Source organism: Leiobunum rupestre, chromosome 2 (assembly GCF_980474605.1).
Source record: "Leiobunum rupestre chromosome 2, qqLeiRupe1.1.hap1, whole genome shotgun sequence".
Classification (NCBI taxonomy): Eukaryota; Metazoa; Arthropoda; class Arachnida; order Opiliones; family Sclerosomatidae; genus Leiobunum; species Leiobunum rupestre.
This window is the reverse complement of record NC_143385.1, coordinates 5,490,877-5,562,965: the sequence shown is the minus strand read 5'-3', so window position 1 is coordinate 5,562,965 and position 72,089 is coordinate 5,490,877. Positions and strand designations below refer to the sequence as shown.

Below are 72,089 nucleotides of genomic sequence, written 5' to 3'. Positions count from 1 at the left end.
CTGCAAAGATGTCGATCGGAAACTACTTTACTTATTTTGAAACCATTGTCTTCGATAAATTTCAAACATCTAACTAGGTCCTGAAGTTGCATTTGGTTTGAGATTTTAACCTCTGTCGACTATTTTAAATTTTAGGAAAGATTGATTTTCGTAATGAAAATGGAAGTTACCTGACACCACGCTCAAAGACTAGAGGCCACGTATTTAATATTGTTCCTAGTGTCAGGTAACATGAAATATTGCACTTTTTTTTACCCGAAGAAGCTCGAAATGTAATTTTTTTACAGTTTTGGCATTAATTGCAGTGTACCAACCGTACTTAGCCAAGAACCCTGGTGAGTCCGCCCTGCCATCTGTAGATACTACCAATTCCTCATCTTCTTTGGCAGCGGATAAAAGAGTCGCTTGCTCTATCTTGCACAACTAAAAAGGTACGTAAATTATTAATTATAAACGATATTATGGCAAATTAATCATGAAATTAATATATACTCGTTCAATAGCAGGATGAAACACTAACTGGTAATAGAAATACATTAGTTCAGAAAAACAGTGGAGCTTGAAATGCTCTATGTTTTTGTCGGAAGTAACCCAGCAAAAAACATCGACGCTGCAAGTAAATAATTTCCCCATGAGGTGAATCCAAACATTGGCTGGGTCCTCCACTTGAAAGAATGGCCATCCAAACACTCAGCTTAATATGGAGCATTGATCCAACCACTCTGCGTTTAATACTGATTACGGGATTTTGATGGCATATATGGCACATATTGAAAAGTAACAGCAAGCAAGATGAAAAAACTATACAGGGTGTTTGGAGTTGACCTGATTGGGCATTTTTTTCAGGAACTGCAAGAGATAGAGTTGCGAAATTTTCAGGGTATTATTTCTAGTGTGGGATCGCTTTAAATCCTACATTTCAGAAAAATCGGAAATAATTTCGGGTTTTTGTGAAAAATATTTTTTTCACCGGTAGGTGCTAGAAAAAACGTTTCATTGAGAAATTTGTAGAGTGCTGTCGAAAATGTTCAAAGAAATTGGTTTCATTGGGAAAAAAAACACTTTTTCACGAAGATATGAGCTGATGAAAAATATCAAGCTGTCCATAGGGGCCAATAGCCTCCGCATTTTTGTACGTAAATGAAAGAAATCACGTTAAAAGATTAAATTCCTAAAAAAAGTACATTTAATTTACCAAAATTTAGGCCTACATTAGGCTTTAAAATGTATCAGTAGGTCAACTACGCACAAAGGTTAAAATTTCAATTAGTATTAATTGTGAAATCTTTACGTTATTGAGTCTAATCAACATGCCACTTAAATTATTCTTGTGGTCAGCGTGCTTTTATGGTCGAGTTAAGTTATGGTGAAGCCAATCGTAACGCGCATAGGGCTAGTAAATTAATGACCGTTCGATATACAGATAGCAGACCAAGCCACAACACCGTTCTTGGAGCTGTTCGTGACTTTCAGACTTACGGTAACGGCAATCCCAGATTTCGTGGACCAGGTAGTTAAAACATCAACATGGGAGATACCGTTCTAGCCTATTTTGTTGCGTATCCTCGAGCAAGCGTCAGAGGTATAAGCGACGATCTCGAACTATCGACGAACTACGTGTGGACCACTCTTCACAATCACAACTTCTATCAGTATCGAGCAACCCTCCACCAAGCTCTGCACGAAGGAGATATGGAAAGTATATTTGATTTCTGCAACTGGCTAATAACCACGTCTGCTGAGAACCCAAATTTCGTCAATCAAATGCTGGTGACCGATGAGTGTTCCTTTGGGAGAGATGGGCCTTTCAACTATTAAAACACCCACATGTGGTGGAACGAAAATCCTCACTGGGGTTTTCCTCACCATCATCATCAACAGCAATTCCGACTGAATGTTTGGGCGGGTTTGCTCGGGGATCGAGTTATTTGCCCATTTTTCCACGCAGCTAGTCTTAATGGACAACGCTACTTGGCGCTTTTGCAGAACGAAATAGCAGACGTTTTAGAAGATATTCCACGAGAAGCTTACCAAACCACGTACCTAGATGTGTAGTGGAGCATCTTAACAACGAGTTCCCTCAGGGTTGGGTTGGCAGGAATGGTCACGTTCATTGGCCTGCGAGGTCTCCGGACATAACTTCTTGTTCATCAAAGCACAAGTTTACTTGATGCCCGTTGAGAACATCGAAGACTTGCGTCACCGAATAATTGCAGCCTTTGAACTTGTCACTCCTGATATGATCAGACGCTCGTTTCAAAACATGCTTCATCGTGCCCAAACATGTATCGTGGCAAACGGACGTATCATAGAACCTCACTGGTAAAATTCTTATGTTTATTCGAATAAAATGTTCAATAGGGACTTGACAGCATGACGTCACGCCGTACCTTTGGCCATGGCCGCCATTCTGGTATACTTTTTATCCCCAGGATAAAAACTATTGAAAAAAAATGTGACGTAGCACTGCCAAGTCCCTATTAAATCATTTCTATCATTTACGTACAATAATGCGAAGGCTATTGGGCCCTATGGACAGCTTGTTTTTTCCAGCAGCTCATATCTTCGTGAAAAAGTGTTGTTTTCCAATGAAACCAATTTCTTTGAACATTTTCGACAGCATTCTACAACTTTCTCATTGAAACGTTTTTCTAGCACCTACTGGTGAAAAAATATTTTTTACAAAAACCCGAAATTATTTCCGATTTTTATGAAATTTAGGATTTAAAACGATCCCACACTAGACATAATACCCCGAAAATTTCGCAACTCTATCTCTTGCAGTTTCTGAAAAAATGCCGAGTCAGTGCATTAAAAACACCCTGTTTATTTTTCTTGAAGGTGTGGGGGCCAATCATCCATTTTATATTCATCCCTAGGTGAGTAGATAATTTTGTATTAGAGAGCCTAAAAGTTCGGTTTTTATTTTCAGTACTCACTCTTGAGCTTCAAGATCTTCGTTTTCTTGACTAAATTCCACACTTTAACTCGACGGATCATAAGATGAACCAATGTCAGGATAATGAGAAAATTCACTAAAACTAGGAAGTGATAATAATGGAGAATTTAAGGGTTCCGCCACTGGTCTAGGAGTTATAAACGGACTTTCGTCATCCTCCGAATCATAATACATGTCTTCAGTGCGACTAGATTTACTTGACTTTGTAGGAGAGGAAGTTGAGTTACTCAAAATATCACACTGGGCACTATGCGACAATCCTAAGTCTAATAAATATTCATATTTTTAAATTAGTATTACCAAGAATGTAATTATTTATACTCAGGGAGAATGAATATGTCGAGACTATCGACGGACACGTTGAGGCCCTAACCCCGTCACGCTAAGGGGGGGTGGGAGGGGAAAACGAGGCGGTCTTATTTTTTGCGTCCTCGCAGCAGCGTTAATCGCGTCGAAAAACGTAATTTATAAGAACCAATGAGATTGCAGTATTATTTGATTTTATTAAAGCGGAGGAGCATACCGGGGGGCCCAACAGGTGGAATTGGAGAAACGCCAAAAATAATCTCGACATATTTATTCTCCCTGAGAATAAATAAATACATTCTTGGTATTACTATGCAAATTTCTAATACTCTGAATATTTTGCAAATTGTATTCACTTGAACAGCAATATCCATAGTTTTAAGTTTGACTTGTGACGCAGTTTGCATAGTAAAATTTATCCAAAGATAGTTATAACGAACAATTAACATCAATTTACTATAACCACTTCCTTTAAGAAGCGTGGGTATGAAATTGGGTTGGACCCTCACTTAAAACTAATTCGGGAGCATCTGGTGCTTCTGATAACCACCTAACTCAATTCCTTCCTCTCCAGGAAAGGTTTCAGCATCCAGCAATGTTAAGTCAACTAATCTGACTCTTTCAAAATCTTTTGGATTTAAAATGCTGGAACTGAATTTCTCTTTATGCGGCTAGCTTAGCAGTACGCGGATGAAAACTATCAGAGAGGGGGGTGTCTATCCGGTGATTGAGAATTTCATTCTCAATCACCGGATAGACACAAAGAGCTTGGCTCCCGCCGTTCACCCGCGCCTATCCCGTTCCTCCCCCACCCGCGCCCCCATCTCAATCACCAGAATTTCTAATCACCAGAATTTCTAATCACCAGAATTTCTAATCACCAGATTCTCCCGTTCACGGGTTGCTTTCCCCCCAACCCCCATTCACTGGATACTTTATCTCTCGTTCACCAGCTCCTTTCCCCCATTGCTTTCACCCCTTCTAATCACCAGTTGCTTTCCCCCATCCCCATTCTCCAAAATTAGTTTTCCTCGCGCAGATATCTGGAGATTAGATTTTTTACCCGTTTGCTTATCGCTTCAGAACCCCTTAATTTTCTAGTCTCTAGGTAATAAAAACAAGTTATTTACATTTAATTTTTTATTTTAGAACTTTGTTTTACATGTTAGTAGGTACTATCAGATATTCCATTAGATGGTTATCTTGTGCATTACACAATGAAAACAAATTAAAGTAGCTAAGTTTACAGGTTAATTGGTTATCTACGAGTAAATTAGTAAAATCTTGTAGTACTTCCGAGGGTGATTTAAAACAGCCAAAATAAGATTTTACTTGATGGTACGAATTAAATTGATCTGGGTACAAAAATAAACCCTCGAAAGGTTTTCCATATAATAATTCGTGAATTTTTTTAAGGTTTTTAACAATAGCTAAGTACATGCATTCGATAACATTTTTATGTTCGTTTAAAAGATTTATTTGAAACCGAATAAAATCAATTTTTTTTTGGAACTCACCGATTTCGCGAGCTCCCAGATCCAGAACATGACCGTAGGCAGAGTTCAATTTGATGTTGTTGGTAGTGGCGACGACGGATACGTTGTTGTCGTGATAGTCGATGATGTTGTGGGTTAGAGACGATGCTCCGGTTTGCGTAGCGGCGAAAAGCTCTCCCCAAAGAGAGAGTAGATTGGTGAAAGCTTCGGAGGTCAGGAACAGAATATTTTCGTTCGATTTTTTGAAGAAGAGAACTTGTAATTTTGATCCGTCGAAACCAAAAGAAATGTAGACTGATCCTCCTAACGTGATTTTTATGTTGATACGTCTTTCTTGGCCCCTGCGTTTGGATACGGTATGCGTCTCGGCTATAGAAAATGAAAATGTTAAGCCTTTGTCCATTGAAATAGTAATAGTATTAATAAAATAATGCTTACCAATAGATCGTTTTTCCATGTTTACGGTAGATGACGAGAGCAAAGCGGATGCACTTCTTTTCAGTTCAGCGTCTCAGAGAGAAATGACGCATGGGAGATTAATCAGTTCCTATCTTGTTGAGATTAATTCATCACGTGATCTAAACTTCAAATAACCCTCAAATTCTATCGGCTCTCTCTCTCTCTGAGATAACAGTTCTAGACACTCGAAATTAAACCGTCCCGTGCTCGAAACTGCCTCTAATTATTCCCATTGACGTCACATATTAATCCACTTGGAAGAAGAAGAAAAACCCATTGTAGTTTCCTTTCGAGAGCTTGTGATGCAATCATATCCTAGAAAACAATACAATTAATAGAAATTAACATAAAATTAGTATACTTTTAATACCATTTTGTGAGCTACAGTGAAAAAAGTTACAATTTTACGGTAGAAACGTTTTCAAAATACCACAAAATGAACTCAAATAAGAAAATTGTAATTAAAATAATCACTACGGCTATAATTTTAGAAGGTTGTTTCAGGACGGTGATTATGGCAGATGTTTGTACTTCAGTGTCCATATCGGAAATGAAGTTAAATGGAATATTTTGCGTAAATAAGTATAAATTTTAGCATAACCCTAATATATTCTCGAGAACTGAACAAGTTCTTTGGGAATAAGAGATAAGCTTACTATCTTCCCCTAGGCCCTATATAAGGGGGGCGCCTGAACCGGGGGAACGTCACTCTATTGTTGTTCTTTGTGCGTCTAGTACCAGGATTTTTGAAGCGCGCTCTCTCTCTCTACGTAAGTTTATTTTGATTTTTTTTTATCGTAATTTTTTTAATAAGGTTTAAGTAAATCGGCATTAAAATGAAAGGTGTACAATACCCAGAAATTAATTTAGTTGATACCCCGGAAATGATTATAATCGACTCCCCTGAATTGATTGATATAACTGATAACGAGCTCCCGGAAGTACCCATAGTAACTTCACCCGATTCTCCAGAAATGGAAATAATAGATTTAACTGATACCCAAGACCCTACCCTTTCCTTAACTACAGTAACTGATTCGCAATTGGAACGTTTAAAAGAAATGACAATGGTACGAGATTATCTTAGAGAATATCAACTAACCCATCAAATCTGTTCGCCCCCTATCGATAATTTACCTTCACCCCTTTTAAGACCTAGTTCTATTCCACCTGACGAAGTACGTTTTTCGCCCTCGTATACGCCTATGGATGCTCCCTCACCCTTTCTAGAATCAGATGACACATGCCACTCTTTATCTTTGGAAGATAATTTTATCATGTCGTCCCTCAGTACGGACAGCATTCAGCGCTTAGCTGAGAACGTACAAGTTGCCCGACGGGACGCGGAGGAACTTGCAGCCGCAGCCGCAAGGGCAGCCGAAATGTTCGAGGAAGCTAAAGCGTTGTTAGCTGCTCGTACGGCTAGTAGTAGTAGTAGTAGTAGGCCACCTCATAATATTTCCCCTCAGCGTAATAATGACCCTATAGCGGTCGCAGGCCCCTCACGAGCTCCGCAGTATTCACCTCCATCGTCTCAGACTGCTGAGAAAAACGCGAACCCCGAGAACGCAAATTTGGCTGCCCCCACTTCGTCTCCTCCTCCTCCTCCTCCTCAAGTTGGAGGTGGGTTGGTTGACGTTCCAATAACGCCTCCGTCCTTTCCTAATTTACCAGGTTCTGTTAAAATATTGAATAATAATATCCAAAATTTCCCAAATTTTGGACTAATGGGACGGACTTTAAATGTCCGGTTAGAAAATAATATAGAAAATGGTATTTATATATTGATGGAAACCCTATTAGAGGACTGTTTGCCTTCAGATATGGTTTCGGTTTCATTCGTGAACGTCACTAACCCCGGTTTTCAAATTAACGTCAGTTTCCGGCGTCGGGACCAATTAGACTTGCAATGGTTGATGACGTATATCGATGAAAAAAGCTATAGATCCGAGAACGATGGTAGTTTTTTTGAAGGAATAGTTACGGTTACGTTTAATCGAGTCAGATTACCGCAAGGAGGAATTAGATCAGTTGGGTTAGGGATTTCCCTTGAAAAAGAGTTTTCTTTTTATAAACATTGCACGATAACGATAAATAACCAGGATAAAATTTGTTTAGCACGCGCTCTTGTAGTAGCCATAGCTCATAGAGAATACATGGAAAATAAAAATGATGGAGAACTTAAAAGAAAATATACTACTATAAGACAGTGTAGAGGAAAAAATATTGAAATGCTATTACAGACCCGCGAAGCTAGGACCCTTTTGGCTTATTCTGCATTAACAGACGAAGAATGCGCGGGTCCGGACGCTTTAACTCGGTTCCAAGAAATCTTGCCCGAATACAGTATTATCGTTTTTCGATTACGCGATCCCGTACCCTTAGTTATTTTCGGCGACGTCAAAGAAGAGAGGGAACTAGAAGGGCCTCTCCGCAAACGTCTTTATCTTCTAAATATTGACACACATTTCAACGTAATTACTAACCCTAAACCCCTTTTCGCGTTTAATTACTTTTGCGAAAAATGTTTAGTAGGTTTTAATCATCTCAGTGAGCATAAATGCATTCTTTTCTGTCACGCTTGTTGTAGAAAACAAGATTGCAGGAAGGAGGTAGATAAAATAACTTGCCAAACATGTTTAAGAGTTTTCCCTAATCAAAATTGTTACGATTACCATTTATCAGGACCCGAGCCCTTATGTAATAAAATTTACGTTTGTAATCTTTGCGGAAAATTTATCAGTATGTTTAAGCGTAAGGCAGTACACGTTTGTGGAGAGACCTATTGTCTTTCGTGTAGTGAGTTTAACCCCGCAGGGCATCTATGTTACATGCAACCTTTAAAGACCGTCCGTAAAGATTCTGCCGATAAAACTACTCGTTCTCGAATAAATAGCAATAATAAACGGGTCCACGACTCCGACAATGAAGAATCACCACTGACCAAGAGAAGTACTCCAAAAACGGAAGTCTTTGTTTTTTATGACTTGGAATGTAAACAAACAAATCGTACTGACGCCAATGCTTTGATTCACGAACCAATTTTATGCGTTTCGCAAAAAGCGTGTAAATTCTGTTTCGAAGAAAAAGATAGTCAGTACGCATGCGCTAAATGCGGTAGTGGTCCTCGGGAGAAAATATTTCTCTCAAAAGACCCCGTCGGCGACTTTCTAGAGTATCTTCGTACGCTTAACAGAGTGGCTGATAAGATAATATGTATTGCCCATAACGCTAAAGGTTACGACGCGCAATTTATAGTACGTAAAATGATCGATTTAAAGTGGACCCCTAAAGTCTTGACAGACGGGACCAAATTCATGTATGTACAGTATAAAAAATTAAAATTCTTAGATTCCTTAAATTTTATGCCCTTTGCCCTTTCTCAATTCGTTTCCACATTTGGTTTAGATAATAATTTAAATAAGGGATATTTCCCGCATTTACTGTTTAATACCGTAGACCATGAATTTGATCCAGCCCGTTCGAACGAAACCAATTACGTACTACATAATGACATGCCTCCGATGGAGGCGTACGACCCTAATCGTTTAAGCGGTAAGGCCTACGATGAATTTATCCAGTGGTATAACGATTCCCGATCCGAAGCTTGCGGAAATTCGGACCCCAACTTTAATTATTTTGATTATAAAAGAGATTTAATCCGGTACTGTCGCCAGGACGTAAACATTCTTTTGCAAGGCTGTTTATCATATCGTTCTATTTTCATGGAAAAATTCGAAATAGACCCGTTCTTAACTGCGATAACGATTGCGGGAGTATGCAGTTTTATCTTTAGGAAACACTTTTTACAGCCCGATACGATTGGTGTAGTGCCCCCTTTCGGCTATCGTATGAACTGCAACCAGAGTTTTGGAGCGATCGAATGGCTTGAATGGATGTCTCACTTACGAGGGAAGGAAATTCAGTCTGCTTTTAATGGATTTGAACCTAGAATTCTTAACATTAACGTGGACGGACTTCTCGATAACGAAGTCTTTCAATATCACGGTTGTTATTATCACGGGTGTAAAACGTGTTTTCCTATCAATAGAAACTTAGCGTTATACGGCGACCACACTCAGACCCATAATTCGCGATACGCGTCAACCATTGCTACCACTAACCGCTTGAAACAATTGGGATACACTGTCCATGAAAAATGGGAATGTACCTTCAAAGCTGAGCGGAGTACTAACTCCGTCATCGACGCATATCTTTCTACCGAAAATTTAAAATTTAAAATTAAAGAACCAATCCGCCCCCGCGAAGCCTTTTTCGGAGGACGTACGTCAGCCTTGAAATTACATCACAAGTGTAAAGAGGGGGAGGAAATTAAATACATTGATATTTGTTCACTCTATCCGTGGTGTAACAAGTATTGCAAGTTACCAGTGGGACACCCTAAAATACATGTAAAAGCTCCTTTCCCGGACATTTCTACCGTAAACGGATTAATAAAAGCCACAATGTTACCGCCTCAATCTCTCTACCATCCCGTTTTACCCCAAAGAATAGGATCGAAACTAGTGTTTGCCAACTGCCAAAAATGTAGTGAGTCTCGAAACCAGCAGGATTGTCCCCACGAAGACTCAGAACGACAAATAACTGGTACTTGGGTAGCAGATGAGGTACAGTTGGCAATCGAAATGGGTTACAAGGTCATTTCTATTCACGAAATTTGGGAATACGAGGTAGTAAAATACGACCCGATATCGAAAGAGGGCGGTCTTTTCTCCGAGTACGTCAACGCGTTTCTTAAACTCAAACAGGAATCCAGCGGCTTACCCGCGGGAATAGAGACCGATGAAGAGATTAAGAAATACGTTGACGAATATTACGAAAAGGAAGGAGTAAAACTTGATCCTACCAATATTAAAAAGAACCCTGGACTTCGTACCATCGCGAAGCTTTGTCTTAACTCTTTTTGGGGTCGTTTTGGTTTAAACCCTCGCAAAGACCAATCGGCTATTATTAGCGATCCCAAAAAGTTTTTCGATTTATTCTTAGACCCCGACATAGAAGTTAAATCGGTTATTCCCTTAAGTCAAACGCATTGCGTGATCAAGTGGGCGTTTTTGAAAGATATTGATCTTGTTTACCCAAACACGAACGTAGTAATTGCAGCCTATACGACCGCAATGGCTAGGATCAAGTTATACTCTTATTTAAGGAGATTAGGCCAGCTTACGTATTATTATGATACGGATAGTTGCATTTATCTAAAAGAACGAGATGGAATAGAGATTGATACGGGCAACTATCTCGGAGACATGACCGATGAGTTGGCAAAGTACGGAAAAGGCTCGTACATCCAAGAATTGGCAACAGGTGGCGCAAAAAATTACGCCTTTAAAGTACTGAACCCTACGACCGGTAAAGTCTCCTACGAAATGAAAGTCAAAGGGTTCCGTATAAATCAAGGCATTAAAGATTTGGTTAATATGGACACGCTTAAAAGATTAATAGGTGTCGACGGAGAAACGAACGAGCCAGTAACCGTACCCCAGCCGAGGCAGATTTTGCGTCTACCTGATCATACGGTCGTTTCCGTCGACCGTACTAAAATCTATAGACCCGTCGTAGACAAGGTACGGTTACTGGACGACTTCACTACGGTACCCTACGGCTATAAAGCGAATCTAATTGCTCCTGAGGACGGGGACGTAGAGCCCTCCAATCGCTAATTCTCGTTTAAAATTAGTCTCACCACTCTAAAGTGAATATAGGTTTCAGTCTTACGACTCTAAAGTAAATATAGTCTTGCGACTCTAATGTGAATATCAAACCTATACGGGGGTAAGGGAGGCAATAGGTTATTCGATTATATTTTTCCTCCGCTGAAGAGTCCCATAAATTTAACCGAATTTTAATTTACATTTTCATTTGTACGCTAGTACTCGAAGGGAGATAACCATGCAATTTATTCATCCGTTTAATTGCGTAACGGCAGGCCCGAGTCAGAGTGGCTAAAGCTATTTAATTGAATCTATAATTAATCACGAAGAGGAAATGTTTGTTCCGGGTTTCAAAGAAATACATTGGTATTACGGAGAATGGCAAGCTCTATACGATAAAATGAAGCACAGGGTAGTTTTTAAAGAAGGATTGCCTGTTTTATCTGATTATGACGGAAAAGATCCTATATTATTAGTTATCGACGACCAGATGAGCGAGAGTAAAGGTCAAATTGGTGATTTATTCGTGAAAGGCACCCATCACCGTTCTCTAAGCGTTATTTTTATTACACAGAACTTATTCCATCAATCAAAAGATAGCAGATCCATATCCCTGAATTCGCATTACATAATTTTATTGAAAAGTCCCCGAGACCGTCAGCAAGTGGCTTATCTCGCTAGACAAATGTTCCCTGATAAGTGGCGTTTTGTAGTTGACGCTTACGAAGACGCGACTTCGAGACCTCACGGTTACCTAGTATTCAATTTAACTCAAACTTGTCCCGAAGATCAAAGAGTCTTGACTAATATTTTACCGGGAGAAACGTGCTACGGTTATCTCCCTAAATAAATAAATAAATAGAACTTACATTTCGTAACTTCAATCAGTTATGAATCATGTCTCGTAGAGTACGTATCGAGAGAGACGCTCTCCGATATCTCGGTCGTTGCAAACCCGTTCAAAGAAAAGCCATTTTAGCTAAAGCCGACAAATCCCTCATAGACGCTATCAGTGAATGTATTCATAACACTTTAATTGGTAACGTAAAACTATCAAATACCCAAAAAACCAGGTTATCTCGTCATAAAAATACCCTTCGAAAACTAGCTAGTAAGCGGGTAGCTTGGAAAAGTAAAAAGAAATTGTTAGTTCAGTCTGGGGGCGGATTTTTCTCGTTTCTTCTACCCGTCGTTTCAACCCTTCTTGGTTCTATATTCGGTAGTAAACAATGAAACACGCCAGAAAAATGATTCTCGTCCCTAGCGGCGTTTTAAAGCCAGACCCGTTCCCGCACCCCCTCGCTCTGACAGTCTCTGAATTAGACGTTAAGATGGACCAAATATTAAATATGAAAGATATAGACGACGCCTCGAAATGGATTTTATACGAACAAGCTTTAATGACACACGGAAATCTACGTAAGCAAGCCTCGGCTCCTAAAGAAATCGAAATTGCCCCCGCATTCGACTCGCTAAGTAGGGACTGGATAGACGATTTGCCTTTGATATATTACCAAAAAGCGCAAAGCATGGTGGATCAGTTGGAAACTGTACCCGAAAGAATACGGTGGGATGAAAACGGGGAGCTCGTAATAAACGGTCGACCTATTAAAGGTTCCAATATTAGCGAAATTACCAAAGCGTATTTAAATCCTAAAACCCACCCAAAACCTATTGGATATTTCGCGTTTATTTCCAATTTAACCCAATTTAACTCTTCACCGGCTATCCAAGGCTTTCCCTCCCCGCTAGCTCCGAGAACCCGACAACGACGTTCTCCCGTTAAGCGCGAGTATCCGGTTCCTCAAAGTGGGCGTGCGCGCAGGACAGATAAGCCCCGCCCCACTCGTAGCCTTGACCGAGATCACTCCTCCTCGTCCGACTCTTCTCTTCACTCTTATAAACAAACAAGGAGTCGCGCGCAAAAGTCTAAAGTATGGGCGAAGCTATTTTAGAAAAAATATATTTTAACCCGAAGCATCCGGCTTCTTTCGGAGGCGCTGAAAGGTTATTCCAGTCCGTAAAGTCTCACGGCTTAAGTAGGGAAACTGTAGAAAAATGGTTAAGAGGAATCGACGCTTTTACGATGCATAGGCCGAAATATAAAAAGTTTCAACGAAATAAAATAGTAATTAGTAATATAAGGGAACAATACCAGGCTGATATTAACGATATGCGCTCGTTAGAGGCAGATAATGACGGATACAAATACATTTTAACAATTATAGACTGTTTTAGTAGAAAAGCGTGGGGGTTACCTCTTAAAACTAAATCGGGGAAAGAGGTTTTGAAAAATATAAAAATTGTTTTTAAAGACGGAATTCCAGATAAATTTCAATCGGACAAGGGCACGGAATTTAGGAATAAAGAAGTACAAGGATATTTCAAAAAGAATAAAGTTAAATTTTTTAGTACCGAAAATGACGAAATAAAAGCCTCTATCGTAGAAAGGTTTAATAGAACGTTAAAAACAAAAATGTATAGATATTTTACCCATCACTCCACAAATAGATATTTGGAAGTCTTACAGGACTTGGTCGAAGCGTACAATTCCTCTTATCATAGCTCAATTAAAATGGCCCCTAATGACGTTTCGGAAAATAACGTATTACGTGTGTACAATAATATCTACTCTAAATATTATGCCGAGAAACTGAAAATGAAACCGCAATTCCAAGTAGGGGATTTGGTTAGAATAAATACAACTAAAATGATATTTCAAAAGGGTTTCGAAGCTAATTATACCGAAGAAATATTTAAAGTCGTAGCTATAGTTAAAAGACATCCTCCCGTTTATAAAATAAAAGACCTATCAGAAATCGATATAAAAGGGACGTTCTATTCGAGAGAGCTTCAAAAGGTCAGTGCGCCTCGTTCGTTCAAGTTAAACAAGATTTTACGTCAGAGAACTAAAAACGGAGTAAAACAATTGTACGTTAGTTGGCTAGGATATCCTCCATCGTTTAATAGTTGGGTTAATCAAGATGACGTCTGGGATTTACATAACTCTTCCTAGTAATACTAGAGATAAGAATAAGAATAATTCAGAAAATACTCTAGCCTCGTATTCTACAACGTTGGCCAAACCCATTAGTTTACGCGGAGATTGGGAAATTGCTCTGGTAGAAATTATTTATCCTTTATCTTTTTATAACGTAAGCGAGCCAATGGGATGTGGAATAGAAATTAAGGAATTACTATCGAAACCTCCAGCCCACATAGTAGATTACAAATATACCTACGACTTCCGCGAGATACCTCAGGGCTACTACAAAAATCCTCATGAACTTTTGGCCGTACTTAATGAAAGTATTAAAAGTTTGAACCTTGATTTAAAGGAAAGCGCTAATTCAGAGTTCGATAATGATTCATTAGGAAAATTTGAATATAGTTTAGAAAGTGGACACGTACAATACACTTCCTATAGTAAACATTATTATCAACTCGAGTTAACGCCAAAGTTGAGGAAAATTTTAGGATTTAGAGATAATGTTACTGATATTACACCTAAGGTAGCATTCAGATCAGATTCCCCTATGCAATTAAACTTATTCATCCCCGATCTTATGTTCGTGTATTCCGATTTGGTAGGAAATGAAATGGTTGGGGATACATTAGCCCCCCTTTTGCGAACAATTGTTGTAGACCAAAACGCCCCCAATGGATCAACCGTTTCAAAAACTTTCGATTCTCCGCATTACCTTAAACTGAGTAGAAATTATTTTGACTGTATCGACATTAATATAAGAACTAGTTTAGGTGAATTCGTGCCATTTCAGTTTGGTTCAGTCACGTGTAAAGTACATTTACGACGAGCTCAGTAAAAAAAAAAAGAATGGCTTATCAGTACGTCGATAGAAATTGTCCCTACATGCAATATTATTTAAATCAGGCGGGGGGCGGAGTAGATTTACCTTATTTCTCTGGGTTTGCGGGACAAAAAGGACACGGAATTGGTAGCTTTTTTTCAGGGCTAGCTAGGTTTGTATTCCCATTCCTAAAACAGTCTGCCAAATACGTGGGAAAAAGGGCTCTTTCTACAGGAAAGAAAGTACTCGGAGACGTCTTGCAAGGTCAGGACTTAAAAACGTCGGCCAATAAACGAATGACAGAAACTGTGGACGAAATGGCAGCGCAAGAAGGTTCGGGTCGTCGCAAGAGAAGAAAAACTACTAAGAAAGCATTGAAGAAGAAAAAGAGTTCAGTTAAACGCCGCAAGTTCACGCGTACGGTTCGCGATATTTTTGCTCTCTAAAAAAAAATGGAAGTACTTAAAAGCGAATTAAATATTTTCAACGAACTACCAACTCAACTCAGCGTTGAAAAGGGTCAAACGGTATGGTGTAAGCCAATTTCATCTATCGACAGCAGTTCTATCATCGAATTCGTGGTACCGGGTACGGGAGACTCTTACACAGATTTGGCAATGACAATGATATATTGTAAAGTAAAAATCGTCAAAACCAACGGTGACAACTTGGATGCCGGGTCTAACGTTTCGCTCGTGAACAATTCTCTGCATTCGCTATTCAAACAATGCGAAGTGAAACTCAATGATACGACGGTTTCACCATCGGCCTCAAATTACCCCTATAGGGCCTATATCGAAACCTTGCTCAACTTTGGGTACGATGCAAAAAACACTCACCTTGCGACATCTGGATGGTACGATGACACGGCTGGAAGTATGGATCTGATAACAAACGCAGGATTCATAAAACGTCAGGTTCTAGCTGCTGAATCAAAAGAAATTGAACTTTACGGGAACATTTTTTGTGACATTTTTAATTTCAACAAATATTTAATTAATGGCGTACAACTTAAGGTTTCACTCACTAGAAATAGCGATAATTTTACCCTTTTTAGCGACACTGTCGACGCGTATAAAGTCGAATTTATAGACGCTGCTCTAATTGTACGTAAAGTTAAAATTATGCCTAAAATTTTATTAGCCCATCAGCAAGGATTATTACGTAGCAATGCCAAATATCCCTTTACTCGTACTGAAATTAAAGTTAAAACATTAGCTAGTTCTATTCAGAACGATAGTTTTGACAATATATTCTTAGGTCCGATGCCCAACAGAGTCATTATTGGTTTAGCCACCAACAAAGCGTATAAGGGCTCCGTTAAGTCTAATCCTTATAATTTTGAAAATTTCGACCTAAATTATCTGGCTCTATACGTTGATAACGAACAAATCCCTTCGAAAGCGTTGACCCCTAATTTTAATAGTAAACAATTTACGCTGGCCTATCATTCGCTATTCTCGGGATCTGGGATACTCTACCAAGACGAGGGAAACCACATTGCGTTGGCTCACTTTCCTCTAGGCTTTGCCCTATATGCTTTTGATTTAACCCCCGACAATTCGGCCAGTGACGTCACGTTTTGGAACCCCGTAAAGAGAGGGCAACTACGTTTAGATTTAGGATTTGGTACCCCTTTAAAAGATTCTACGGTCGTTATCGTGTACGCTGAATTTCAATCTTGTTTACAGATAGATAAAAATAGGAACATTATTCGAGACTATTAAAATGACTACGACAAACGTGGACTTATCTCAGGCACTGTATAAAACACCGAACTTTTTAGGCGTGTTTTCTTCAGATAATTTAAAACCCATGGTGAAATATCCGCAATCGCTTATCATTAATTTTGATAAAAGGGGAGAAACAGGTTCTCATTGGATTTGCGTCTACGTCGATGGCCGAAAACGGGGATTCTATTTTGATTCAATGGGGCTTCCCCCATTTTTACCCACAATCAGAAAATATTTAAATTCAATGTGTAAGACGTGGACATTTAGCAAAAGACGATTGCAAGGACTAACTAGTAACGTTTGCGGCGAATATTGCGTAATGTATATTTTGCATAGAACTAAAGGACAGAGTACAAAAACGTACTACCAAAAGTTTTCCAAAAATTGGGAAAAAAACGACAGCAAGATATTTTTATCTTTCGCAAATCATGCTAGAAAAATCATCACATCGAATTTAGCGAATCCATTAGCTAGAGAGAGAGGTATGGTGACTGACTGGAAAAAATCCGGTTCCAGAGGATAAAACAATATATTCCCACGCTATCTGGTATCTTTTAGAGATATGACCCGTCCTCTCTCGAAAACATGCGAGCGCTTCTATGGGCGCCAAACCTTTTACTTTCGAATAAAATAAACCATCCAAAAACAAAAAAATTAAAATAGAATCAGAAAGTATTGGTAAACTAGTTAGGACAACGTGGGTGGTTTACGCAATCTAGCATGAAAACAAAACATTGGTAGAAATATATTATTGCATTATTCCTGTACGTTCTATTTAAAGTACTTTCTAAAAGTCATTGAAATCTGTTACCGTCTTGAACCATTGAAATATGTTTTCTACCCGTCATTAACAAAATATCTTTAGTACACGCAAAATAAGATTGGTGAAAAAAAACATTGCCTTAGATAATTTAACAGGGATTTAGTTAGCTTTGGGTCTTGTAATGATAAAAAAGATTGAAATTTGACTCTGCCATTTTATTTAATAATATAAACTCATGTACGCGAGAAAAACAATTGTAAACAATTTTTCCTATGTAACTTTTTTCACTCTTAATAAATACTTTAAAAAACGTAACAAAAAAAAGACTCTTTATTGAAAATCGCTTACCCTTTTTTTTCCAGAATTTCGTTAAGTCAACCAGTCCAATGCAAGAACGTACTACAATGCGGACTCTTATCTGTAAATTTGTTAGACTTTGCACGAACCTAAACCATCTTCTCGTGACGTACGCTAAGAGGAAGATGGTGGAAATTCCCAGTCTCACGAAATTAATTATCTACGAACACTATTTAACCAATGGAAAAATTTACAGACTTTACCCACACTGAATAGATTCCACACTCAATCACTAACTTAGATTTCATCACGGAAAAGAAGGAGATAGGATATAGGGGCTAGGAAATGGTGGGGATGGAAAATGGTATAAAAAGGGAGTAAATCAATTAGAACAAATTATTCTGATCTGGACCGATGCAAAAAGAAATCAAAATGCGGTAAATATTATTTTAACATTTAAATAACTTTTGGGACAAAAAAAATTAAAGATTTTAATTTTCTTCATGTAGAATTGAAGAGATTATAAATAGAGTTTTATGGACGAGTCGAAATGACGATACTATAAAATATGAGCTTAGAATAAGGTAATAAATTAAATTTCACGAATTATATATGCTGTACTAAAGTTAAAATTTTATGTATTGTTCTGTTAGGATTGAGGAGAGAGAGGACGTAGCAGGAAATCGGATGTTCCTACAATTTGTAGAATATCAATTATACTGGGATGATAGGAGCTCCGTCCATAGTAGTAGTATTCTACTATCCATACCCATTAATATGGAATAAAAAAATTAACTTTTATCACGATTCTTTTATTTTCCTATCCAACAATAATCATTTCAGTATATATCAAACATTACAATAACAAGGATTATATGCAATTGCAATTGCTAAAATAGTGTATTCTACCGAGTTAATAGTCTCTAAGATTTCCTCCTGGGGGTTCCCCCCGAAACAGGATTAATTTTTATCAAAGTTGTATCAGAAGTAAATTAGGGGGAAGTAAGCGCAATGTATTTTCAGCTATTCTAATCTGCCTAATTTAACACGTGACGAATTTTTTATCGCTAACCGATGAGCAGTAACCTCTATTTTTGGTTACATTTTACATTCTCCCGTGACATCAATTGGTTTCAACCAATGAGAAATCAGGATTTACTTGAAGTTTCGAGTGTTATTTGATCTCTAGATATACGACTCAGCGTTCTTTTAGTTCCCGGACCTCATCGAGAAGAGACACGTAGATTTTCGCGCTCCGTACCCCACCTTCTCGACTCTATTTACAGGCAAAGGCTTAAGGATTTCCGTAAAAGTAAGTGACTTTATTATATACTGTAGAGGGAAATTAGGCCTTGTTTAAATTGAAGTAAATAGACTTAGATTCTAGTCAAATAGTCTTAGAGTCTAACCAAAATAAATAGAAAAAACATTTATTGAAATTTAGGCTTAACCAATTAGGCTTAAGAATGTTGACAATAGCTTATAGAAACTATCAGTTTACAGTATGGACATCGAAGCGTATCGACTTGAAACTTTTCGTCACTGGAGAAACCCCCACGTTACTAAGGAACAACTAGCGAAGGCTGGATTCTACTATATTCAGCGGGGCGATGAAGTACGATGTTACAAGTGCCATGGCGTATTAGAAGGATGGGAATCAGGAGACGTACCAGAATGGGAACATGCTAGATTCTTTCCACACTGTCCGTCGAGGGATAATTCACCATCGGAAAAAAAGTACCTTTCGCAAGAATGGGAGATCCCGGCACCACCAAGGGCAGCGGCACTGGAGGATGACGATTTCATATCTATTCCGGTCAGACGTGGTGAGGTAGAACTTTTATTAAAATTATTTATACAATCCGCACTTGCAGAAGGTAGTTCGTTTCAGCCCATTAAATGAAATTGTACATATTCCTTACGAAGATCGAGTTAATTTTTTTTATATTGATAAAATGCGATTTAAACGCGTTATTTATAATGTCGGTCTAATATTAGAACCTGTTTTACGCAATCATGTAATTAAAAGTAAAATAAAATTGGAAATTAATTAAATTGAAAATAACTTGTTATTATTGCCTAGAGATTAGAAATTAAGGGGTTCTGAAGCGATAAGCAAACGGGTAAAAATCTAATCTCCAGATATCTGCGCGAGGAAAACTAATTTTGGAGAATGGGGATGGGGGAAAGCAACTGGTGATTAGAAGGGGTGAAAGCAATAGGGGAAAGGAGCTGGTGAACGAGAGATAAAGTATCCAGTGAATGGGGGTTGGGGGAAAGCAACCCGTGAACGGGAGAATCTGGTGATTAGAAATTCTGGTGATTAGAAATTCTGGTGATTGAGATGGGGGCGCGGGTGGGGGAGGAACGGGATAGGCGCGGGTGAACGGCGGGAGCCAAGCTCTTTGTGTCTATCCGGTGATTGAGAATGAAATTCTCAATCACCGGATAGACACCCCCCTCTCTACTATCTGGTGTGAAAAGAGCAGAACATAATCTCAAATTTGGAGGGGATTGAAAATCATCTGATTTGTCTAGCGCTTTAAGCCATACCGCCCTTATTTGTAGATCTTTCAGAAATGAATGAAATGATATGTTTAACCCGCGACAATTATCGCACAGTCCTACAGCACACACTGCACTGCTCGCCATTTACTGTCAAATGTCAAGTGGCAATCAAAACGCTTCAATGGAAGTTCAAATCTATTAACCAAAGCCTTAAAAGCCGGCCCCTACTAGCCTAAAAACCGGAACCACACAATAAGCCTTGGCCTTATACATTAGAAATCGTGGTGAAAATGATTGTTTCCCTTATAAAATCGCATGCGTTGACCGCTGGCCTAAAGAATAGACGTAAAAAAATATTTCTACAGTAGAATAACCGATCAAAACGTTTATATAAATTAGTTATCCGAATTTATTTATGAAGAAAAGTGTCATAACAAACATTAGGCGAAAAATCGCAAAACATAGTGGGACTGAGCGTGCGCCTAAATTCCCTCGCTCATTGGTTGGTGTTATAAAAGTTGAAAGAGGCTTCTCATTGGACGCTCGTACAGCGGCGAAATACACAAATTTTCGATAACATTTTGGGTCGACGCGTTAGGCCCGAATTTCTCTAATTTTTTATTTTTTACCTCTCCGAGGGGACAAAGTTCCCTAGGAGGGGTTATACAATCACTGTGTCTGTCTGTCTGTCTGTCAGGCCTGCGAAAGCGTTCGCCTTTTCGGGGCAAAGGGTAATCACTGCGTACGCAATTTCTTGGCTCACTGCGTTCGCAGTTTCTCGAAGGGTTGACGGTGAGCGTTAACGGATAGTTTTGCGGTTGGGTGGGTCTTTTTTCGTCAACGCTCACCGTCGCGACAGTTTTAACTCAGTTTGATTGGATATTTCGTTATTGTAATGTTTATATGTAGGTTGTGAATATTGAGTTCGTGTTGTGTTATAACATTATCACTTTCAGCCAAATTGACTACCGTCGTATCTAGCTCGGTCACGCCGCGTGTGGCAAAAACCTTAGCTTAGATCCCCATTGAGTGATGATATTGACTTCGACAATGTTATCGATGATTTTTTTCTCAGAAAGGCAAGGAAAATAAGTGTAGAATGTAAAAATTAAATTTTTACTTGAAAAATAAGCATGCTTTTAATTTATTTATTTCACAATACGGCATCGGGATATAACCGTGCAGAAGACTCGTTCTTTTCCATTTACAAACGTGGATACCTAATGTGATACCTCTAACGCTTCTCGGCTTGAAACTGTACATGCCCATAAAATTCGACAATGAAACTTCTCTGAATTGAAGAAGAGCCACTACGTCGAATCAAACGGAAATCGAGAAAGTCGTTCTCGATCAAACTCACCATTTAAGTGAATGCGGGAAGTTTCAAATTAATCACCGTTATGGCTTTCTTCCTTTTAGAAGGTCTCGTGTACTGTACTTTTCTTTTCCCGTTGCTGTACCGTTAGAAAATCGTGGACACCAAAATAAGAACAGCCTTGAAAACTATCGAAACTGGGCTTGAAAAACCTGCCAAATACAAAGGACGAGTCCTGGGACCGCCCCGGATGGCAAAAGGCCTAGCTACGCCACTCTGGACATTAAGAAAGCAAAGTCACAATCCTTACGGATTATAAATCATAGGATTGATCTAGGATTCGCTGTAGACTACTTTCTTGGAACATCAACAATATCCTTGTGGTTGAATCGCTTTCCAAAACTTAAAGATTTCTAGTACATTTTGAATTTTAAACTCTGTTATGGTTTAAATCGTGTTAAACATCAAGAAACATTATCGAATTTTTGGGACTTCACATCGATGGCGAAAACGAACATGCATGTAATCAGCGTAGGTGAAATATTTCGCTTTAAACACGAAGAAGTTGGTGTCGCAGCTGCGTTGTTCAGTTTCCCAACGTTTTAGATATTTGCTTCGATGATATAGGGTAGATGGAAATCGAAAATGGGATAACGACATTTTCTCAAGAGTGAAAAAGCTGCCAGTTCAGCCATCAACGCAACCCTCGACAACCCGCGAACACCAATTGCTTGACTATTTATTCGATATCATCTCTGTTCTATAGCGAACTAAAGTGGTGAGTAGACGTTTGCTCTTACCTTTCAATAATTAACTTCGTATTTCCTGTAGAAATACGTTTTTTGCCCTAAAAACTTGTATTTCATATATACAAAATTTTTTAATTCGAATTTCTAAAATTTGAAGTTTAAACAGTCATGTATTTATACTGACGACGATTTTAAGCATTCCACCCAATCCCCCTCAAGTCCGCTATCTCATTGGCCTTCCGACACCATTGAAGCGCACTCCGGTGACGGGGTTCTTTCCCCCTTTTGTGTCGTGTGAAGAATCGACCATAGTCATTGTCCATAGAAGTAGGAAATAAGATCTTGGTTTAAATCCCAAATGAATGAATTAGTTAGTAACCTATTATTTCTCGCGGTCTTAACATAACGGTGTGAATTTAAGACCATTCAAACAAATTGCTGTGCTGCTGCTACAGCATTGTTTGGTCAGGTAGGCCCATTAAATGTGGCACCTATTTCTTGAAGGCCTCATAGGGTGGGCTATGGTACCCCGCTGAAGAAAGCGTGTCTAATTGGCAGGGCTCCGAAGTGGTATTTAACAGGTGGTAAATAATTGTAAATAACGTTATTGTGTAAAATGGAAAAAATTGTAAATAATGATAGATAATTTATTTCCATGTATTATTTACAGTATTTAAAACTTAAACCTATATTTATGGAAATAAAACTATTAATATTTAGAACAGACTGGTAGAGTACTGATAATTACGTTTAAGATCTTCTAAAGTTGATATATTCCGATATTTTAATTATTTTCTTGATTTCATTTAGCATACAACATAAACTAATGTTTACCATTATTTCCATTATTTATCATTTATACCGTTTTTACATAATTTGCATGTTAACCATATTTCCATTATTTACCATATTTACCTTATTTACCATTATTTACCACATTGACTGGTGGTGTGTACAATATTAGAACACTGCTAATTGAATTTCTGAAAATTAATCTTTGGTTTCTACGGTCTCAAAAACCCTAAAATTAAAACTAAGCAATAACGAAATTATTTACATGTATACCAAGAACGTATTTATTTAAACAAATATACATTTATGTTAATTTTGGAATTCAACAGGAGTGAAAGCCACAACTGATTTTTTACATAGATTTTATATAAGTAGGTTTGAAATAACGACCATTCCCAAAATTTCGGTTCTATTAGGGTTAATGTTAGGTCAGTCAATATTTCTTACCAGGAAATCATACCTCTAACTTGGAATGGTTATAATAATAATAATTATCTAGGCTAATACCCTAAGCAACACCACAGGCCCAAGTCAGCTCGCGACTTTTAATGCCTTATTTACCGGTGGCTGGGTTACAATGCCGATTTCCGTCTCTATCTAGGGGACCGTTTTTTCCCATCATTTTGACGTCAGAGCATAATTGTTTTCTCTTGCGATTTTCATTGGCTTAAAAATATCCTTCCAAAAATATCCTGGACCCCCCAATTACCTAGTAAAGTCGTCTGCTAGATAATCAGGACAAACCTAACCCTAAATTTCGAAATGGCCGGGGAGTCAAACAACAAATAACTACAGTTGAAAAAACGGGAGGTTGCGTGGGGTAAAACCCCTAAAGAAGGAAGACGCTTGCGGGGGACGAATTTTTCTCATACACGTTACCGAAAACGGTCCCCGAGATCTGACTGTGGGGAATACGTCCGGATAACCATTCCAAGTTCGAAGTATGGATTCCTGGTCTTACAAAGTTGCTTATTTGCCCATTTAAGTTGTGTATGCTGATTTTCGCCATGAAATACACATAGATTTCCAAAATTAAGTTCATTTTACGTGAAACTTTGCTATGTTTAAAGTCGTATGTAAAAATTAAATTTTAAATGAGGTATTTAGCCAATTCGCGAGATATTTAAAAGGGCTCCAAAGTTCGGTGGCAAAAAAGAAAGAAAATTGAGCATGCATTTCCCCCAATCCATCACTCGGCCTTGGCAGAGGCGGGCAGAGCCAACCGTAAATTTCGCACTTTACTGACTTTACACATTTTGCCACCGAACTTTGGAGCCCCTTTAATTCAGAGCTTGAAATGCCCAAATATTTTCTATTTATAAACTATATAGAAATAGAGGATTTTTATCCTTCATTTTCCATCTGGTTATTATTTTATTTACTTTTTGTGTAGTAATAAACTCTTAGTTTGTTAATAGAGAGGTGATTTAAAATTAGCTAATTTTCTAATATCGGTATCGGCCAATATCGGCTTAAACGAAGCCAATATTGGCAGATACCGGTATAAAAAATATTTTCAGGAAAAAATTAATAATATGAAAATTCTCGATTAACTAACTATTCGATTTGTTATAGAAAATATGTATCACGTAAAATGAATAGAAACATATTCGGATATGCTCTTGTAAACTTTTATTGAAAAATTAGAATAAAATGGTATGTCAGTGCACTGAATCGTCTTATATAATTATTTTATCATATACAATACTGTTATGATAAATAACTTTGTTAATGTCGGTCGATATAACGGCTGTACCCATATCGGTGTGTCCCTAATTAAAATATTGTTCCGGGTGCACCGGCTGTTTTAGATAGCGTTCTATTGTATTTTTCTGTGTGGTAAAATTACTTTTAGGCTGTCATGCTTAGTGAAAGGACAGGGTATTTAAAATATTGTTCGTTAATTGATAAAGTACTCCTTTTGGTAAAAAAAAACGATTTTCGTTATTAAATATTAAAGATATTTTATATTAATTACTTTTTATACATTCATCCGTGATTACAAGGTTTTACGTATTGTGACTAATCTTACTGTAGTTTTGTAGAACTGGATTTTTTAATTTTCTTTTACAATAATCTAATTGAAATCAAAATATTTTTTTCGTTTCCTACCTTGGAATTCTACGAATAAATGAATGATAGCTTTAAGAAGCAACTCTACTTCTTAAAGAATGTATAGATATTCAAAATTTTAAACGTTCTAATCATAGTTTTAATTAAATCAAATTAAACTTTATTTTAAAAAATCCTAATATTTAGCTAAATGTTGCGTTAAAAACCAATTAAGAAGGCTCCAATGAGAAAATGGTACAAACTCAATACCTTAAAACAGCCTTGAGCTACTTCGGCTGTCCTTCAACAAAAGTTAAGTGTATAACTTTTGGTATATTCCCCTTTACCACTATCCCCCTATTTGGCTTTCCTTTGCTACGCAATGAGTTTTTATTTTTTAATGATTAGGTTTAGCTTCTGTTTTCGGTACTGATGATCCCCAAATGAAACTGGTCTACCGTTGGGAATTCTGACTATTTTATATACTAATTAGTTTTTGACTCGAAGACCTATTGGTCCGAGTAATTCGTACGTTTTGTAATTTCTTTAAATTCGTTGACTGTTAAGCTTTTTTCACCCCTTTGCATTATGGAGTTTTCTACCTTTTCACGGATTTCAATGTTTTGACATCCTGGCTAGATATTCGGAACCGAAATGCTGCTACTCGCAATTATTGCGTACTTGATGTTCGGGATGCGGTCTACCTGTTTGGCAGAGGACGAAGGATATGTTTGTGACGACGAAGATGCGAAATCAACGATGACGTTCATCAACGAAGAATGCCGTGAGTGTTTATAAAATTGGGTGCTTGTTCGTAGGCATACTTCGTAGCTAAGTACCGCCCTAAAACGTCCGTGATGACATTATTTCACGTGACATATCACGAGACAAAAGGAAACCCGAAACTGCCAAATTATCACGAGACCATCATGGGGGTCTTAATGGCATGGCCGACCTAAACGCGTTACCATGGGACGAACACAAGCCATGAGTAATATAAGAATAGATGAAATCGCGTGAGGCAATAGCACCATAATTTATTTTTTACAATCTGGAAAATAATCGTTATAGGTGGCTTCAGTTACTTCTCCGAAAATTAAATCTGATTCCAAAATTAAATTGTGTAGATCGAAAATCGGCTTTTTAGAGATGAGTTCGAAACACAAACAGACGATGTTAAGGCAAAATAGGTAGTCCTTAATTTCCTAAATCCCTTAGCTTGCCGGGCCTAAATGTTGCGTTAATAATTCAACCGAACTTTTTAGTCTGGACCGACCGGTCTTAAATTGTTACTATTGTACAAATGCCGGGGGGGGGGGGGGAAAGAAATAACCATTTAATTTTTTACAGCTCTTTTCAATACAGTGGATTGTCTGGTTACTTTTTCGAAATGTATATTGGATAACAAAATTCAAAACTTTGTGAGTTCTATTTTAAAATTTAATTTTTTTCGAACAATTTTAATTTACATATGTACCAATAAAAATACCTTTATATTATTTGGACATAAGCCTTCCGTTGATTAGTCGTCCAGAGTAATTGACACTCGTATATCATTTTTAATCTTTTTTAGTTAAAATACAAAATACCATTTCATGCGTTCAAATTAACCTAATTATTTAATAATACACCCGTATTCAATATTTGCGTTGTTATTATTTTTTTCAGGCAGCAATAGCAAGGTGCAATGCATTTTTCGCCCCAACTAACGTCTCCGATCTTCAAACACTGTTGTGCCACGTGTGCGAAGGTACAACCAGCCCAGGACAACCACCGGTGAGTTTCAGAATTAGCTGGTTTTTCCGCCCTTACAAGTGAATGATTCAGAACGCTACTCTGATGATTCCATTTCTGTTTAGTTCATACTTTTAACGAAAAGTTAAATCTACTTAGCACGTTCGTACAGGCATTAGAAGAATTATGTTCCAATGAAAATCCACTGAGCCTGTCGACTAAACAGCACGGGTAAAAACTAAAAGCAAATAGCTACGCCACTGAAACGCATTTCGAGGTTCGAGCAAGCATCGAAACTTGACCTTTGGGACTATATGGAAATAACATCAAGAATGCTAGGCGGAAAATATGGTTTGAGTCTATTTGATCGATTCCCAAATGATCGAACGGGTCCCATTTGATCGAATTTCATTTGATCGAATGGCATTTGATCGAACGAAATTTGATCGAAAGCTACTGTAGGGTAAAACTACTAGTTTTTGGGAGTAAATCGAAAAGGCAACATCTAGTCAGAATGAGATACAGTAGACTTTAATGCAGAAAAAAAAAACCTGAGCGCAGTGACGTAGAAAACAAAATATTCTCCGACATAATTAATAGAAAGACCTATTTAAAAAACGAACTCTATACCTAATTTTTAGCAATAGAAGGGCCGTGAACGTGGTCAGACAATTCGTATACAACGGTGCATACGCGCCTACGGCGCGCGTACATCAACCTAACCTAACCAAACCTAACCTGACCCTATTTATATATATAAAAAACAACGGGCCGTTATCGTCGATGTCATAAAAAATTCCATTATATAGTGTATAAAGTAAAAATCTCTTCATCTTTTGGCTTAATACAGTTAAAGCAATGAATTATTCCATCATTATTCCTTCTGCACTTAAGCAATGAATTATTCCATCATTATTCCTTCTGCACTTAAGCAATGAATTATTCCATCATTATTCCTTCTGCACTTAAGCAATGAATTATTCCATCATTATTCCTTCTGCACTTAAGCAATGAATTATTCCATCATTATTCCTTCTGCACTTAAGCAATGAATTATTCCATCATTATTCCTTCTGCACTTAAGCAATGAATTATTCCATCATTATTCCTTCTGCACTTAAGCAATGAATTATTCCATCATTATTCCTTCTGCACTTAAGCAATGAATTATTCCATCATTATTCCTTCTGCACTTAAGCAATGAATTATTCCATCATTATTCCTTCTGCACTTAAGCAATGAATTATTCCATCATTATTCCTTCTGCACTTAAGCAATGAATTATTCCATCATTATTCCTTCTGCACTTAAGCAATGAATTATTCCATCATTATTCCTTCTGCACTTAAGCAATGAATTATTCCATCATTATTCCTTCTGCACTTGATATTGACATTCGCTAAAATCAAAACATACCAACTGGTACTATAAATACTTTTGAATTCGATCAAATAGTATTCGATCATTTGAAGGTTCGATCTTATGAAACAAAGGACAAATGGGATGCGATCAAATGGAATTTCGATCAATTGCAACGTATAATGATCGACTGTCGATCACATATTTTTCGATCAAATGGACCAACACCGAAAATATTATATACTCGTGGAGCTGAAATTAATAAATACAGACTGCGACTATTAAATTAATAAATACTCGTGAAGCTGAAATTTATAAATACTCGTGAGGCTGAAATTTATAAATACTCGTGAGGCTGAAATTAATAAATACAGACTGTGACTATTAAATTATTAAATACTCGTGAGGCTGAAATTTATAAATACTCGTGAGGCTGAAATTTATAAATACAGATTGCGAATATAAAATTTAATTGAAACAAAAATATTGAGACGTGGTTACATAATGAGTCAGTTTTAAGACATCAATAAGATTCCAATGATAATGAGCAACTCCAACAATCGTTTTTAAATCATTTTTTTAATTAGTTAGTGTAGGGAGCTGTTGGCTCGTGTGGCATGAAGGGCTTGCCACCACCCTCCTACGCATTGTAACCCGGCCACATGGATTAACGGCTTTAAAAGTCGCTTGATGACTTAGGCCTAAGGTTGTGCGGATTATTATTATTATTAATTATACACAAAGTAGTATTCTTCTATGGTATTTATTTATATTCAACCTCTTTACAGTGGCGTAGCTAGCATGGGTGACACCCGGGGCGGATATCATAGCATGGGGTCACACATGGGGCGGATATCCTGGTGTGCTACCTACTAGTCTTTAGTTTGTGTAAGTTTTTATTTTTTCACGGTCGGGTGGCACGTGGGGCGGGCCGCCCCACATTACAACGCCACTGCCTCTTTAAGTACAAAAAGCATATTCTTGATTTACCGTTATAGCATGCTTTCGAGCTATATTCGTTTCATATTTCCGATCAGTTATGATTTGGAAATGGAAAAGGAACGAAGCAAATACCAAATTAGAAATAATTTACAATTATTGTCGAGAGAGTGTTCGAGGGCACGGGTGAACAGGGTTTTGATAACAATCTTCGAACTAAAATGAAAGTCTAATACCAATGCAAATAGTCCATGCCTCGCTAAATTTCCTTTATTACCTCCGGTCAAGAATTGACCAATTCGACCAATTCATCACTTTGTAAATGTGTTCGATATAAATTTGGAACATTCTTCGGGTTCTGTACGTTCTAGAAAGCGATGAACTTAAACAAAAATCAATTTTACAAACTTCGCATTCACAAATTTTCAATTTAAGGATGGATTTCAAATTCTGTGTTGCATAAAGTATTTCGAGCTAATGGGTACAGACATCAGTAAGCCCCTGAGAGATCAAATAACAAGCGTAAGTATATTTTTTATTACTTCTTATTCTAAGAATATTCTGGTACATTTAAATTATTCCAATTAAGTAACTTAAACATTTCGTACTTTATTGCACATAAAAGGTTGCAAAGAATATGTGATTGAGCTGACCAATCAAGAAAATCCCTTATGTACTTGATTTAAATTAGTAGATATTGACAAAAGAAGGTTTTAAATAATATTGTTAAGTTTTCTAATTGGTGAATTTACACCAACGTTACTGTATTAATTTTAAAACTAAATCAAATCAATGGTCATGTAGAAAGAATGAGACCTAGCCGTGAACCCGGAAAAATGCACGGTGGATTTTTAGTATTTTTAGTACTACGACACACAAGTAAGTGACTACCCGAGGTGTAACACACTGATTTTGTTCAAACTTGGGGGTTAAGTAGGCCTTAATGACTCAAAAGGAAACGTTTCAACGGGCATTAGTTTTGCCCAGGCAACCGAAAATATTTTTGACAACACAAAATGGAAAATTCCTTACTCAAAAAACATGGGATTTTGAAAATTTCTAAAATGCGAAAACAAGAATTTTTTTTTGAAAATTGACGAATTGATCCCTTTTTTCTAGTTTTTTGCATTTTAAATTTTTTATTTTTTTGGAAATCCCATGTTATTTTCGGTTAGGAATTTTCCATTTTGTGTTGTCAAAAACATTTTCGGTTGCCATGGCAAAACTAATGCCCGTTGAAACTTTTCCTTTTAGCAATTTTCTTTATTCAGTAAGGCCTACTTAACCCTTGAGTTTGAACAAAATCGGTGTGTTACACCTTGGGTAGTCTCCTTGTCAGTGCTGTATGAACCCATGGTAGGGCCCCTAGGCGTAGAGTTTCTTTGGGCCCCTGGAACTCCAACTACCCCTATAGTGGTACATAAAAATAATAATCAGCTAGTCTTATACCCAAGTCACCACATCAAGCGACTTTTATTGCCTTTAATTCAGGTGAATGGGTGAAATGGCATAAGAGGGTGCCCGTTGACATCCCCCTCCCCCTTGTGGTACATGGGCCCCTGTTTTGGTGGGCTACTAAGCTTCAGCGTAGGCCGCCTTATGGTTAATGCGGCTCTGCTACGGCTTGGGTGGGTCCTAGGTTTTGCGAGGCCCATACGTTCCATTAATTTATATACGTTTAGAATGTACTCTGTTTGACTATAAACTAAACAAATATGTAGTATTGATAGTAAGGGTAATTGTACTGACAAGTGAGTGGGTATTTTCTAAATCTAATGCGTTTTTCATACTACGGGTGGGCATTTCCAACTATAGCTGCATGGGCATTTTTCAAATTTGAGCCGAAAAGGGAGTTTTAGACTATCGTATATTTGGTTAAATCATGAGCTTGAGCTGAGTTTATTAAAAATATTTTAAAACCAGTGAGCCAGAACTGACCCCAACAAATGTTTTTGCCTTATATAAGAGCCGAGCCGAGACTCTAAATGATCTTGAGAGGAGACTGAGTCTTGCTTTAGTTTTCCTAATTTCCTGAGCCTTGTGCGATCCGGTGAGCTATGTTGGTTGGTAAGACGAACCTGAGCTGAGTACATCCGTGTTAGTTTAAAAGTTTGGTTTAAAATCAATTGTTAAATCTCGGTATTCACAGCTTTAAAAATTTTAATAATAATTATAATAATCAGCTAGGCTAATACCCAAGGCACCACCTTAGACCCAAGTCATCTAACGACTTCTAATGCCTTAAACAGGTGGCCGGGTTACAATGCGTAGGAGGGTGTTGTCAAGCCCTTCATGCCACGCGAGCCAACAGCTCCCTACAGTATTTTTTTACAGAAAAGCAAACTGAAGAGCTCGGGAAAACACCTTTTACCAGTGGGGAGAGATCTTGCAAACTCAGCGCCGAAGGAGCTGTTTGTAGCCTGTTTCGAGTTTTCACAAGAGCCGAAAGTGCTTACCACTCCGCCACCCCACATATTTCAAAATATAATGTTGCTTTATGTATAATATCCATGTGTTTTTGTGGTGTTAACAAGTATATATTCTATTTTCGTTTACCTAAATGTCGGACTTACCCTATTGTTGAACATCAAAATCCTTATGGAAAATTAAAATTGGGAAACCCGATTGAAAATATAAAACTTTAAATATGAAAGCTCATTTTAAAGAAATTCTGTTGTATTTTTCGCGTATATTTTAGGATTGTAGATCAACAGTAAATCAGACTGCGGCTTGTCTAGCAACACAAGAAAGAAAAAACACTTGCAGTTCACTGTACAAAACATGATCGCAATATAATTGATGATCATATAAATAAACAAAATTTGAAATCAAAGTATTGATATTACTATAGATCAGAATCTATCTAAGAAATAATTCTATTTCCAACTGCAAAAGCGTACATCCCATCACTATTCAAAATGTACGGCATTTATCACTTCACTTATCAATGGTAATGCCAATATTATTTTACATAGGAATATTTAAATAATTGTAAAGCACATTTTCACGATGAAATAGTTTAAACAAATCAATATATGTTGTATTCGTTATCTTCTCCAAAAATTACATGTATTTTTGAAAGTTGGCTCCTATTCTAAATTCATCCCTGTTTGCAATTCGGAAAAATTTCAACCGGGCTGAATTATTACATGTACCTTTACTTATTAAGTTACTAGACTACTTTCGATGTCAAATATTATTTATATTCACGGAAATATTTGTTTTTAATTATGTGTGTGAACTTTACTTTTTTAAATTTATTGAGCTAAATCAGCTTGTACCTGGAATGCATTCAGGCACTGAGAACGTGGTGTTATTTTTGTGTTTTATGGTCATTCTCAAATTTAATGATACAGTTTTGTTTAAAATGGAAAAAGATTCATCTTCCAAGTTGAAACTTTTCGTCCAGCAGCAAGTCTCATTAAATATTATAACTCTGAGTCACTGCCGTCAAACCGTTTGATTGAACGACGTCAACAACTTTCAGCTGAAGTCTCACTTACGCATGTACCTATTAGATCAGTTTCATCAGCTTATTTTTCAAATATTTTCAACTGTTTCGAATAAAAATAAATATGTTAAAAGTAGTAAACATGAAAAATTATGGCGAAACCTTTGGTACAACTCGATTGCTAAGTCATGGAAATTTTTATTGTAGATGTATGAAATAGTGCCCAAGGCCTTGATACGTTTGAAATTCTAGAGTGGAGTGTCACAGCTGCCTTCTCTAGCTGATATCGCAATGCTTTCGATAAAGGCTAAAACGCCTGCATACGCGCGGAATTTTAAAAACATATAGGAATACGAGAGTTTTTAAAAGAGCCAAGTACACATGAAGTTTTAAAGCCGTCGCGATAACCCGCGAAAACAAAATAACATCTGCTATACTTCGAATAGGAGCAGTAAGTACAAAAAGAGATTTTTAAATACTTTGACCCGAAATATAGGTCAGCGCTTAATGGCATTACCTTAAATTTCGTAGATAGGGTATCCACAAAAAAAGGAATAGGGTTGATTACTCATAATCTATTTTTACAACTAAAGTTAATTTTTAATACACTTTCTTCGTGCAAAGGATTTACTAACTGAAATTTGATTCAGGTATACTGCTTCTGGAGAACCGTTTGATTTATTATCTGGAATGTGTCCTGAAATATTCCACTTTAACACTCGATTAGTGTCGTTTTCGTAGACTTGACTCTTGAACGTTTCTTTTTAAACAATTACATAATTGAATTATATTTTTCTTATTAGGCTAAACCATCCTCTAGTGCTTAAAATAATTTTGATAATTCTAATATTAATAGTTAACGATATATAAGGTCCTAGCTAAAGGGTAGTTTGGGCGCTTGTCCAACTTGTTTAGCTCCGGGGGTCCAAATTAAGACGTAATATTTTAATAAGTTTTAAATTTAAAATTGGGAAAATTATTTTATTTACTAAACAAGAGGCTGTTCTACCCTTAAATATTAATTTTATAAGTTAAAATACAAAATTAAAAGAGTTCAGCTTGAAATAGCGCGAAAGTAGACAATGGCCACTGTGGTCTTCCCCCTTAATCGCTTTTCTTATTTAGCCTAATGCTCTCTCTTTTACGAACCCAAACTTTATAAATTAATCCTCTGTAAAGACATTTAATTTTTTATCTAAACTTTGGAAGTCCGCCCGTGATCCTCTAGTTGGTGTGTTTGTATGATTTTTATCGTGCATTTATACTATAACTCGTAGCTGCCACTTGAGTACCCTTGTAATCAACTCTTGTTAGGCGTATATTTCATTTTCGAGGGGTTATATTTTTATATTTGGTTCCTCCAAGGTCAGCTAAATTATGTTTATTTGGACAAATTTCGGTAACGCTGCGAAACTACTAACTCCTGGTTAAAAGTCGACCTGTAGGCTGTAGCTCCTTATTATCCCCTTTTTATAGTTAAAGCTAAATTAATGAATTTGAATTCCGCTGTTTTTAAGAAGGCCCGAGGTGAGCATCTTAAAATGCGAAATATTAATAGTCAGGTTAATCCTTGGAGTAGAGAAGTTGACTGGAGGGAAAAGAGGGTGGGAAGTCTGTAAGCTCAACGTTACCCAGAATCCTTTGCTTCGCGGTAGGGGCGCCTTAGTGTCGCCCTCAATCGGATTTTTATTGAAATACAATTGTAAATATTCGCCATGCTTTAGTTTTGAAGCTTGGAGTAGTTTAGAATGAATTTTTAATTTCCGATTGTAGACTTCTTTTTATAATGGTCTGTTTTAGTTTAAAGTTTGGATATCAACATGATCACACATATAGCAAATTTTCAAAAATTATTAAAAAAAAATGAAGGTAAATTTGGTTCTATTATCAAATATTATAACTATAAACCAAGGCCTGACAAGTGGTTTTTCTCTTTTACAAATTAAAATTATTAATAGCTGAGAAGGTTGTGAAAAAGTCGACTACAACAAAAAGGAAATCATCAAACACAAACACTTTTTCAATTTTTATAACAGCAGTACTTTTTCATTATGAACAATTCTAACTATGTCAATGGCTAAACTATATAATACCGTTTTTAAAACATGATTTTGACTGTTACAAATTTGCCATTCTAACCTCTAAGTTCAAACCTTTAACGGTTTGTTCGGCCTTGGCCGTGCTTAGGGGATGGGGAGCCGGGCGATCGCCCAGGGCCGCTAAAATTTTACCATAGGGATGTATATACCGGAGAGCCGCTACAGTCACATTGTGTCAGTTTCGCCCATGCATTTCGCCCGGGGCCGCGAGACCTCTAAGCACGGCCCTGGGCCTTGGTTCTATAAAATCAAGATAAAATATTCCGAGATATTCACAACACCCTTGGAAATAGCTCTCTTTTTCATCGCTAGAGTAAAGTAAAACGTAGGCCCCTACCAAAAACGCAGTGCATGCTGGGGGGGCTTAGGCCGAATTAATGGGGAAGAGACTCAATGCTACCGATATGGGAATTTCCCCTCCAGTCCACTTCTCTACTCCAAGGTTAATCCACCCTTGTAAACGAGGGAGTGCGGAGTGTGCAGCCGCACTGGATATTTTAAACCCAGGAAGCCTAAAAGGGGGCAGGGAGCTTCTATAAGGAGATACTTTTGAAGGAAAGGGGAAAGGTATATAACGGCGCGAACACAAAACTGGTACACTGACGCGCATCTCCTTTGGCGCATTCCGTGGTAAGAGGGGAAGCGTCACGTGTTCGTTGTTGGGAAAACTACGGAATTTAAAAATTATTTGTTAATGGGACTCGCGGTATCAGCCCTTCTGTTTCTTTGAATAAAAAGCTTCGATAATGGTATGCCACCAGAAATGCTGTTATAAGGACTGTTCAAGTAACTCCAGGTACACAACTAGCGAAATATAGTTCATGACATTCCCTAAATGGAAAACTAAATTACAAGAATGTAAGAAATTGATTGTTGCCTGTGGGAGAAGAGATTTAACCGTAGGAAAAAATCAAGAAATCGTATTATGTATGCAGCAGGCATTTTTTCAAGTACCTCTTCCCAGCTTTGACAATCCTAATTTCCTGGTACATGTATGTATAAATTAATTTCAATTTTTAAAAATATGACTTGGTTCACATTATTTTACTTTCTTTAGGGTAATCATGATTATCAAGGCGAATACCTATTGGACTTAACCAAACCAAAAATACAAGCCTTCGTTACTGAAGTAAAAAAATCTGGAAAACCAAGACTTTATAACGCTCAAATTTTAAATCTAGAGGTTAGTGTTTTAATGATTTTAAAAGTTTCAAATTAATATAAAAAGATTTAATCATTAAATTTCGATTTCGATGCGAAGTTTTTCGAGGAGCATGGGTCAGAAATCTCGAGAAGTGCCTCAAAATTAATGGCTAATGTCAAATTTGATGAAGAAATTGACACCACTTTGATGCCAGTCAACAATTATTTAGTCCAAGACACCAAAAATATTATTCTGACCCCAGCTTTATTGAATATTTTTTCAACGTTAAAAGAAAAAAAGATCAAAGATCAAACTACTTTGAAAATTCAAAGCAGAGTTTTACGATTATAAATCAAAACTAAGATGGAAGTTATGAATTGTTTAAAATCAGTGAAAGGGTATTTGAATCATTTTGGCAAAGAGTTAATTGCTGATGATTGGTTGAGGCGTTTTATGGACGAAGTTTTTTTGAAGTGGGTGAACTTAAAATCAGATATTGAAGGCCCTAAAATTCTAGAACCCAAGAAATTTCTCACACCATTAGAAGAATCTGCCAAAGTTGAAAAAGTGGAGCACCATATTGGTGGTTTCATAATGAGGAAATAACTTAATAAGTTTGACAAACGGAAACTGTTTGAGGACTGTATTTCTAAAATTGGAACAGGTGATTCTAAAATCAAAAATAAATCAGAACCTATGCTAGTAAGTCTGAGAAAATAAGCTAATAACTTTAACATCGAAAGGGTTCGAGTTTTTCAAATACATACCCCACCATACTGTACCCAATTTCAAACAAGCCGTCTTAATCGACAGTGCAATTAGAAAATATCTGGTACAAAAAAGACTTAGGTAGATGTATGACAAAAATGGGACATTTAATGGGGGGAAGATGATACGACTGAGAAAGTCAAAGCTTTACGTAATACGTATAGTATGTGTTACTTCCACCAATTGTTCACGGTATTTGTCTCAGTATCAATTTGCGATCGCATCGGGCGGGTTTCGAACCCGAGACCGCCTGCTTGACAGGCGCACGTTCTACCACAGAACCACCGACACTCATTATGCTTCATCGAAAATTAGACCTTCAGCTTTATCGGAAGCGTATTTAATAGAGTATGAAATTTTGGTTTAATTGATATAGAACAAGATTTCGTGTAAGATTTAAATTATTGCATCGAAGAAATTCTAATTTAGCGATTTCTATATTGATTAAAAACAAATGCGCCGCCCAGGTTTTGAACCCGGGCAGTTCAGTCAGGCAGTTGAGCGATCTACCACAGAACCAACGATAACTCCTTAGCTATACTGCAAATAAGACACTCATCAATAGTTAATAAAGTCTTGAATTTTTTAACGAATAAAATAATGAAGGCTTAATCTGGTTTTTTTACTCTGGTTTTTTTATGAATGAAATTATGAAGGCCTAATGTGGTTTATTTTACGAATAGAATGAAATTATGAAGACTTAATCTTGTTTAATATAATAAGTTGCTTAATTTCAATTTGGTACCCTAGTAGAGGTTTCACAATCACCGTGTGTGCGGGTGTGTGTGTTTGTATATATATATATACAAAAACTTGATGAGGTTAACGGTAATAGTTAGTGTAGGGAGCTGTTGGCTCGTACGCGTGGCATGCAGGGCTTGCCACCACCCTCCTACGCATTGTAACCCGGCCACCTGAATTAAAGGCTTTAAAAGTCGCTCGATGACTTAGGCCTAGGGTGGTGCCTTGGGTATTAGCCTAGCTGATTATTATTTTTTATTATTATATATATATTTAAATTTACGGCCTGTTTTCTTTATTTTGGTCAAATCGCCGTTACAACAGTTTTGTTTAAATACGGTTATAGTGGTGTGTGACGACACCTGGATATATCCTCCGAGGAGAGGTAATATTACGGGCTTGACCAACTTGTTATTTATTCGTAAGGACTAAATAAAATATATTTTTATTTATTCGTGAGGACTAAATAAAAATATTTTTATTAATTCGTAAGGACTAAATAAAAAATAAATTTTTAATGTTTTTAAAATAAAATAAAATAAGTACCATGAAGTATCAGTCGTTGTAAATGTTTTAGTTTAAATCAATCCCACACCCCTAAAAATTTAAGAGCTCTTGTCTTTGGTCAATTTTTTTTACTTTAAATTTTGAAGTGTTGCCATTTTTAGAACCTTTTATTAAGGGCTTCAATATTTTGAAATTCCTTTCGTTGTACCCATATTTGAGAAGACCAGGGTTTGCATGACAACCAACAGCTCGACGGTGTTTGCCAAAGTGATGTTTAAGGGGGTCTTGATTAAACTTTTCAGTCAAACAAATTTGGCACCCTTGCTTAAGAGTAACTTAACTGCTCCTATAATTGAATACACTAAAAATGTACATGTTTATTTGTTTCAGTTTCTAATATTTTGTTATACTAAAATTGGAATTTAGAACACCTATTGTATGAATGCCTTCCAAAGTTTATCTGCTTAGTTGCATCATATTTCTGCCTTCTTGAGATGCATTTTTTCCGCTTCTGCTTCATTTTTCCACTCTTTGAGGTAGCCTAAAAACTCTTCTTCCAACCACCAAATAATACAGACGTTAGAAAATTTGTGAACAATTAAAATGTTATCAATAAATAATACCTTAAATCTACAATCAGTCATTGAATAAAATGGGTTTAGATCTTCATTCCTTTTGCGACTTCCTTCTCCAATATTTTTAGTATTTAAGATATCAAAAAAGCGGTTGAATATTCTAATAAAGTTTACAGTTTCAGATGCTTCATAAGTTCATCTCCTACTAGTTCTACAATTGCTAAAGCCACAGTTGCACTCATAACTTGAGTGGATAATTTCACCCTCATAGCGTAAAAAGGTCCCAAAGATACGTGGTTGTTGGTTATTTTGGTCAAAGTCGCAACTGTGATTGGCAATCTTTATTGTACATTTCCTTCTCATGTTCCCACAGAATCAGCTTTCCCTTTTTTCTAAACAACCGAGCCTTCTTATGTCCACTGTTTGCAAAAAAATTGCGGAGGGTTTTGATTAAGTGTGGAGGAACCGAAATAAAAATTATTGACCTAGGGTCATTCATTGGTGCGTACAAATTATTAATCTTGTAGTGGAACCTATTCTCTACATCTGTCTCTAATTTAATTGACCCCTGATTTATGGAAGATTTATCGTTGATGACCACCAAAACCTTGAAAAGATTGTTCTCGAGTGTTTCAATAGCTTCTTCTATTATAGAGTATAATTCCTCGCCCGACATATTATGACATGGGAAATAGCCTAGTATGTGTAGAAATTTGTTGTTAATCCTCTAACCATTATTGTCATAACATGTGATGCTAAAGGAGGGTCCATGGAGTCTCTACCCAGTTTTTTATTTTCAGCTTGTTTAAGTTTATCACCCGCTTCATTATGATGACAAAACCCTACGAGCTCCCCAGTATTAGCCTTGTTCACCAAGTCCTCCTTAATTTTTATTTCTACTACTATTATAGATAAGTATTTCTTATGTTCATCTAAATTCTTGAAATCAATCTTTCCTCTCATTTCCTTAGTTACTTCAAGTCAAAATCCACTTTTCCCCGAAAAGGTTGGCACATAAGGGTATAAAGTTCCAGGAGCCGGAAGAACAAATACTTAATGCATCATACGTATAGGGCGATTTTCTTCGACGGTACATACACCATTTTATTATCGCTGGATTCTACTTCCTGGGTATTTTAATTCTAGAAGTAATTACATCCATTTGCTGTCTCATCATTATATAGTTAAAAGTTTATTTTACTTATAAAAAGGTTATCTTCAATAATTTCACTAAAAATCTGCTCTTTTACAGACATGTGTGCCTTTACTTTACCTAGCTGTTTGTCAAGATCCCTTTCCAAACCTCGAAGTTTCCTTTCAACTTAAGATTTCCTTTCCTTGTTTCTCTCAGAAGATTATTTTTTGTTGATTGGTCATATTACGTACATTCCCTCTTGCGCTATTTATCTTCTGCCTTTTTAACCGGATTGCTAAAATTCTCCTTAAACGGCTACAATTTTCACACCGAGTTGATTTTCCAATAGAAATGTACAAAAATTGACAATCTAGCGAATGTAAAGAATTGGTGAAACGATTTTCAGATCCACTTTTTTCCATTTGAAAGTTCACTCAATGTTTTATCCGGAATACCAACACAAAATACACACGAATCAAGATATGCAAAAAGTTTTAACAATTCTTCAAAATTGTTAAAAATTTTGAGATTTTTCCAAGAATGCCAAAGATTGTGAGCTTCTACTCTCATCTCAAATGCCGTATTTATTTCTATAGAAATGGAACCAATATCCCCAGAACCAGATATTTTTTTAAATACCAAGCTGCCAGAATCATAATTTTTGATAAGGCACCACATTAATTGGTCTTCTATATTTTTAAATTGGCATTCCCTAAATGTATACCTAATGTTTTCCAAACTTGGAAACTTCTTCCGAATGTTCGCAATAATAAAGTGGTTAGTGTCTTAAATTTCAATGCAATTATGATTTGTTGGTATTTCTGTTTCAAATTGAAATTCTTTAGTGGGAACAAATATTTCCGTAATTTCAGGTGTAGCGTTTGGTAATTCTGGGATTGGGTCTTCAATTGGCTCCGCGATATTAGTAAGATTTCCTGAACTGAAATGAAAATGCAGCATTACACGAGGCGACACGCTTGAGTTGTTTATTTTTGGAACCTCCGCTGTTGCTATCTCCATAGTGTCATTCGAATCTTGACCTTTAATAACATTTAATTAATGTGTTATAGATCTTACCAATATATCAGTCTCATTAATCACTCACATCAACTCTTTCCTCATGTTTGTATGGTATAGGATCAGGGTGTTCATCTGTGGGTCCCATACTGGGCTACAATGCGTAGTAGGTTGGGGCAAGCCCTTCAGGCCACGCGAGCCAACAGCTCCCTACAATAACTATTACCATTAACCATTAGACATTTATGAAAATCACAGTGTCTCGAAAATCATTAATAAGGTGTACAAACGCGTTACAAGACTAGTGACTTCGTCCTCGGGTAGGAGATGATTGTATTATAGGCATAATAATAAATATGCTATTTAACTTAACTCCTCCAACTGAAAGATTTCGCAACCTATGGGGACAGTATCGGCACCAGAAATGGGCTTCTATTTTTAATTTTGGGACCGTTAAAAGAATTATGTGGCTCTATTTTTCTTCTTAAAACAGGGATGACCAACAACGTCTTTTACATTACAGCCCGCGAAACTAATCGATCTTTAAATGTATGCGGCTTAACTTTTGTAAATTTTTAATTCCGATTTTCAAATGGAGCGCGAATTTTGTAATGTTCTCATTCCCTTCGAGATAACAGCAACATCGTAACTTAGAATTTTCTTGATAATTTTAATGTTTATCTGAATGCTATGTTGTTATCTTCGCGGTATTTTAGTGCAATGCAATTTGAATAAAAAAAGGTAATTTTGTTCCTAATGCCTGTGATATTAATTTAAATTTTTTACGTGCGGCCCGAGCTATATTTCGAATTTTCAAATTTGGCCTTTGAGCCGAAAAGGTTGTCAACCCACGTCCTAAAGCGAGCAGAATATGGTGATGCATTCTAAAAATTTAAATTCCTATGTTCCCAATAATAATCTCCACTAGAATTTTAAGGAATTCAAAAGTGAAAAACAAATGACTAGTAGAATTAGGGGGTCTACTAAGGGGACTTTTTTAAAATTTCGAATTAGGGCATAACATACTTTGCTAACCCTTTGACGATGCCATTTTGTTGAAATAAGCCTTTATATTGCTCGTTTCTTGCAGGTGTTGGGTCAGAAATTTATATACCGGTGCTTTAAGCGAATCAAAAAGCCAACTACATCTATGGTCTCATCATAATGCCCTACGCCAGCGTCCACAAGCCCGGACAGGTGACAATTGTGCGCGCTGGTCTTGTAGGGCTGCGCGAGACATTGACTCCATGGATGAATTAAATAATTCGTCCATGTTGACTCTCCATTGCCTTGGCCAATTCCATTTCGCGGAGTAGAGCCAATGGCGAAACTCTCTTTCTCGGCTATTATCGGCTAATTTTCTGAATTTACTAAACACACGCGTTTCTTCATCTTTCCCTATAATTTATAGAATCCAAAAGTATTTCAATATCTTCATCACGGACGGACTCCCAAAATATAGAGTAAAAATTAAATATCTTTATAAAGGTGCGATTTAAAAAGTTTGGTTTCGTTAAAGAGAGCGCGCTTGGCTAAAAATGCTAAGGATTTAAAGCTAACCTTCACATTCGAAAAATATGGCATGGAAAACTTGGCTTAGATTTTGGGATTAGCGGTTAACTGAAAAATTATAGAGTTGTTATATAATTCATAAATACCTAATTGAAATTAATGAGAACAAATGACTTACAAATATACAGGGTTGCCAATGATATAAAAACGTCTTTATCGGAAAAGATTAATCATATATGGAACAATTTAATGATGAAATAGAGGCTGATATCCCCTATTAAGCAATGATAATTGAGAGCTTTGAAAGCTAAAACAGTCACATTCCACGTAATAGACAATTTAGATAAATAAAAAAGGTTTCTTTAGGGGTAATTATAATTCCTACATTTGTGTAATAGCGGATGCAAATATAAATAATAAGCTGCCACTACAGATATTTGCTGCCTCTGAAAATTAAGGAGTTGAACATCAGATATTAGTCCATAGTAGAATTGGCACTCTATTGGATACTTATCAAACTTGAAGGCTCATCTGACTTGGTGTGGCATCCCAGGCCACGTTGGTTCGTTGACCGATGGTCGTCTAGACGCTGGTGATTACGGTCCGCCTTGTTTAACCAAATACTCATCAAGTTTCTGGACCCACTGCTTCACTTGGAAACTGGTAAAACCCGTAGTTTTGAAGCTCCTCAGCAAAACGCCCATATACCCGTAGTTTTAGAAATAATACACAACTAGAACAAAGTAGAAATGAATTTGGAGAATGACCTTGGAAAAAGTGTGCTAGATGTTTTGAATGATTTGGAAATAAGCCTCTTACCCTTGAAATAGAAAAGCGAGTAAACTGTACCTAATGGGATTAGGCTATGCACACCTGTGCGCAGCAATAAATTACAGCACATCCCTATACGAAATATTTCATTTGGGCAAGGTCTTATTAATTTAAATAGTATTATTACTATTATGCCTATACGTTATAGAATTTAAGGAAAGTCATTGGATGACCTTGAAGTGAAACGAGAGTGTAGGACAGGGGCAGCGCCTATTTGTCCATAAGGCAGACTAGGCAAAGTGCCTAGGGTCTAATAATATTTTAGGATAAATAAGGGCCTATGATTCCATAAAATAGGGCCTACGAAGGTCCGAAAAGACGATAAATGAGGTTTTTGCCAGGCCTGACAAGAGAGGGGAAGCCGGTACAAATAAACTGGGCCCGTACAAGTTTTTGGGCCCCGCGTTTGATCCCTTATACTTATCCCGCGAAACATGGTTAATTAGAAAAATAAGGTAGTTCTTGGGGCCCGAAAGTATTGTTTTGCCAGGGCCCAGGCACGCTCTCGGCTGCCCTGGTTTTTGCCTAAGGCCTACTGAAAGGTTAAAACGGCCCTGGACAGGGGCAAAGAATATGTCATCAAAATCTTACCGTACCCGGGTTCAGGAAGTCAGGGCTGTTTTAAGACACCCTGGGCACTAAGACCTTTGTAGGCCCTATTTCTAAGAGTAAATTTATCATTATTATTATTTATTTATTTATTTCTTACTCGTAGGCCCATTCGAGCCTTCGTAGGCCCTTCAAACCTTCGAAGGCCTTGGACACAATGCCCATTGGATAAAACGGCCCTGCAGGAGGTACATTTTGAACCGTGTGCCAAACTGTCTTTCATGTAGGGGGTGCCCAAAACACTCCTATCATTAAAATATTAAAGCTATTTATAATTTTTTTCTTATGTAGGGTGGGACCATTTTGAAAATTTTTAAGCGGGTGCCATATACCATCGGTACGCCTCTGCTTTCAGTTGGTTAAGGCGCTAAGGGTCTTATGTCTATTTGGATTTTAATATTAATGTTCCTCTGCACGAGAAAAGTGTTATAAAAATTTCAGTTTCCTAAATGGTCACGTTCTATTTTTGGAAAACGTGCATTTTCAATTTGAAGACGCGGCCGTTGTGACGCAGGAAATCCCGGTATTCTAGTTTTATTTTCAACTCGAATCGGTGCTGTTTTCTTAATATGGTTTAAAATGTATACAATATTTTAAAGAAATTACAAAAACTCAATTTGTAACTAAATTAAAAGAATCCCAAATGTATAACGTCGTTCCGTCCTTGTAAGTAATATGGTTATTTGAACTCCTTTTGTTAATTAAATAATTTAATGCGGCTTACATAATTGTCGCAATGCAAACTAGCAGAGCCACCACACTCGCGAAATGCATTACGGATGTTCGCTTTCTTTACCGAAGTAGTTTGAAAAGAAAAGCGAGCAACCATGTTTATTTTCGTGGTGTCTTAGATGGCGACAAAGCCTAGACAACTTGCCTTTTTACTTTGTGTTAATATAACCCAACTGTCTCGATTAATATCTCTTGTTAACTATTTATTTCTTATCGTTCTCCAACTATCTCTTTGGCTGGAAATTAACAAAAGAAATGTGTAATCGAATAATAATATTAATTGCTTGGGCGTTCGGGTTATATGCCTGTACGCTTGGATCAACTGGTGGAACATTTAAATGTACTGACCCTGTCAGTAAGAACTCAGCAGAGAAATTCATCGAAGTAGTATGCCGTGAGTATTTTTGTATTAAGGACTAGAAAACGAATAGAAACAGTTTGTTTGTTGAACTACATTTTATTCAATTTTTACAGCGTTTTTAGGAAATTTAGATTGTCTTGGGAAATTCACCACATGCATATCGAGTAAAGGAATAAAAAATATTGTGAGTTCGTAGATAATATTTTAGTTGAAACCCTCCGAATGTTTGGTACTAGCGTCTTACACTAGAAGGAGTAAGACCTATCTCAGCCTTTTGCTGTATTTTCGGTTTGAGTCTATTTGATCGATTCCCAAATGATCTAACGGGTCCCATTTGATCGAATTACATTTGATCGAATGGCATTTGATCTAACGAAATTTGATCGAAAGCTACTGTAGGGTAAAACTACTAGTTTTTAGGAGTAAATCGAAAGGGCAACGGTGCATACGCGCCTACGGTGCGCGTACATCAACCTAACCTAACCTAACCTGACCCTATATATACAGGGTCTTTTTTTTTGCTCGGAAAAGTGTTTTTTTTTAAAAACTATTTATAGTACCGATTTCAAATTTGGAAGGTCAATTCTCTATACCGGGGGACATCAGTTTGAGAAATTTGAACGTTTTCGGTAATGTTTTTCACCAATTTTGAAAAATTATTTTTCGACCACTAGGTGCGAGATAAAAAATTTCTATTATAAAGTTGTAGGCCGTCATCGAAAACCCTTAAAAATTGTTCACTCGACGAAAAACAACTTATTTATCAGTGAAAATTTGAGCTTGAAAAATTTACAAGTTGGTGAAGCCAAATTACGATTGTTTGAAACGATAATTGAAAAGGGAACAAGTCTAATACAAACGTAGTAGAGTTTTCACACTTGAAAAAATGTACACGTTTGGTTTTTAAATGCAGATATTTTATTCACATAAATTTTTACAAAACATTTTCAATAATATCACCATTGGCTGCAACACAGGTTTGTGCGCGGACAATTAAGTTCTCAAACGCTTTCTCTACCATTTCTGGTGTGACGTCTCGGCAAGCACTGATTATTCGTCTAATGAGTTCCTCCCTAGTTTCAATGGGCGTGGCGTATACCTTTGCTTTAACGAATACCCAGAGAATAATCCAGCGGTGTTAGGTCAGGTGACCTTGCTGGCCAATGCACTGGACCATTTCTCCCTATCCACCTTTCAGGAAACTCGTTGTTGAGGTGCTCAGTTACTTGCCGGGAAAAATGCGGAGGGGCGCCATCTTGCTGAAACCACAACTGACGTCTTTCAGCCAATGGAAGGTCGTCGATTGCGTCACTCAGTTCGTTCTGTAGAAAATGTAAATACCTTTGGCCGTTGAGGTTCGTCGGCAGGAAAAAGGGACCAATAAAACGGTTTCCAACAAGTCCAACCCAAACATTGACCCGTTCAAATTGAACCTGGTGATGATATTCAAAACCCCAATGTGGGTTGATGTCAGACCAAAGATGGCTGTTTTGATGATTAAAGGGCCCATCTCTAGAAAATGACGCTTCGTCGGAGAACAAAACATGGCGCAAAAATTGTCTATCTTCTTGGACAGCATTTAGTAACCAGTTGCTAAATTCATAACGTCTTTGATGGTCTCCGTCAATTAGTCCTTGGTGGAGCGTAGCTCTGTATGGGTGATAGCGATTCTTACGAAGAATTTTCCACACACGATTTGCAGAACAACCCAAATCAGCAGCGGCGTTAGCGCAACTGTGACGAGGATATGCCACAAAGTACGCGAGTACATTGTTCTCGAAGTCTAAATCCGGTTGACCCAATCCGCGAAACCTAGGTTGCAAGTTACCAAATTGATTGAAATCGTGAATTGCTCGTCTTACTGTATTTACAGATGGTGCTCCATTTAGATGTCTTTCTGCGAAGATTTCAGTCACTCTTCTAAGGTTTTGCGCTGCTTCTCCATAGTAAATGGCAACTATCTCGGTACGCTCAGCTACTGAATAACGAGGCATTGTTCGAAATATTATCAAACACTGATAATAATCTCCCAAAGTTTTCCTTTAAATACCCAATGCATGTTTAGGATTGACCTATAGCCTCGTGTTTTTTAAATCCGGTCGTTTTTTTAACCAAAGTTTCAACTGGATTAGGTAATTCGGTTTCAATTATCGTTTCAAACAATCGTAATTTGGCTTCACCAACTTGTAAATTTTTCAAGCTCGAATTTTCACTGATAAATAAATTGTTTTTCGTCGAGTGAACAATTTTTAAGGGTTTTCGATGACGGCCTACAACTTTATAATAGAAATTTTTTATCTCGCACCTAGTGGTCGAAAAATAATTTTTCAAAATTGGTGTAAAACATTACCGAAAACGCTCAAATTTCTCAAACTGATGTCCCCCGGTATAGAGAATTGACCTTCCAAATTTGAAATCGGTACTATAAATAGTTTTTGAAAAAAAACATTTTTCCGAGCAAAAAAAAAGACCCTATTTATATATATCAAAAACAACGGGCCGTTATCGTCGATGTCATAAAAAATTCCATCATATAGTGTATAAACTAAAAATCTCTTCATCTTTGTGGCTTAATACAGTTAAAGCAATGAATTATTCCATCATTATTCCTTCTGCACTTCATATTGACATTCGGTAAAATAAAAACATACCAACTGGTTCTATAAATATTTTTGAATTCGATCAAATAGTATTCGATCATTTGAAGGTTCGATCTTATGAAACAAATGACAAATGGGATTCAATCAAATGGAATTTCGATCAATTGCAACGTATAATGATCGACTGTCGATCACATATTTTTCGATCAAATGGACCAACGCCGCATTGACGTGTTAAGATAAATTAAATTTTATCCAATCAAATTCCTAAATATGAACTTTAACACTTCTAAAATCTAAAATTTTAAATCATTATAATTCTTTTCTCAATCGTTACGAAATTAATTTAAAATAATACGATTGCAACATTTTTTTTACAATTTACATGGTTATATAAAATTTTGAATAAGAAATATTAAGGGCTTAGCTTGAAAATGTAATTACTCTTGATTCTAGTCACCTATCTAATAAACAAAAAACTAAATTCTGTCACTCACTAAGTTGTCGGTAAAATTGAAAAAATATAAATAAAGTATTTTGCCGAAGTTTAGAATTTTAAAGAAAAATAATTAAATAGTTAATCCAAATTTAGTACTCTAAAACTTGGAGTGTGTATCGTTGTTCACGGTTCAAAAACAAAATAATTCCATCTTCATTTAAACACCTACGAAATGTATTTCACAATATCAGAAAATTGCATTTTCATGGTGATTCATCTGAAATAATGTTTTGATTCAACTAAAGTAAACAGGATACGAAAATAGCAAGTTTTCAGATAAGTTATTCCTATAAAACGTTTGCGCGGAAAAAACCTTTTAGGTTTCACCATACATTTACGCACATATTTGCATTTACGGTTTTTACGATTATGACACGCGTTTTCATCAAAATGACAAAATATCGCATTAGAGAGGTGAAGGTGAAACTTGTAGGAGTGTAGACGTACCTTTATACATACAGCTTGCATCTCCTACAAGTTCCCCATTCACGGTAACGGGCTGCTTTCTGCTATTTGTTTAAGCAAGAGAAAACTTGTTGAGGTTAACGGTAAGAGTTAGTGTAGGGAGCTGTTGGCTCGCGTGGCATGCAGGGCTTGCCACCACCCTCCTACGCATTGTAACCCGGCCACCTGAATTAATGGCTTCAAAAGTCGCTTGATGACTTAGGCCTAAGGTGATGCCTTGGGTATTAGCCTAGGTGATTATTATTTATTATAATTGAGCGTAGCTCCCTTAGCAACGACTGCTATGGTGCGAGAAGCATATAGTGCGAGAAGCATTTTTTTACGAACCTTGGCTATGGGGGAAAAATGCTGGTCCTGTGATTGTCCGAAGCCGTCAAAATAACCTATGCGAAGCGCGCGTAAAAGGCGAGAGAGTATAAACCGCCCGAAGCCTGGCGCCCGGTGAACACCCGGTGAACCTGGAAGCGCGCGCAAAAGGGGACCGCGTGTATAAAGGGAGAGAGTAGGGAGAGAGAGAAGCCAGATAGCGCGCGTATAGAGGGAACCTGGCAGCGCAGCGCGCGTAAAAGGCGAGAGAGTAGAAACCGTCCGAAGCCTGGGTCTAATAGTATCGCTAGATAGCATGTGTGTAAGGCGACTTTCGATGGAGAACCTGTCAGTGCGCGTTAAGTGTGTGTAAGAGGGGAGGGGATTGAAAGGCTTTTTTATGCATTGCGGGAGAGAGAGGGAGATGAGAAGAATGAAAGGCGGTTTTTTATGCATTTTTTTATTTAATTCTGTCCAAAATGAAATTCATGGTTTCCACAACTTCAATTTCAATGACTCTACTGCCTAATTTTACAACTATTTCCCCAGACATTAAAGTAATTGGAATGAAATTGTCCATTTCGTTGAATTCATCGTCGCTGTCGAACGCTGGGTCCTCCAAAAGGTTTCTCCTTTGGAAATAATGAATTATTTGTAGATCGTTACATTTGTAAATAAGTTAGTTAGTTCTTCATATATTTTAATTAGGTATTTAATTAGTTCTTTATATATTTTAATTAGGTATTTAATTAGTTCTTTATATATTTTAATTAGGTATTTAATTAGTTCTTTATGTATTTTAATTAGGTATTTAATTAGTTCTTTATATATTTTAATTAGGTATTTAATTAGTTCTTTATATATTTTAATTAGGTATTTAATTAGTTCTTTATGTATTTTAATTAGGTATTTAATTAGTTCTTTATATATTTTAATTAGGTATTTAATTAGTTCTTTATGTATTTTAATTAGGTATTTAATTAGTTCTTTATATATTTTAATTAGGTATTTAATTAGTTCTTTATATATTTTAATTAGGTATTTAATTAGTTCTTTATGTATTTTAATTAGGTATTTAATTAGTTCTTTATGTATTTTAATTAGGTATTTAATTAGTTCTTTATATATTTTAATTAGGTATTTAATTAGTTCTTTATATATTTTAATTAGGTATTTAATTAGTTCTTTATGTATTTTAATTAGGTATTTAATTAGTTCTTTATATATTTTAATTAGGTATTTAATTAGTTCTTTATATATTTTAATTAGGTATTTAATTAGTTCTTTATGTATTTTAATTAGTTATTTAATTAGTTCTTTATATATTTTAATTAGGTATTTAATTAGTTCTTTATGTATTTTAATTAGGTATTTAATTAGTTCTTTATATATTTTAATTAGGTATTTAATTAGTTCTTTATATATTTTAATTAGGTATTTAATTAGTTCTTTATGTATTTTAATTAGGTATTTAATTAGTTCTTTATATATTTTAATTAGGTATTTAATTAGTTCTTTATATATTTTAATTAGGTATTTAATTAGTTCTTTATGTATTTTAATTAGGTATTTAATTAGTTCTTTATATATTTTAATTAGGTATTTAATTAGTTCTTTATGTATTTTAATTAGGTATTTAATTAGTTCTTTATATATTTTAATTAGGTATTTAATTAGTTCTTTATATATTTTAATTAGGTATTTAATTAGTTCTTTATATATTTTAATTAGGTATTTAATTAGTTCTTTATATATTTTAATTAGGTATTTAATTAGTTCTTTATGTATTTTAATTAGGTATTTAATTAGTTCTTTATATATTTTAATTAGGTATTTAATTAGTTTTTAGGTAACTAACTACTATTTTTTTTGTTAGGGGTTGTTTGTGGCGATTGAGTAGCGATGGTAGGATTTGTTTTGGCAGCAACGTTTTGGGGCGAGGCACGATTTGTTTTTGCTCCAACGGTTTTAACAGGCGTTGCTCCATCGGTTTTAACAGGCGTTGCTCCAACGGTTTTAACAGACGTTATTCCTACGGTTTTAACAGGCGTTACTCCTACGGTATGCTCTTATTTCACGTCTCGGTCGCTCCACTCAAGTCTGTGTCCAAAATACCCTTTGGGGTTTTGTGACGTCCTAGTTATTATTAAAACTAAAATGACCTTTCCCTTCGCTGGCTACCTTGTTTGAGGTGCTCAATCTTTTCAAACTCCCCCCCCCCCGCGATGGAGAACAAATAAAGACGCGCGTCAGTCATGGGACCCCAACGTCATTCTTCTCGGGAATATAGTGCTGACCGAGGTAGTCTGGGATACGTTTCTCTCTCGTTTTCTACGAAAAGCGCGCTAAAATGTCAGAAATTTAACCCTTGGTTTCATGGCTTTTAATATTTACGCATTTAATAAACTATGCGCGAAGTGTTACAATTTTTTTTAACGCACCACTGTTTTGTAGTTTTTCTATTACGCTCCTGTAACTTCCACTTTCGTCTAGCTCAAAATTATGTATAAAAATAACTGGGTTTAATATGATTCCTCGCGTGGCCATTTTAACTTGACATAAACCGTAAAACTACAGGCAGGCAGACTACTACAAAGCTTAGCAGACACGGGACGAAATATCCCTTTGATCTAAATTTCGTAATTGAAAATATGAATTTCCTCTTAACTCGCCTTTTGTTTATAAATATAATATAACATAAATATATCATATAAAACAATCATTAGCTCGGTTTTAAATTAAAATTAAAAACAAACTATTTTTTGAGCACATGGTAACAAAAAACGAGATACTCATGAAAATGTGAAGAGGCTTTTGCGGGAGGGGCTATTATTGAGTATTTATTTGCCCCTCAAACAAGGCGACGCGCGCGTTCGGCAAAGAGCTACACTCTCACCTTTTTCTCTTGGTTCAAGTACAACGATTAGTGCCGGTTAATCATTAGGCCGAGTAAGCTTAAGCCTTTCGGCCCGGAGCTTGCCGAAAGGTTAAGTGACCCCGTGACTAAGCTAGCGCAAGGCCATGAAGTGTCCCAATAACGCTCAAGCCTAGGGGCCCAAGTGGTAGCTAATATTAGAAATGTATGTATGTTTGTATGTTTCCCAAAGTAAAAATCGTCAAAATCACTGAAATGGTCCCTGATCAACCACAATATTATTGAGATAGAGAGGTAATGTTATTTCATATCGATTGGTGTATCATTTTCCCTTTTAACCACAAAGGTTAGAGAGCCATGTATAATACGGTGGTGACTACGCAATAGCTAAAAATAGTTAACAAAAAAGGTTAATGTGTAAAATGTTTTAAAGGATAATGTGTAAAATGTTTTAAAGGATAATGTGTAAAATGTTTTAAAGGATAATGTGTAAAATGTTTTAAAGGATAATGTGTAAAATATTTTGAAAGATAATGTGTAAAATATTTTAAAGGATAATGTGTAAAATGTTTTAAAGGATAATGTGTAAAATGTTTTAAAGGATAATGTGTAAAATGTTTTAAAGGATAATGTGTAAAATGTTTTGAGTTAGGTTAGAGATCTGTGGGAATAATTTTAATTAATTTATAGGGTTACTTACGATACTAACTGTAACTCTACCGATAAATCATAAAATCGTTTCTTTTGCACAGAGCTGTAATCGCCTGTTTAGACAAGAACCAGCGTATAAAGTTGAAATATTGCGTTATGCTTGTAATTTTAACTGCTAATAGTAGCATTTCTGAAATTGGAGTATCAATGAACTCATTAATTAACTAGAATATTGCATTAATACATTTTTAGGCCGCAATACAAAGCTGCAGTGTATATTTTCCTAAGACCAACATAACGGATTATCAAACACTACTGTGCCAAGTGTGCGAAAATACAGCCAACAATGGAGAAAAACCAGTAAGTTTATTTGAGTTCATAAAATTCGGCCTTTAGTGAAATAAAGGACTCATGTAAAATGCTTAAATATTTATTTTAGTTACAATTTCAAGAAATTCGTATAATTTCCAGCGCCACCCAATGTAGCCAGTAAATCCTATAGGTTGATATGTGTTTTCAGTCAGCCAGGGATAAATAAAAGGTTTATTGAATTGAGAATGACTTATTTTTTACAAACACGGAAACCTTTTTTAGAATTTTCTAGAAATTATAAATTATAATGTTTCCTACGTCAAACGAATACCATGAAAAAATCCAAACTCTAACTATTACAGTTTATATATATATATATATATATATATATATATATATATATATATATATAGCATATTTCTTAAAAATTGTTATAAGAGATCGGATGCGTTTGAGTTTTTAAGCTAAGTTTTTTTATTAAGTGGAGAAGAATTTAGTCGACAACTATACATTTAAAATTTTAAAATGTATAAAATATTTTGTAAAATCTTCAGCTAGCTCGGTCTCATAGTTGGTCGGTAAATTCTACTAAATGTTCTATTTCAGGATGGATTTGACATTATATGTTGCATATTGGGTACAGAATTGAAGGGTACCAATATAAGTCCTTTGAAGAGAGATGTAGCCGCTCTTGTAAGTAATTTATGAGATCAAATTGAGCTCCATAATTTTAGTGGCATATGGGTTTAATACAGTGTGTGGCTGCATTTTTAATCATACATTTTGTTTTGGTTGACACCCTTGCCAAAGGCAGGGGGGTCCTTGGATATACGCAACTGGCTCGCAGGGTATAGAGGGATATTATATAGAGGGCGTTTCGTTTCGTCGCTGTCTGTTCTAAGATAATAGTATAATCTTATTTAGTGGAACTTGTAGGTGAATCTGAAACGCGTAGTTTTGTACTAAATTAAAATTAAATATAAAAATCAATACTAAAATAGTCACTCTTTACGACTTAAACGCCGTCAATATTTTCAATGTGCTCGCGCCTGATCATTCTTCCTCTAGATGGATGTCCGTCTGCATGGTTATATTCTTTAAATATAATCGTTTTAATAATAGAGTTAGAGGTGGGGACTCATGTCCAAAACGTTACAAATGCCCACCCGCAATATGAAAACCAATTGGAAAATACCCACCTGACTCGTGCGTACTCATGGATTAGGCTATTTTATGTTCACTTAGGTTGGTTTTGGTTAGATTTCAACATATTTTTTATGTTCTAAATTATATTTATTGTAATACATCTAGCCCTTTTTTGCAAATCTCTAGATAATTAATATAAAAGTTTTAGATTCCCAACAAATGATTTTTCGACCATTTATCAAAAAAATATATAATGGTACTCCGCTAGAAAATACTTCAGTAATTCCATTTTCTTACTTTAAACACGTAAAACTGTGAGAGGGTATAAAATTGTAGCTATGTACCCCGCGTTCATAAGCTACTGCAGCACAATATAGTCACTGAAACTTCAACATTCTTATAAAAATTGTAAATACGAATTTTTCAGTATTCAGAAAGCGGTTAGTTTTAAAATTTCATATAATTGAAGAAAGAGAAAATTGCACAATGAAATTGCGCGTATTTTCCTTTTCTTATCGTAGATGGCACTTCCTTCGTCTGTATTACAGTTAGGTTTATTGTGACCGACTGATGTAAACCATATTGAAAATATAAATTATTTTATATTTAGACTATTTTAATTTTTTATATTTCGAATAAAATAGGTATGCAAAAATCAATTGAATCCTATTGACTGTCGAGCAACCGAAGAGAGGAAAAACATTTGCAGTAAACAGAAAAAATAACTTGGTATTTTGTTGTAAAATAAAAGCAATTGAAATTTGAGATAAAGCCAATTTAAAAAAAAAACAATTTGTTGAGCAAATTATTATTTGGCTTGTTAAGTGACCCCTCGAAAAAGAGTAGAGAAAACTTGAGGAGTGTAGCCGTACCATTATTTTGTTCGATCAGTCCATCGTGAACGTAAAGTAGGAGCACATAGAAGACATCTTTAGTTGACAAAACGTAGAAGCACGGATCTCCGTACTAGCTCTCTTGTATCTGTAGGCACGTAAGACTGTTAATTCGCTCGTTCCAGCAGCGTGGTAGGACCGTAGAGGTTTTAGTAGCCGTTTGGGGCATGATCGTAGCGAGGCGAAGCTTTCCTTAACCATTTGTAACAATTATTTTTTATCGAAAACAACAAACAAGTTAACTTATATAAAAAAAATTAGCCACCCTTCGAATGTTTCTTATACCTTTCCTTTAGGAGTTTTATCAAGTATTTAAAATGTTATTTGCTCAAATACTATTTGTTCAAAATTGCATATTATTTTCCTTCAGCAAATAACATTTGATCAAAATTTTATAAAGTTTATTTTTAAAAAAAAATTTGATAAAATTTTATTTAAGTAAATATCATTTTATCAGAATTGAATCCAATTTTATTTTAGTAAATATTTCTGTTATCAGAATTCGATAAAATTTTAATAAACCAAATATCATTTTATCAGAATTTAATCAAATTTTATTTTAGTAAATATTTATGTTATCAGAATTCGATAAAATTTTAATAAACCAAATATCAGTTTATCAGAATTTAATCAAATTTTATTTTAGTAAATATTTCGGTTATCAGGATTCGATAAAACTTAAATTAACCAAATATCATTTTATCAGAATTTAATCAAATTTTATTTTAGTAAATATTTATGTTATCAGAATTCGATAAAATTTTAATAAACCAAATATCATTTTATCAGAATTTAATCAAATTTTATTTTAGTAAATATTTATGTTATCAGAATTCGATAAAATTTTAATTAACCAAATATCATTTCATCAGAATTTAATCAAAATGTACTTGTTTACCTTAAGAAAATGATTAATAAAATTTTCATCTTACTGTAAGTAAATATTAGATTAAACACTAATTATATTGTGATCAAATCGACTTTATTAAATTTTGTCATCAAATTACTTAAACCAAACTTGTTAATTAGTTAAAAATATCATTCATCAAATTAATTTTTTTTAATTTTAAAGCTATTTGAATAGGGATTTTATTAACTAACGATACGTTTTGCCGGGATCTTTTATCTTTAATTTGCAATGGCTTTTAATTATTATAAAATATAATCATATTATTATAGGTGTATAGCTTATTTATTTGGCTAATTAAAAGTAAATAGATTTTACTTTCCTTGATCGGACTAGGATCCCAGTTTGATAAAATTTCATTTTCAGCATTTGATAATGTTTTGATATTTTTTATAGGTTTAATTGATGATTAAATAGATTTAATTAAAATTGCTTCAAGCCAAAATATATCAACGTGTAAACATGTTTTAAAAAGAAGCATAACAACATATTAGCGTGTTTCAATACTAAGCGTATTTCAGATATTGTTTAATTCGTTTTTGACTCAAAAATCTATTTGGTCCGAGTTTCACTTCTTTTAATTATTTATTACCGTGACCTATTCGTCTGAATAACTCGTAACTTCTTTAAAATATTTTAGTTTTTAGCTTTTCTGTCCCTTTTAATTATGGACTCTTCTACCTTTTCGCGTATTTTATCATAATTTGCATTGAAGATAATTGGTGGTTCTTATTAACATAATTTTTAATATCTTGAAACCGTATTATTAATGAAGGTCATTTTCAAAGACGGCTGACCATGCTACCAGGGCCAGATTAAGACTTTATGCGGCCCTAGGCCCAAGTTAATTTTGGTGCCCCCCTTTCAATAGCGAGCTAGGCGCTTCCTCAATTTATAATTGAGAAATGGAAGGGAAATTCATCTTGCTGCCAGATTTAGTATGTCGTCAGACGTCAGGGGCTAGACGGCAGTCCGTCAGAGAATGTGACAATCAAACGTTTTTGGTTCATAGGGGTGGACGCATTTACTAAAATGACTCCGGAAAATATTTTGTGAAAAGCAAATGATTAAAGTTTTGTACTTTTATTTTTTTCGAACCCTCTTGGTGCCCCTTGTAGGCTTGGTGCCCTAGGCCCAGGCCTATTCGGCCTATTGGTTAATCCGGCATTACATGCTACAAGAATTAGGTCCCGTACACCGACGTTTTATTCATACGACAATGGTTCTTTTGACATCGAAGAAGAAAAACTGAAGGGAAATCACAGTCTGGTTGTAACCATAACTAACGACTAGACGAAAGCGAAATTCACAGTGAAAATGGCAAGCGCTTTCATTGCCAATATAGACTTTAGTTTCCATTTGATAATCCAAGTAGTACATATTTATGAATGAAGTTACATTGAGTGTAAGTTGAAATAAAACCGTTTTCAGCCAGCAGTCTATTGGAAATAAACTCAGATATTTTGAACCTAGATAAAGACTTATGTCCTGTCTTCTTAGAATGCGATTGGCAAAACCTGTTTGGGTCATCTGCTAGTCTTGCCTTGTATGCTTTCTAGTCCTCTGTTAGGCTACATGCAGATCCCAAGTTTAAAATGATTGTACGTTTAACAAAAGTTCTAATTGTTTTTTAATCATGACAAATAAATTATTGTGTTTACAATTCGGCGGCTCATTTCGAAGATTAACATAAGCCTCATTTGCGTGCAAGTGGCATCAGAACCCAATTATTTTAATTTCGAATAAAGGTTATACGTATTTGCTTTATTCTTATTAGATAATGTATAAAATTAAAAAAATATTCTTATTAGGAATAAAACACGAGATTAAAATAATATGATCCAATAAATAAAAAGGAAAAATATATAGTACTTAAATAAAGTCTAAAAGAAAAGTTAAGCTGATATTGTTATTTATCTATTTAAAAGCATCGTTACTTAAACTAAGATGCGAATAATTATGTCGCGATGATTTTTAGCGTTGATCACAAATCTCGTATCAAATCCACCCGGTCTGTCATTGGTTCTCACGAACACAACACCCCACACAAGGAGAACGCAACCCGTCAAAAGTCGTGGATTTGCTTATGTACATTTGTCATTGGCTAGACGCTTTAGCACCTGCTGCCGTCGGAAGGGGAACATTCGGAAATTGTCTCCCCCCCCCCCCCGCCATTAAAACGTTCAGCGTAAAGGCTCTTGACGCTCGTCCAATGAAATTCGTACACAACCCTTCGTTAGCGTGTTTAAAGGCTAGCTGCGTTCTCCTTGTGTGTGTTGCTCCTGGGTTCTCCGAACTTGATGTCATCCGAGGCGATTGAAGCGTTCTAGAACCAATGGAATAAAAGGTAGTTCCTTTTCTATTATATCTTGTTCTAAAAGTTGAAATAAACAAACTAACGGAATACCTAAAAGCACTACACTATTTAATGACTTGGAATCAAATTTCGGTAAAGTGAATTTCTTTGGTTTTTAATATTTTGCGATAACAAATGATATTGCATGGCATAGGAGAAATCCTTTCTTTTGAATATTTTCCATTTTTTTAAGTTACTTTCCCAAGTCCTTTTATAAACCACAGAACAATAAGTAATGTAACTGATTATCTATATATTTAAACGAGGCGAATAATAGTTTAGTCCATAATGTATACGGGTAAAAGAGCCTATAACCTAAAATAATTTAAGGAATTTAATTTAGAAAACTGGCGAGTTACTAGGATCAAATAGATCTTCGAGTCAAAAAAGAATTAAAAACTATAGAAACTAGCCAGAATTTCCAGTGCTAGACCGGTGTACCGTACAGTGATACTGGCATGCCGCATGCGACCTTGGATAAAGAAATATACTACTGGATATATTTCTTCAGCTTTCGTCAAGGCGTCGATAGAAATCACCAAATGTCGGTGGGTAGCGCGTGGGCGGGATGAAATTTTACTGGTACAAGCTCGACTGCGCAGGCGCGATAATTAGAAAAATATTACGGTCAAAATGGTTTTGTATTTGGAATTCCCAACTCTTCATTTATCATAACGATACAATTACTAGAAGTTGTAAAATATGTTAATTAAGATCAACTTTAGTAATAAATACATTAACGATAATTCTTATCAAAAACCAAACCTAAAACAATGATGCCAATCAACTTCTAGGCCTAAAACGCTCACCGTGAGAACACTTGTACCGGCAGCTGTAAAAGCTTGTCTCAGTTAACCGGGTTTTTGCAATATTTTGTCACGAGATACCACTGGGGCGGTGCGGCGAACTTTGAGCGACGCCAAATAACTGTAGTAATATATCCAGTTGTGTATTTCTTTATCCATGATGCGACTAACAAACCGAAAAGAGCAGTTAAGCCTAACAATTAAAAATTAAAAAACTCGTGCTGAAGAATAAAATATACCAAAAGTTAAGTTAATAAGAATCACAAATGGACTGTAATGTTAAGAATAATAAAACCACGATACTGATGAGCCCTAAATAAGGCGAAATTTGATGGAAATTGTGGCTATTCTAATTACTTTTTAATTCGTTTTTGACCCGAAGTTCTCACTATCCCTTAGTCGCTCATTTGTGGAGAAGGATAACGTGACTCTCGACGTTGTTGTTCAATCTTCGAGAGCGCTCTGTTTCACCTCTCGTTTTGGAGGAATCTGTTTCCTGCCATAGTATAAACCATGTCAGCAATTTATTACCAGAGTCAATTTGTTTGAAGTTAAAATTATCACGGGCGATTTTTGCCACGTTTGGTTTCTTTGGTGAATTTGGTGATTTCGTTTTTGTCAGAAAACGAAGGCTTCCCAAACGTGAAAGTCACCAGGTAGGGCTCACCGATCAGTTAACGTTTATCCACGAAGAAATGAATTTCATAATGGAGTGATTAAACATTTTTTACCACACTTTAACTTCATTAAAAATATTATCCGTAAAAGATTAATTGATATTGTAAAATAAATGTTATTTTATTTTCGTTAACGTTATGTTGTGTTGCTTTTCAATAGTTCGATCGCCTTCAGTAAAGTATCAATTATACTAGTCCATTACTATATAGTGAATGCTGAATAAGAGAAAATTCAAATCGCGATGGTTCAGTAAACATGTATTTAAAATTTTTGGTATTTTACCTCAATATGATTATTCTAGATGGCGCTAACGACTAAAATGGGGGAATTTGGAGAAAGCAATCCTTACTTATCTCCGATATTCGAAAGCTTCCGTAATACAACATCCTAAAGCTGTACTTAAGTCTTGACTTCCTCGCTACGCAAAAAAACTCAATCCTGGAAAATGAAAAAGTAGGCGTAATTAAAATGAAGATAATTAGAGGAAAAAGATTATGCCGATAAACCCTTAAAAGTAAATGAATGAAGTAATTAATGAAGGCTTCGACTTAATCCTGTTCAGCTTCCCACACCGAAGACTCGAGAAAAGGCACTTGTTTATATTTTATCGCCCCAGCTAAATAAATGGTGGTTCAACGTATTCCACTTGGCTGCTACCAGGTTTAACCGAAGGTAGGAGTGATTGGCGCTAATTCTGTTTGAAAAAAAAGTACCAGTAGATTCCTGCTGAGGGGTCGAAGAATCAAAGAAATGCGTAATTCCGCTTCGATTTCTTCAAATTGTTGAAATTCGGCAAGAAATCGAGAAATCCGGGACAAACGTCTTGGTTATTCAAAGAAATGCCGAGTGAAAACAAGCTGGCAAGTCAAAATATACCTCTCCTCGGAAGAGTTTTTAATTTTCAGTAAAGCGTAACTGTATCCGTGGTTCTGCGGTAGAACGCTCACCTGTCGTGCAAGAGGGCTCGGGTTCGAATCCCGGCCGATTAAAAAATTATACTATACCCAATGACAAAAAGAGGGCGCTTTAGGAAAAATCTTTTCCCTGATTCTAAGAAACTGGGTACGCAGTGATTACCCTTTGCCCCGAAAATGCGAACGCGTTCGCAGGCCTGACAGACAGACTCACAGACAGACAGATCCACCCACAGACAGACAGACAGACACGGTGGTTGTATAACCCTTCCTAGGGTACAAAGTCCCCTCGGAGAGGTAAAAAGTCGTACAATAATTTTTTTATTATTATTTCATCTTTTGGTAAACTTGAACGCCATCATCCTCTAATGAAGCGTTCTTTAAGGTAACGCGAGAGCGAGTGGACGCGAGTCTGCGGCGAAACCGCCTCTAGAGATTTAAAGCCCAACTATAATTAATTGTAGCAATATAGTGATCAGGTTACCAGAGAATATGAAGCCGTATTTACACAGTGTGTTTTCATGACTCCCGGAAGTTATTATCTTCAACTAATTATGGATTTTCGTTTTTTAAAGCAACTGCCGGCTCTAATCATTGCAACCTGTATACCAGTAGCGGCGCTAAGGTTTTTTCACAGGTGGGCTAATTATTTGGTGGCCCCTAAGAATTTTGTGGCCCTTACAACCATGGAGTGTAGCTACACTCCATTTTACAAATTTAGTGACCCCTTATAAATTTTCCAGGAAGCGAGAAGAGCAAGGTCGTTTTCTTCTTGCGGCTCTCGTCGCGTTTACTGGACCCCTATGACGTTGTATCTGAACTGGAGGGGATACGTGCATGCCCGGGGTATTTCCCTAAATTCCCTTTCTTTTCTTTCTATTGTCCATTCAACTTTCTATCAATTTGCGCTCCCTTTCTCCCGAATCTAAGTGTTTATGGTCTACTATTGAGTAAACAAATTGATTTTTTCTCAGAAATTTTTTTTCGCAATAAAAACAATTTCTAGAGATAAAGAAAATTCATAAATTGAAATATGTGGCCTCTTAATTATAAATATGTGGCCCTTTTAATAGAAATATGTGGCCCCTCTCAGAAAGGCAGGGGGGCTAAAGCCCACTTCAGCCCACCCTTAGCGCCTCTACTGCTGTATAGGCCTTTATTAATAGGTGGGTAAAAATTCCGACCCACCAAGCAAAATGGGAATTTATACGAAAGACCAATTTGAAAATGCTATTTTGTTACACGTCGTCAGAAACCCAGACTATTTTAAACAGAAAACACGAAACTACGCAAGATAGAAAATTCGATATCATATAAATTATAATTTCGCAGGGTTCGTCGACATTTTTACACACTTTTTAATATAGGCCTATTATGATAAGGCCCTTATAATTAAAGATGGCAATGAATCTATACGATTCTTCGAAATAACGACTTTTCTGCAATCAATTAATGGCAAAGGGAGCTAAAATTCAAATTAGCGAAACAATAAAGTTGTCAGAGAACCATTTATAATTATTTTAATTTGACTACTTTTACTCTACTTAGTGGACTTTAAACAAAAATATATATCACATGTAAAATATATCGTTTAAAACTACTTTAGGCTGTATTCAGGAGGCGTTTGAATTAACAATAAACGATTTTGAAGAGAACACAAAGGAAGTAAACTAGCTAAATTTCAACGATTTGGTGGGGCTTTAAAATAAGTTATTATTAATAAATAATAATTCAATTTTATTTCACACTTAACTTTTATTCAACATTATCCATTATTTAAATCTACTACATGTAAGTAACAATACATAACAATTTGTAAAGTGGATACAATTGAAACGCGTGGGAGAAACGTATAAGGTAGAGTTTGTACGTATTCAAGCTATTTTTACAGCCAAAGGATCCACGGGGAAATTTTAACACGTAGGCACTGAGAGTTGAGCCAAGTCTAAAATTACACTGCCTGATTTAAATTTTAAAATTTGAAAATTTTAACAACTTTTAAATAATTTGATATTTAACCATGTCCCACAATTAATGCTTATAGGTGCTTTTCTGTAGTACATCAACGTGATTCCGAAAAAATATCGCCCCGTCACAAACCAATCTTTTCACCCTGCAGGAGATTTGTACGATTTTAAAGTTTAATCACATTCATTTCATAAAAAATACTAAGTCAGATACAATCTATGATTTTATACAAAATGTGTTTAAATTTTCCTATTCAAAATTATTTTGGCTCAATGCAAAAGAGTTTTATTAAATTGTTAAATGTGTAGATAACTATTCAAATTTAAATTTATTTTTGATCAATCAAAAGATTTTCATATTGGTTTTCAACCGCGATGAATTGCCAATATAAGTACACTGTACATGAAAAAATTTCGGTATGCTAAAACTAGATCCATTGAAGCTTCAAGGCCAAAGATGATTCAATTTTAAACCTTTCAGGGTTCAGATTTAAAAAAAATGATCAGATATAGTTAACTTAAGTACCATTCAACGTTCCGATTTAAAAATGTTTAAGTGGGTGTTAAAGTATTAAGTACTCAAGATTGAAGTACCAGAAAGGTTCAAAGGCGGTTGAACTATTCAACCATTCAACGCTAAGATTTCGAACAATGTTCAAAGAAGAGGGGGAGACTTGATGTCAAACACGTGTGAATCAGATATTTCACTTATGCTTATATCAAAGCTATTTCTATTTAAATATTTAATATTTAATATTAAATATTCTATTTAATCTAAAAAAAACACTTTTATCATTTAATTATCTTTATTTTATCTATCGATTGACATTTGTGAAAATATTTTGAGCTACTATTTTGTGAATTTGCCATACTTCTCCTCTCAGATCAGATTAAGTGTTTTAAAAAAGATTTTTCAGTGTTGGAAAATTATTTTTAATTCATACTTGACTAATTGCCTAAACATGATGATGATTTTGGTTTGATTCAAGATCTTGATACGTGGAAGCTACCAATTGTTGTCTGATCAAGCGCATTTAGTCGCCCAATAAGCCTACGGCAATATAAGGTTGAGACTTAACTATAGTTGGTCCAATTTATAGAAATAATTAACAATAATAAATAATAAACCAGCTAGGCTAATACCCAAGACACCACCTTAGGCCTAAGTCATCGAGCGACTTTTAAAGTCATTAGTTCAGGTGGCCGGGTTACAATGCGTAGTAGTGTGGTGGCAAGCCCTTCATGCCACGCGACCCAACAGCTCCCTACACTCACTATTACCGTTAACCTCAAAAAGTTTTTATGGAAGGGGAAACCGAAGAGCGCGGGGTAAAACACCTAAAACGTGTGGGTAGATAACTTGCTAACTCAACGCAGAAGGAGTGGTTCCGAGTTTTCAGCCAGTGCCACAAGCTAGAATCGACCCCGGCCCCTCTTGCTGCGGGGCAAATGTGATAACCACTCCGCCGTCCCACATATGTATTACGTACAATCTTAAATATCTTATAGCATGCAGATAATGGTATAATATATCTATACAAAACTCTCACTAGCACGCACATTTTAAGATACAAACATTTTACTCCATTATTAGGTTGTGTGTGATAATCTTTTCGACAGCGTGTGCATGGACGTACATAAATTCGTTGATTGATTCTAGATTTGTTACTAAAATACCATAACTTATATGTGACCAAAAATAAGTACCAGCAAATTAGCTGCTTTATCGAAAAACTTCTTAATTGGCAATGTAAAAATTTAAGGGAACTGTTTTATGTTTACTAAATAAATTCTTCGATCGATGTTTTCGCCCATTCTTCATTGAAACGATTTATTTTGAAATTGATTAATATTTAATTTTGAACACTTTATTAGTTACCGCTTTGTGCTTAAAAATGATTTGTATTTCGTCAATGTGTTGCCGTAACTTGATGTGCATAAGTAAACAGATAGAAAGGCTCGCAATATTCTTAAAATGAACGGGGTGCGTTTAAGGAAACTTCAACTAGTTAAGTGTTTACAGTTAAAAGATAAGCATAGTATTATTTATTTTTCAGGTACGATAAGCGCTGCGTTTCGAGATCGATGCGCCTGTTGAACGCATTTATTTAAAGTGAGATCAATAAGGGGCGCATACAATCTTGAAGAGGTTAACGGTAATAGTTAGTGTAGGGAGCTGCTGCCTGCCGTGGCATGAAGGGCTTGCCACCACCCTCCTACGCATTGTAACTCGGCCACCTGGATTAACGGCTTTAAAAGTCGCTTGATGACTTAGGCCTAAGGTTGTGCGGATTATTATTATTATTAATTATACACAAAGTAGTATTCTTCTATGGTATTTATTTATATTCAACCTCTTTACAGTGGCGTAGCTAGCATGGGTGACACCCGGGGCGGATATCATAGCATAACCCGCCCATCTGAATAAAAGGTATTAAAAGTAGCTAGATGATTTGGCGCTAAAGTAGTGCGTTATTATTAATATTAATATAAGTAACCTCTGAGTGACCGAGGCTCGAATCTCTTTTAGACAACTTCTGTTAAGCCACGGTCACACTAGAACTTAAAACCTAGTTTAGGTCGGTTTGAACGCCAGTTTTGATCGCCGACAATAATTCTTGGTTCAAAGGTGCGAAATCGCTTCACCGCGGTTCCCTATAGCTTATACTAAAATGTTTCCCAAAACAATTAGTTAATAATGTTCACTATACAGACAGTAATATTATTTGACATTATTAAGAATTTTTTTCAAATTAATTTTAAAAATACGAGCAATTTTACTTTCCCACCTTGTCGTTTTGAAAGCGATTCTAATCGAGTTGCTTCCCGAACCATCACGAAGCGGTTTCTCACGCTGGTCTTGAAAACTAGTTACCTAAAAGAGTTAACCAAGGATCCTATATGTTAGAAGGATATGAGGCGAGGGACTAAAAATGGCAGAGCCGTCGGTGGGTCATGCGCCATAGAGAATCCGTCTTTAGATTCCGTCAAGGACAAAATATGGAGGAAGCACCGCCAAAATTTGTCCTTGAGGGAATAGAAACAAGACGTTCCACGTTTAGAGGCTCTCTTAATATCGACGGCGCTGTCGGCGTTTGGAAAACACGGGCTGGCCGGAGGGCTACCTATCCTTCTAACATATAGGATCCTTGAGTTAACCTCCCTTTAGTCAGCCTTTCACACTTTCCCTCCGAGAAACCGAAGCCTCTTTACGTTTCTGGTTCACGCCAACGTGCTCGGTGCTAGGCTTTGAACCTGTTGGGGGTGCTTCTTAAAAGCTTTAACGGATTGCAATTGGAACCGTTGGTAGGTCCGTCTTGGAACTATACAGTGGTGTTCCTTTGAATCTTTAGCGTGCTCTGTTAAGCCTTTTAAAGCTTCGATTTAATTCATAGTTGAAATCATTATAAAGGTTGGTCATTGAAGAAAAAAGAGGTTTCACATTGGATTCAATCTATACCTTTTTTCATTTACAGTGCACGCTTTGGAAACCTTAGCCAACAACGAAATTTTTGAGCCATGAAGGCACTACACTTCAGCAGCATAATTCAAGACACAGTTTTTAAAATCATTGGGTAAACATAACGCCCTCTTAATTCCAAAACCAATTAAGGGAAATTGATTGTTTTAACATTTCCACCACTAAATTAGAAAATAACGACGATTTTTAAAAGTGCACACGAATGACCCCTGATGACGGACCGATAATTTGACCGAATCTAATTAAATATTTTTATTTTTAAAATCAAACCATTTCTTGTGCACTTTTAAACCTAGTGGTTATTTCTCTAATTTAGTAAATTTGTGCAAGACGGTAACTTACACACTAAATAAAACCTTTCCAACTTCAATCATGATAAAAAATTTAAAATTATTCCTTAAATAGTTTAAATTTTATCGATTTACTACTATTTTGAAAAAGCGTTGGGCTATAATACATTTTTCAACAGAAATAAATTTTAAAGAAATTGACTTTTTTGAAATACCGGATTTTGGCACTTACAAACGAGTAACAACATTTTGGTCTCTTTGGATAATAAGGCCTTTTTACAAATTTTTTACTATTCAGATTTGATTAAAATGGACCGTACACATTAGAAAAAGTACGATCACGACAATCGAAAATTTAATTCAAAAAATCTCAGAGCTTTTTCGCAAAATAGTCAAGTTCTTCGAAAATACTCGGGATCAATTCATTTTAAAAACAGGTTAGATTTAGATTTATCGCTAAATTTAATGTACACTCTATATATACTACCATCTCTTACAGTTTATCGTTATCCATTGGTTCTTCAGGTGAAATAGTTTTTTGGTTCAAGTGCTCTTGTAAAGTCGACCGCTGTCCGACACCAAAGAGGCTCTTTTGTTATTGGAGTCGATCTGTAACGGAAATTTTACTTGAATCAAAAGCTAAATCAAAGGAACTGGTGGCAGAGTGTTTAGCACTTTCGCCTCGCTACAATAGTAGCCGGATTAGACCAAAGCTCGTGACCATCGGTACTTCACAAGACACTAGTTGACTTAGAACTGGGTGGATTCTTGAGTATTAGCTTAGCTGAGAACAAAATTGGCGCTGTGTAACTACCAGGAACGAACGACTTCGCTAGATAATTTTCGCTCGAGTCCGAAGAGCAGTTGAAAATGAAATCGCTTTAAAAGGTAAAATTAACGCTTATTTCGGCGAACTAATGAGCAATTTTTGAATCGGAACGTAAAATTGACTCTGGTTAATCCTCGCTTCGTTTCTGGAGGAATTTATTTTAAAATCTGAAACGAGACGATTCGCGGAAAATACTGAGAATCTCGCGTAATTAAATCCGGGCAGGTCAGCCAACGGCCGCGTTGGGACGATTGGGGCGGCTGAATGAGGAGCCGCACCAATTAACGAAATTAGGCCTAAGGTGATGCCTTGGGTATTAGCCTAGCTGATTATTATTATTATTATTATTATTATTAGAAAGTCCCAAAGAATAAGACAACGAAACTCGGAAATGAAGGCGCCAGAGCGGGGGGACTCTTTCGGGAAGACGAACTTTGCTGTGGTTTAAAGGCCGAATCCGACAGATCGTTAATTTCATTCTCTTCAATGGAAAGAGTTTTTAGGCTTTTGAAACGAATTAATTCAGAAGATGGCGTGCTTTGTGAAACAGTCCCTTAAATTACAACGCGTCTAAAACTGTTTTGGGCTCTTTAAAAATAATTCAGAAGGAAACTTGTTGACCAAATATTTTGCAACAGTCTGCGCGGAACAGGGCTGCCCTTTTAAATTCCCATTACCCGGATAACTATTTCGAACGTTTGGAGAGTTTATAATGACACTTATGTTTATTTTGACGCGATAAACTTTCATCTCACTTTAAATACTCAACGCGTATGCGTAGAAAGGATAATTGATAATCGACAAACTAAACATTTAGTTAGGAAGAACCCCAGAAAATTGGCAGAAGTACGCAATATGTTCGTCTCCCTATACTGTTGATATTATTCGCTTGGAATACCTACCTTCGCGGGAAATATATATAATATTCGTTTGGGATATACTTCATCAAGTAATTTTTTATAGAATTGGTCTAGCGCTATAACATACGCGTTTACTATCCAGTTTTGCGCCAGGAGTAGGTGATTGTAGTAGTTATTAAAGCTAGCGAATTCAGAAACATTTCCCCCTAAATCCCGCGTAATCTTAAAGCAAATCTACATTGGTGTGTTACTTTCCGGTTGAAAAGCGATTTCTAGTATATACAGGGTGTTTCAAAAGGTTATGCAAAAAATTTAAGGAGTTGTAGGGGGTGAGTTGAGAAGTATGCCTGTTTTTTTCCCATTTTCCTATGATCAAATAAAGAAGCGCCAGAGCGTTCAAAGTGTGGCCTACTTTCCCCTGAAAAAAGGCTGCAACAAGCGCAAAACCAAGCAGCAGGGAAATACGAACATGAAGGTTTGGGTTCGTGTGATAATTAAAAAACGACTGTGCAAACAAATCGAGGTAACCAGCGTAAAAAAGTAAACTGGTTCAAAATACACATTTTGCTACTTTGTTAATTAAAATCATTGCACATTTCGTATTTTCTCATTTGTTTTTGGTTATTTATCTCAATTCCCACGCATTCGCAAATTCATCGTACCCCTGAAATCGCATAACCATTTGAAACACTCTGTATATCCGATTTTAACTATTCCAAAATCGATCGATTTGAAGCGGAATATGTACTCTGTTCCTCAGCAAAATTTATAAATATTACCAAGTTGCCGCGAAATGTATTTTACTCGCTAATTAGGTGCCAACTAACAAAATACTACAATACAGTGTTGCCCGTCGTGTTATGTTTAAAATGACTATTGTAGTTCTTAGTATTTTGTTTATCAACGTTTACACGTAATCATCTCTAATATCTAGACTGCGCAATGTCGTCATTTATCTGTTTGTTAGACGTGTTCAGACTTGGAAATAGTGATATTTTACATAACATTTATTAACTTTAAAACAAGCAAGTATATTATAATATCATTATATCACACATAATCATTTGTAACATAGAGATAGAAAAGAAATAGAGGGAAGATTAACGCGTTAAGGCACCCCTGTTTTTAACCGGGAAAATTCATCCCCCCCTCGCGCATGTATGAAAGTGGAGATGGGCAGAATTTGCAACGTCATCTATCCTTCCTTCCTTTGTTTCATCAAATGACAGTTGATTTTCAAAAAGGCATAATGTATTTCATTTCACCGCGCATCGATGGCGCCACGTAATCTGCCCATCTGATGGCTTCCTACATTGGCGAAAAGGGGGTCGGCACTCGCCGTCAACTTCGCCAGATACAATAGTGCTTCTATTTCTTGTCTATCTCTATGATTTGTAACACTAGATCCCGCTCTCGTATAGGGTAGTAAAACAGTTTCAAAAACGGCGTACAAATCATGTTCCAGAAATTTCCGTAAAATGTTTAATAAATATTTTTTAATTAAATTGAGAGCCCCGGTGGCCCGCAACCCCCGTTCGAATGATTTATTTTAAGAGCCCACTGATTTTTATTAAGAGCCATTGGCCCCAAGACTCCCGCTAATTCCAAGTCTGGACGTGTTACCTTGAGAACCGGAAGTAGAAGGAGAACGAGTAATTTCACCCGGTCCGTCGCGCTTATATTGTGTGTATTTATCTACATAATAAATAGTTTGTTTTGAGTATAAAAGATAATTATGTCATTTAAAGAATTACAGCAATAACAAAGTCCATTACGTTGGGAAAATATGGTTTAAAAATTGGTAAATATCTTTAGGCAGTGCAGTTGTTACATATCGAAGTCAGAAAGAATGAAACTTGGGTATTATTATTATTCGTGGAGTCGGGGTCAGAGGGTACTCAACGAAAACTCGACCAGAATACTAAACTTAGGTTTCCTTAATTTTAAAACTAATGACATCTTTAGTGTAGTAACAGGATGAAACGTTAAAAGTGGTTTTCGGCAGCTCATCAAAAGTCCAAACCTAATGCATTAGGTCTTATTGGTTTAATTAAATTTAAGTACGGGATTAAATAATAATTTTTGACTAGCAGCCTCTCGTTTTTTGAGCGAGTAGGGCACTATCGTCAAATTTAGTATCGAATAATATTGTATTTATCTCGTTAATTGAACCAAAATAAATTTAATTGTAAAACAACAGGGCTTAAAGAAATATTTTAAGTTATGAAAAATTGTCTTTGTCGTTTAAACGGAGCAATTACCGGAGTTAATGCTCATAGAGTTGGCTCTTAACGCAAAAAACATTGAATCATCCCGGTGGTATCTTCCCAAAATCGACCCTTTCGTTCCAGTCAAAAATTCGGACTTGAGGGGGGAAGAACTGGCCATTGTCTATTTTCACGCTATTTCCAGCTGAACTGTTTTATTTTTGTGTTTTAACTTAAAAAATTAATGTTTAAGTGTAGAACAACCTCTTGTTTAGTGCTTAAAATAATTTTGACAATTTTAAATTTCAAAGTAATATAATTATTAGATTTTAATTCGGACCCCCGGAGCTAAACAAGTTGGGCCAGCGCCCAAACTACCCTTTAGTTATAGCCTTATATCTCGTTAACTATTAATATTAGAATTATCAAAAATTTTTAAGCACTAGAGGAAGGTTCAACCTATTAATTAAAATTTAATTCGATTGTGTAATTGTTAAAACTAAAACGTTCATCTTGAACGAAAAAGATATTTTACTATAGTCTTCCCCCTTAATGGTCGCTGATTATTATAAATAAATACATTCTTGGTAAATAGAAACATATAACTGGCTGCTCCTCAGATTTCAGATGGCCTTCCATTTGGCAATTAGGCCTCCCCGCCTCTGCTAATGGCGGAATGGCGACGGAATGGCGACAGCGCTCCCATTACTCCGGACACGCTCATTTCGGCCAGCGCTTTTGGAGAGTAATTTCAAATTATCTTTGCAGACGTATATACTAATTGCTGCGATTTCGAAAACACCAGAATATTCGGCGTTTCAGATCTACAGGTATGCTCGTATCCGCGGACAACTACTCGATCGAATTTCACCCAAAATTATTCTAGAAAACAACGTTACTCGAGATGTTATTGCATTTGCGCAAAGTTAAAATTAATTGGAGGTCCTTAATTTCGTCGAAAAAATTGTTCAAGCATCTTTTGTACGGGTCAAATTATTAAATACGTATGAGCCATTACTAAAAAGAACTATAGGTCTTAAAACGCGGATTACGTTAAAGGCCGAGAACAGAGAATCCATTTTCTCGTTCGCGAATTTTACCCCAGCAAAACTGAAGTTGTCGATTTCTTGAGGAGTGACAGCGTGGACAGCTTGACCGACGGCTCAGACTGGTTTTGATTTGATCATACATAATTAGCATCAATAAAAGAGGTAAGTTACAATATACTGAATTGTCCGTGTGGTCAATCAAGTTGTCAGAGCTGTTAATCAAGTTGTCAGAGTTGTAAATCAAGTTGTCAGAGCTGTCAATCAAGTTGTCAGAGCTGTAAATCAAGTTGTCAGAGCTGTCAATCAAGTTGTCAGAGCTGTAAATCAAGTTGTCAGGGCTGTCAATCAAGTTGTCAGAACTGTAAATCAAGTTGTCAGGGCTGTCAATCAAGTTGTCAGAACTGTAAATCAAGTTGTCAGAACTGTAAATCAAGTTGTCAGAGCTGTCAATCAAGTTGTCAGAGCTATAAATCAAGTTGTCAGAGCTGTAAATCAAGTTGTCAGGGCTGTCAATCAAGTTGTCAGAGCTATAAATCAAGTTGTCAGAGCTGTCAATCAAGTTGTCAGAGCTGTCAATCAAGTTGTCAGAGCTGTTAATCAAGTTGTCAGAGCTGTCAATCAAGTTGTCAGAGCTGTCAATCAAGTTGTCAGAGATGTCAATCAAGTTGTCAGAGATGTCAATCAAGTTGTCAGAGCTGTCAATCAAGTTGTCAGAGCTGTCAATCAAGTTGTCAGAGCTGTTAATCAAGTTGTCAGGGCTGTCAATCAAGTTGTCAGAGCTGTCAATCAAGTTATCAGAGCTGTCAATCAAGTTGTCAGAGCTGTCAATCAAGTGGTCAGAGCTGTAAATCAAGTTGTCAGAGCTGTCAATAAAGTTGTCAGAGCTGTAAATCAAGTTGTCAGAGATGTCAATCAAGTTGTCAGAGCTTTCAATCAAGTGGTCAGAGCTGTAAATCAAGTTGTCAGAGCTGTCAATAAAGTTGTCAGAGCTGTCAATCAAGTTGTCAGAGATGTCAATCAAGTTATCCGAGCTTTCAATCAAGTTATCAGAGCTGTCAATCAAGCTGTCAGAATTGTCAATCATCAATAAATGAAATACAGGTTGAGAGGAATAGAAATTCGCTCTGTTCTCAGTCTTTAACGACAATGCTGTTGAAGCAAAACCCTTTTACTTACAAATTGACTACATTTGTCTCGTTCCAGAAATTGTCCCATTTCCAAGACCGCGCTTTTTCAAAAGCGGGAAATTAGTGAAATTGATGGCTTCCAACCTAAAGAAGTTGATTTCAGAAAAATCTCTAGAAATTCATTTTATTTTTGAATGCGCTATTTCCAACCTTTACCCGCGAACTGTTAATAAACGTTTACTAATCGTCTTTCAATATGTGTTTCCATAAAATAAAACCATAAAATGATTAAATGTATGAAATGTTTTTCTGTGTGTCACGAACCGAATTTTATATAATAATACTAATTTAATCAGAGTTGACAATCTATTTACAAACTTTGAAAGTCAGTAACTGATTTGCATGCCAGTGAATCCCATGTTTGCAAAAATTAACATTAAATCC

General features: G+C 36.1%; 4 protein-coding genes across 5 annotated transcripts in view; 2 read left to right on the top strand and 2 right to left on the bottom strand.

The window, feature by feature from the left end:
* Positions 1-2,983: 2,983 nt before the first annotated feature.
* On the bottom strand, positions 2,984-5,488 carry LOC149955592 (uncharacterized). Its single transcript, XM_090166701.1, has 3 exons — positions 5,200-5,488; positions 4,513-5,130; positions 2,984-3,225 (listed from the first exon to the last, which is right to left on the bottom strand). The coding sequence occupies exons 1-3, from the start codon at positions 5,216-5,218 to the stop codon at positions 2,984-2,986; spliced, it is 879 nt and encodes a 292-aa protein (XP_090022827.1). The 5' UTR covers positions 5,219-5,488.
* Positions 5,489-22,017: 16,529 nt separating this feature from the next.
* Positions 22,018-31,730, top strand: LOC149955591 (uncharacterized). The gene is made up of 6 exons (XM_090166700.1): positions 22,018-22,098; positions 25,553-25,697; positions 26,264-26,334; positions 26,582-26,689; positions 29,381-29,467; positions 31,644-31,730. The coding sequence occupies exons 2-6, from the start codon at positions 25,568-25,570 to the stop codon at positions 31,728-31,730; spliced, it is 483 nt and encodes a 160-aa protein (XP_090022826.1). The 5' UTR covers positions 22,018-22,098; positions 25,553-25,567.
* Positions 31,731-32,779: 1,049 nt separating this feature from the next.
* On the top strand, positions 32,780-54,026 carry LOC149955590 (uncharacterized). The gene is made up of 6 exons (XM_090164566.1): positions 32,780-32,847; positions 44,320-44,460; positions 44,541-44,611; positions 52,076-52,183; positions 52,742-52,828; positions 53,926-54,026. The coding sequence occupies exons 2-6, from the start codon at positions 44,322-44,324 to the stop codon at positions 54,004-54,006; spliced, it is 486 nt and encodes a 161-aa protein (XP_090020692.1). The 5' UTR covers positions 32,780-32,847; positions 44,320-44,321; the 3' UTR covers positions 54,007-54,026.
* A 12,015-nt stretch (positions 54,027-66,041) lies between these two features.
* The window catches only part of LOC149955589 (uncharacterized), a 15,384-nt gene continuing 9,336 nt past the window's right edge, over positions 66,042-72,089 (bottom strand). The window contains exons 4-5 of one of the 2 annotated variants that reach the window (XM_090164564.1): positions 71,695-71,789; positions 66,042-66,182 (exon numbers count right to left, since the gene is read on the bottom strand). In XM_090164564.1, the coding sequence (XP_090020690.1) occupies positions 71,702-71,789 (88 nt within the window). In that variant the 3' untranslated portion in view covers positions 66,042-66,182; positions 71,695-71,701. The remainder of the gene's footprint in view (positions 66,183-71,694; positions 71,790-72,089) is intronic. The other variant, XM_090164565.1, reaches the window with a different exon arrangement.

Excerpts from the sequence above, each read along its gene's own strand:
- LOC149955592 (XM_090166701.1), bottom strand. Across the intron at positions 3,226-4,512 it reads CGTAGATAACCAATTAACCT|ACTTAGGATTGTCGCATAGT; the intron begins GTAAACTTAGCT and ends AATATTTATTAG.
- LOC149955591 (XM_090166700.1), top strand. The coding sequence starts at position 25,568 with ATGCTGCTACTCGCAATTATTGCGTACTTGATGTTCGGGATGCGGTCT. Across the intron at positions 26,690-29,380 it reads CCAGCCCAGGACAACCACCG|GATGGATTTCAAATTCTGTG; the intron begins GTGAGTTTCAGA and ends TTTCAATTTAAG. Across the intron at positions 29,468-31,643 it reads TGAGAGATCAAATAACAAGC|GATTGTAGATCAACAGTAAA; the intron begins GTAAGTATATTT and ends CGTATATTTTAG.
- LOC149955590 (XM_090164566.1), top strand. The coding sequence starts at position 44,322 with ATGTGTAATCGAATAATAATATTAATTGCTTGGGCGTTCGGGTTATAT. Across the intron at positions 44,461-44,540 it reads ATTCATCGAAGTAGTATGCC|CGTTTTTAGGAAATTTAGAT; the intron begins GTGAGTATTTTT and ends CAATTTTTACAG. Across the intron at positions 44,612-52,075 it reads GTAAAGGAATAAAAAATATT|GCCGCAATACAAAGCTGCAG; the intron begins GTGAGTTCGTAG and ends ATACATTTTTAG.